Source organism: Apteryx mantelli, chromosome 1 (assembly GCF_036417845.1).
Source record: "Apteryx mantelli isolate bAptMan1 chromosome 1, bAptMan1.hap1, whole genome shotgun sequence".
Lineage (NCBI taxonomy): Eukaryota > Metazoa > Chordata > Aves > Apterygiformes > Apterygidae > Apteryx > Apteryx mantelli.
Genome location: NC_089978.1, coordinates 121,214,954 through 121,287,042, shown reverse-complemented (window position 1 = coordinate 121,287,042; position 72,089 = coordinate 121,214,954). Strand labels below are relative to the sequence as shown.

Here is a 72,089-nt window from a genome sequence, read left to right as displayed (position 1 = left end):
CTTACTGTATGTGGATGTAGGGAGGTTGAAAGGAGTCTCTCAAGAGTAAGGGATTGTCCTGGGCTGCTCCTTGTTGGAATGAGCTGTGACCTTTCCTGGAAGGCCAGGGTGAGCCCAGCTCTGGGTGCAGAGGTGCATCTCTTGCTCTTGGTTTCAGGTTACAGCAGACACCTCGACCCTGGCAACAGGCAGGCACTTTGCATCTGAGAACGTTACTTATCAAACCTGCAGCACCTCACTTTTTCATTTGACAACCATGTCCTCTTAGTGATTTTAGTTTTCAGAGATCTGATTCAAGGGCTGGCATGTTTACAGCCAAAGTGAAGTTCATGTTCCCCAAATATAGACACTCACTTGATGCCACTTTTTCCTGGAAATAGTAACTTCACTTAACACAATATAATTGCACATTATAAAATCACAGCTATGCGTCTAGTCAAGTAATGCTAGCACAGTTTACTGGTAACATGACAGTAATACTTCCAGTTATCTCTTGTGCTAATGACTGTAGGTCACAGTAGTATGGGTACTCAGTTAGGGCTCTTTCATAGGTCTATGTTGTCCAGCAACAGCACCCAGTTGTTCAGTGTTTTCCAGAACAAAATTTGCAAAGGGAGTTTCTTTTATACCTAGTTCCCTTCTTCATTCTCTCTTGCCTGTTACATTACTGTTTTTGTAATATGATGTCTGGAAGTCATTGGAAGAGAGCAAAGAGGGCACAATTACTATCTCTTAAGCTTTTTTTGATATTTCAAACATTTTTTCATTCATTCATTCCTCTGTTACATTGAACACACTTTTCAGATGGTACAGGGATCCCAATAGGCAGACCAGATTTTTATGTGTTTTTCCCCCTTTTGTGACATATGTGAATGCAAGCTCTGCAAAGGCCAACACTGATCTTAAAAACAATTTGTAGTTTCTTAAGCTAAAACTCCTTTCAAAAGTAAAAAAAAAAAAAAAAAAAAAAAAAAAAAAGGGGGGGGGGTCCAGACAAAGAATATCTTATCTGCAGTTATCAAGATGCTAATGTAAATTTGAACTGGAGAGCTCAAGGTTTTAATCAAAGGTCTTCTCCAAATCACTATTAAGTCATGAGGTAGAATCACTTTGTTTGTAATGGAGCAGGATTAGATTTTAACTCACTTGCAGAAGTCTGCACTGCTGGATCCTCATTGCATTCTGGTCTGCAAGTTAGGATCCAGCTTTTCCACAAACTGAGAACATCATACTCTCCTTTATTTCTGGTAATGTTTCAGCACTCTACCTGTTGTTTAATGCAGATAGTCTTGTCCGCGGTACCTACAGCAATAAAAGAACAAACTTCCCCAAAGAACAAACCTCCTCCACTAAGCCTCTTCTTCTGCAATATGTTTCTGTGCTTGCAAATCTTAATTTAGCCCCTCAGACTGCCTTTTATCCAAGATGCATGTATATATGTATGTATGTGTATAAGAATGGCTTTTCATAAAGGTATAGCTTTCTAGTCAAGTATGGTTGAAATTGGTGAGGAAGAAGAGTCTAATATGTATGGCCCAAATCTGTCTCCTTAAGAGGGATGAAGGCATCAAGAACAACCCGCCAGGGAAGTGTTTCTCTTTCCTCAGCCTCTCTTACAGTGTAGTGTCATGTTTCCACTACTCCTAAGAGCCGTCATATCCAGGAGAGCAGTGGGACAGCTCCAGGACCGATTCTGGCCCTGGAGTCATCCAAGTGATTTGGGTTGTACTTACATGGTAGGATTAATAAGGAACATAGTCCTCAGTGTTTTCCTGATTTGTGATCTAAACAAACAACTAAAATAATGCTTAAAGCAGTATTTTTCTGCTTCCTTCCTTTGACCCCTTTTGTTTTGTCATGTAGTACAAATAGCAGCTCTTGTAACTTTATGACATTGCCTGGAAACAATTTAGGCTTAAACTATAAATTAGTGATGATGTTCTCAATACCTGTTTTGTTCTCAAGAACTCATGAACATGTGCTGACTCTGTTGTGCCATCATTGCAAAATAAAAATGTAGGTACGTACTAAAAAGATTTTTTTCCCCCTTCTCTGAATCTATGTTATTTTCCAGCAACAAACATAATTTAATTCCAGGAAAGGAACATACTGAGCGACATAATAAAGTGCAAGAATGACAGTATTTGTATCTGATACAGACTGGAACAAATTTGAGGTTAACAAATGAAAGAATTAATGAAAATGGAATATGACTATATTGTTTCCCCTATGTGTTTTATTTCCCTAGGGTTGAATTTGCATTCAAACTATGTTAGCGTCTCCCTGAAAAGATTACGACATGGAGGACAAATAACTAATTTAATAGAAATGAATCATACTGTGAGGTATGTCTTTAAAGGTCTAACTCTGACAAATAAAGCTGCTACAATAAACTCTCGATTCTTAATATACAGTAGGAAAACCATATTGGAATCAAGTATTAGACTCAATTTTATTGAAGTCAGAAAATATATAATACACTTTCATGAAGACTCTTCTGAAATAAAAAGCCAACAGGAGAACAAAAGAAATCTTACCATGTTTTGCAATGAAATGAAGAAACAGCACATGTTTCATCATGTGGAGCATGAGATATAAATGTATGTGCAACATTACTGGTACTGATATTTCATGCCCTGTATGTCTGCTTTTGACTAAATCTTACACTAAATGTTACGTGCAAAAGCTGGGGCCTTTTTTGGCTGAGAGGAAGTCTAAACCAATAGCAATTCTGATTCATATCTGATTTTGTATTTCTTTCCATCATTTTGGTAGATGTATTTAAGTACAGACAAGCATGATTTCTTTGTTAAGAAAATTAACTGAAAATGCAGACCCTATCAACTGCTTCTGCGTAAATATTTGAAACAACAGAATATGTTCAGAAATGTCATTCAGGGTTGGCACACAGGGTGCCGCCTCTGGATTAACACAAGAGGACATTTGAGAAAGAATATGTAGCCTTCTAACCCTCCAAATAAGTGGGGTCCTTCCACTTATAAGATACCCTTTGCCTAGTTGTGTGCATATAAAGACCCAGGTTCACAAAATGCAGATGTTTTTCATAAGCCTGATCGGTCCTCTGGTTCTGGGTCACAAAGCAGCCCCCAGAAATGTTGTGCTGGCCTGGCCAAGGGCATTGCATACTGGGTTCGGGGACACGCAGTAGGTTTGTTTGCATGGGACTACCTCTGACTTCAGTGCAATAAAGCACACCATATTATGAAACTACAGCCTCAGGAAGTTGTCCTCATTCACTGCAACTGATTTATCTCCTTGTATCTAGCTGTGGTGAAAGCTCAGAAAAAGGAAGAATGTCAACTCTTCTTACCTTCTAGTTTTCTTTCATTATTTGTCCTTTATCACTGCAACCTTATCTTTACCGATTGGAAAGAGATCAAATGTATTCCCTGATATACCTCTTGAACACTGCTCAGCTGGTCAGTTTTCACCAGTACCCATCAACAAGGAGTTAATAGCAACTCCCAGTCACAGAGCCACAAAGTAGGGTGCGTGACTTGCAGCATACTCCTCAACATGGTAAACAATTCAAATTGCACTCCTTTTTTGGAGCTACAAAGTATTGGCATGTGTCATTTCCAAAGCAAACGGCTACATTTATCACTGTTTAGTGTAGACGTAAAGGATTTTTCCTGCAAGGACAATAGCCCTTAATATCAGAGACTGCATAAACCACATGAAAATCCTCCCTTCCTTTAGCATATATCTGAAATGTGACACTTGCAGTTGTCCAGAAATATGGATTATAAAAGTCCCAGAAATGCAGAAATTTGACTATAAAACTTGAATAACATGGGCCATTTAGCATCTTGTAGCACATTACACAGGTATTTCTTCAGAAACATAAAATCCTGCAAAAGGCTCAACAAGAAATTGATTTGTGAAGATTTTGGCTGCTGGGAAAAGGCATGCTTAGAAACCTTAGATAAAGCTCATCGTGTAGGACAAGTGGATCATAGTGTGTGCAATGCATCTGTGGGCAAATTGGCCTTCATAATGCCAATGCACTGTTCTGAAAACAAAATTGGGACCTAAGCAATGCAATAAGCCTTGCACAGTTGCTGTGTGAAGGGAATGATTTCATTCATTCTGTTTGATCATAAGAGCATGGAGAAGAACTATTTTGCAGCTTAATATGAATCTTCCAGTATATCTGATAGAGCAGAATGCTCTGTTCTTTTTAATGTAAGGCAGTTTAAAGAAATAGCTTAGAAAACAGACAAACCAGCCTGCCTGAAAAAAGCATTCATTGTTCTTACTGCAGCAAGAGATCACAAGGAAGCAAAACTGCAATGACTTTGTGTACCTTCTCGCTGATCTCTCAAACGTAGTAGAGACCCTGAGACAATAAATTCCCCTAGAAAGGGGGTTTGTTCTGTTTTTTCACCTTAGGAGTCACAGCTGAATGAAAAGCACTGGAATATGTCTCAGTGCGCTAACTGAATTTAACACAGACCGGAGAAGGGTAAAGTATCATGTGGAAATCTTCACTCTTTGACTTTCATCGGTGGATTGTTTTTTGTTTATTTTCCACCTTCCACTACTCAGAATATTGTCAAGTCTTACTCTTTTTTTAGGATCTGGTGAAAATGATAAATTATTCTAGTAAGAAGGCTATTTAGCTATTTCTTCTTTCTGTATTTTAATTCATTCAAAAAATGATGGTATGGGAAAAAGGCTTCAGGGAAAAAAAAAAGAAATCTCTTGTACATGTGAGCAGAAGTTACCAATGCCCAGAACAGTCCATTGAAACATATGGTCGTTGCAGGGAAAATCTCCTCAGTTCATGCAGTTTAAATCAAATCATGATCAAAGAGGTTTATTGATTTATTAACAACACATAAATAACTGGCAGTTGGTGACCTATACACTCAGGATCAATACCAGCGAAACAGCAGATAAATCACAGTAGTAGGCACTTACACAATGTTAATATACAAATTTCTCAACACCTTTCTGTACCTAAGCCCAGCATCCTGTAACCACACACACGTGCACACACACACATGGACACGCACACCTGGGCTTGTGGGTTACAAGCAGACACATCCCCTCAGTCACAGCGGGCCTTGGCTGCAGGCCAGCACCTTGCTCTCTTGCCCCGTCACAGCCTTGCGCCCTTTTTTATTACTTCTTTCCAGCTGGCTCCTTCTTTGTTTCAAAAGTTTCTTTGTAATTTCCCAGTTGCTGTTTAATCCAGCTGATGGGCATCTTCCTCCATTACCTCCACTGGTCTTGGGCAAAGGCCCTCTCTGACACCTTTGGGTCATGGTTTGCACTCACATTTCTGTCCTTTCAGCTGTTGTTATCCAGGCTGTCTGACCACAAAGAGGGCTGTGCAGACTCCCAACATTCACCCCTCGGCCATTAGCTGGATTACACCAGTGTTTCAGCATCTTCACAGTCAGCTTATGCTCATTTCATATATATGTTCATTTCATTGCTATAACTTCCATATACAGCACAATGTCATCACAAGTGTCAATATCATGCACAATGCAACAGCTACCACAATCCATGCCTGTGGGTTTAACGATACTTGTAAAATCCTTGTTAAATCCAAATCTCATTCCATTCCCTGGCCAAAATGCAACTGAGTGATCTTATGTCTGATTTGAACAGTGTTTTGTCCCCAGGGGTCCATTTCGATTAAAGCTGCATTTATCTGGATGGCTCTCCTAACACTGTCCTTGAGAACTTTCTGCAGGATTGAATCATTCATCTTATGAGCTCTTGCTGTACAACCAACCGCTTGGCCAAGAGGAAGGACTGTGCAGGCACTCATAATATGATGCTAAATGGTCTGATAAGATAAATGATGTTACGATGCTTTTTTGCCTTGAACATATTACATTTTGGAAAGCGGACTGCTTTGACATGAAATGTCTTCAAAAGCCTGTGAAACCTTCATACAGTTGAAGAGACCATAGCAAGGAGCATAGTTTGTGCTTGGGCTAAGAAATGGGGAGGCCACAGTCACAGCGCAGTGGACTTTACAAAGGATCCAGTATGAGGTTGTCTCACCCATGAGATTCACAGCCCTCAGCACACACAGTTTTCAGCCCTGCTGCACATGTTCACTTACTTGGTGTGGCGCCAGGCAATGGACCTCTCCTGTAATTCCTAAGGCGATCCCTGGAAACTGTGCAGCCCTTGTTAAGAATGGATTGCCTGTATTTGCAAATGGTATGCAAACAAAAACAAGAACAACAACAAAGGTTAGGCCAAATCCTTGCTATTGCAAGGGCTGTATTTCAAGGGTTTTTAAATGGAGGGTGGTTGTCGCGGTCCGCGGGAGTGACGGGAATGAATCATACGCATTCACAGAATGCAGGTTCAATTCCATCTTTATTCAGCAATTTGCCCATTTTATAAGTACAAGTATTCGGCGCTCTGGCCCTTGATTTGTGGTTCATACAGATTATGTCACAGGTAGCCAATCATGGCACCGATCACGCACGCAGTGGTCATGCCTTGTACCTTGCTGCTTGTTTAGCAAAGCTGTCTAGCCCTTAACCTTGGTTCCCACTGGCTTCTGCTAGTTTATCTGTACTTTCTCAGGACGTATCATTCCCAGCTGCACCAGTGTCCTTGGTGGACTACTTCAAAGCACGTAGCAGTGGCTATAGCCTGAGGCCTAAGGCTTCAGCAAATTTAGCTACTCATGCTAAGCAAGTTGTGCTAAGCAACTAATCCTAAACAGTGTAGTTCCATACTCTATATTTCATATAGATTGTTGTTCTGAAGTACCGCAAGGGCCCCAACAGGTGGTCACTGCAGCTCTCCCCCCGCAGGCCCAGAGCTGCTGGCTGCAGGGCAGCTTTTGGGTTCTGCAGAGAGCGAAATGATCTGCCTTGCATGTTCTTCTAGCAGGGCAGGGCTTTTCAACCCGTTTTCTTCCAGTTGCTGGATGCAATGTTGTAATAGGAACTTTCAGTGAAAAAATGACAGTATAGTGACTTCTGGGGAACAGGAATTTCCTGAGTGAAGAATGGCCCCGCTGTCCCTGGGCTCATGGGGACAGGGCATCTTTCCAGCCTGGTGCTACGGAACAGCCACTCTCCAGCTGTTACTGAGCTGTACGGGACAGCAAATAAAGTCAACTTCAAAGAACATGGTTGTGTGTTTCAAAAAGGTGAAATGGCAAAGTTTAGGGAGAAGCCTGGCACCATTTAGCACTTGGAAGACAGTTTCAACACGACAGTCTGGCTTAGTTCAGCAATCAGAGGCACCTCAGATGATTGCCATTTATGTCTACGAAATACTCTATGAAATAGGCAGACCATTTAGGATGAGACTCGTGTAACTATCTCAAAGGCCCAATTGTACAACTTTGTTTAATTTGTTCCAAAATGTATGTGCTGTGCGTTGGGATGAGTAGTAATCCTGATGGGTACAATTTATGCTTTAAATATATAACCCGACATAAAGGCAGCTACAAACATCTTGATCATTTACATTTTAGTGACAAAAATATGAGTTAAACAGGAGCTATAATAAAAGGAAATGAGTGCATGACACAAATAATTACTTTTACAATTAGATTTTGGATTTTTGATTATGTGAGTCACTTAAAGGTAGTGCAAGTTTAAAATGACCTTAGTGGGGAGAAAAATGCAAGGCATCTTTACTGAGTTTATTTATTAAAAGTTATTTTAGCACTAGTCATTCCATTTTGTTAGAGAAGAGTCAAAACATCTCGTCTAGCTACATTTCTCCCTAAATATTGTATTCTGGTTAAAACATTTGGACTGAGCCTTTTTGTTTTGCAAAATTTCAGAATAACAGTTGTGATTTTTAAGATTCACAAATTCACATTCACTGAGCCAAGTTGTGGGGTTTTTTTTAAGATTTGGTTGATTTTATAGTTTTCATAAATTTCAAATTTCATTCTAAGAAAAATTAACTGTCCTGCTATAAATATTAGTGTAACCAAATGGTGAATCTCGCTAAACTCACATTATGAATAGAGATGTCAATTTTCTGTGATTTTGGTCTGAATTCTCTTAAATTGCTTGTTTGGTTTTATTGTCAGACATTCACAAAATCACTGAACACAGTAGAAAAGCTGATTGGTCACTTTTTCCTCACCTCATCTGTAATATTCTATCAATCATGCAAGAAAACCAATGTAGCTGCACTTTTGCCACCTTTAACTGGTTATAGCATTATAAGCTACATGTTTTCAAAAGCACTAGTAATGCCTTTTACTCATAGTTCATTCTGACTCTTTTCAAAGTGTCATACAATGATATACATTTTTTTTAAAAGCTAACAAAACCACGTATTTGCCGGCAACTACCTCTCCTTTATCAATATCCAGATGCACTTCAGTTCAGACATTTAAAGGTCTATCAGCATTCACAGTGCTAATGTCCAAAGCAATCTAGACTCAAATGCATCCTTCCTTAAAATATCAAATATAATAATAGTGCTTCAGCATATGTGGGCATTAAAATGAGAAGATGAAAATGGAAGAAAGAAGACCTCTCGGTAAAGCATTTAACTAGGTAAATGACAATATATATGCCAAGGGCCAAGGAGCTTACTGACTTGGACCCTAAACTGCTCACCGCTCTCTTACTGAGATCACACTATAGATATTAGAATAGGTATTCTGAGTCACTGACATCCTAGTAACATTTAAAGTGAATTACAGGGTATTAATGTCAAAGTATCATTGGGCAAGTCTGACTCATGTGACTACATCTCAGCATGCAAATGCATCCTAATGTCAGCTGTTTATTTGTTATACACAAGAGCCATAGAGCTGTATATATTGTATCTTCCTAGTACAGACATTTTAATCTAGATACCAAACACAGTTTTGCTTTCTCTACAGTCACTGGGAACACTGTCATAAGCGGGATTGGTAGGAACAAACCCATAGTCTTGCTTAACAGTTCAACATTTCAGAAGTGCCTGAATATCTCAGTTCCCATGATAGAGTGAAAGGTGAAAGCTGCTTACAGGCAGTGCACATGAAGGCTGGCGTGTGATAAAATAAAAAGGATTCTGGGTAAAACAACTTTTTTTTTTCCTCTTTCCTCTTTTCTCTCTCTTTTAGGTAAAGCTCGGTGCAGATAGAGGATATCTGGTAGGTAGTCCTTGGGGAATCAGGGAACTCCTTCTCTATATTTATCATTGTGCTCACTAATTTTTATTAAAGGATTATTTATTTCCTATAAAACAGCCAGAGACACTGAGTGATCTTTGGAATTGAGACTTGTAGCTTTAATTAAGAGAAAAATTACACCTAGGACCTTGGTCCTGCTCACATTAACATTCATACATGCACTTAATTCTCTTCACCTGAGTGCAATTAAGAGCTTGCATACAGGTTTGCAGAACTGGGGCCAAAATAATTAGAGTTTACACAGGAGTGAGACAGGGAAGTATTTCATCACCACAGTTATTCCTTTAGTGCATTATGGAATGGCCGATTTCTCAATTAGAATAAAGCAGCATATTTGTTGCTCATCAAGGTAGAGTTTATGTAAGAGGAATATACAATATGTAATAGCATAGGAATAGATAATATCTAACAGCTACATAATTCATGGTTATTTTTATTCCACTAATGCTTATTGCAAATGCAAGAGAGAGAGTGAGACTGTCTCCCTTTTACTAAAAGAGACACTTGGGTTACATTTTTACATTAGGTGGCACTAATTCCCTATTATCTGATATTAATGTAATATGCAAGAACACTGCAATTTCACAGAGTTAATGTATAACTTCGGTGCTGTTACACTTCACAAAGCACATAGTACAGTACTAAATGCAGGCTTGTCTATACCGTATACATGTCATAATAACCTTCAAATGTTCTTTAACACCAAGGCAAATCATGTTTTGAAACCACAGACAATTTCAGAATCCTGGATTGTTCTCAGATATGCAGTACATATCTCTAGTAACGTTGTCACAAGGAATTAGTGTTAAATCACATAATTAGCCATTATTTGGTGGTATGGATAGTAGAAAACAATTGTAGTAAGTCCAAGTGTTTGCATTCAGTCAAAAAGCATCTTTTTGTTACATACCAAAAGACTTTCCTACCAAATAAAAGATGCAAAACAATATGATTACTTTAGAGAGTGATTTAGCACACACAAACAGTAGTTCAAATGTAAATGTTTGGTATACTTTATTATTCAGTTTGCTGTTTTAGGGTCTGGTTCCTTCTTCAGTGCATTGCATACCCTGTCAAGCCTGGACACAGGTTTTTCTGCTTCATTCAGTCTCAAGAGTTTTAACCCAGAGTAAACTGGCTGATTTCAGAGAAATCACTGGGGGAGGAGGGGGCAGAGGGAAAGTGTTTCAAAAAATGGAATAAGATATGGTGATACATGCACAATAACACTATGCTGAGGGATGTTGTATTGCAGTTGTTTTTGCCACCCTAATTGGAACAGCTCCTGCATTGTGAATACCTAAAGCCGCTTGTTATCATTGCCTGCTTTGCGTCTAGAGCAGCTCAGACGCGTCACACTATAAGCCAGTTTACAGAGAAGAGCAAAGGATGGGCTTAGCGGTGAGGACTCTCTGTTGAAAGCTGCATAAAAACAGTGGAAATACTTAAGTGAATTGGAGCTCTGTGCTTCACGCGAGGTGGACTTGAGCATGACCTGCATGCTATCTGTGTATGGATTTCTGTAGAATAACTATAATTTATTGTTTGAATTGTAGTTTGATTTAAAAGACCCCTACTTGCATCCACTGATGTATTTAAATACATTTTTAAAAGAAACCCAGTCAAACAGAATGACACTGGTGTTGTAGACTGCTCGCCATTACCTGTTGAAAATGTAAATATACCTGTACATACATATGTATATGCCTGTATGTGTATTACTGTTCCCTTACGGAGCTTAGAACACAGGAGGGCCGGGAGACTGAGCTTTCTAAATGCATTACTTAAGCATGTCATCTGCCAAAGGTTCAAAGAAGTCGGATGGGCTAACCATTTTACAATTACATTTTCTATTAGCTGTACTGTACAATTCATTGCCTTATGGCTTCTAACTCAGTAGCATTTTGTTACAGTGCATGGTGTTTGCTATTGATAACTGTCAGGTTAATTGCTCAGAAGAGTCAGAAGTTCTTCTTGCCAGCACTAACACTGGAAAATAATTGACACAGTGATGGGAGGCGCTTTTCAAAGGAAAGCTTTTTAATGGATTCATGAATCAGAAGTGAGAAATCTCAAGAAGGACAGGCAGCAAATGAAGAATTGGCAAAAATCAGAGAAAATGGGTTTTCTGGAAGGCAAAAGTGCATCTTAGAAAAAGTGTAAAATTAATTAGAAATTAGAAGGAGGATTATTATGGGAAGAATGTGGAATACTCTGTTAGCAAATTCCATGCAGACATAGTCCTAAAGAAAATCCCAAGAAAGCAAGATAAATTTCTTTATTTCATTTCCACATTTAAAGTATTCGTGGTTAATTTACTGCCAGAGTAACGAGAAGAGAATTTAATTGCTCCTGTTCCCTGAGCAAAGAGCTGTGACGGTGCATCCCCCCTCCAAGCCTAGATCCCTGCTGGGGGGAGCAGTCAGACAAGAAGGACATGTCCCCCTGCACCCCCATCCCCACATGTTACTGCCCAGCGTATCGCTGTGAGTCAGTCCTTACGGCGGGGCTGGAGCTGATATATTTGGCTGCCAAACCTTCCCTTTCAAAACACCTCCAGACGGCGAGCAGCGGGGAGCCGGCGGCAGCATGCACAGACACGCACCAGAGCTTATCTGTCGGGCTTCCCAAAATCCCAAAAGCCAGATCAGCATTTGTCCTCCACGTTTTTCTAGGTGGTCAGCATTTTGGGCGTGATGGGGGGGGGGTGGGATTGACCCTTTTTGTTTTCCACAGGTTCAATTTTCTTTTCTGTTATGATGTTAATAATTTTCTCATCACCTACCTGTGCTATTTCAAAGGATGCTTATTTTGCTGACAGGTAGGCATTTGAATGGAGATTATTATAGTATATTATAAACTGTTTTGAGGAGAATCACATTTACCAAGTTATAAGGTTTGTTTTGTATTTAGAGTGATTTCTGCCTCAAATGTCTCCCAACCAGAGAGAGAATTACCCAGTATTACTTCTGAAGGAATAGGGCAGTTGCCACACTGGATCCTCCCCATGTTACATCTACTCTGGTATTTGGATCACCACTGCAGTTTAATCCTCTGAAGAAAAGACTAATCTTAGTTCTTAAAGACTGGTTTGCAAACAGTGAATTTGGAGGTTAAAGAGTGGCTGCATGCAGCGTATTTTAGGCATGACTCTTATTTCAGTGCAAGAGTTTAGCAAATGAAAGAACTGTGGAGACAGGTAGAAGTGCATGTTATAATGATTTTGTGTGTGAGTTAATTGCAAGAACAAAAACAAGTATGTTAGGTTGTTTTCCAAGAATTGGCTGGGTTGTCTGCCACAATTTTCTGGGAATTGAACTAGTGTGAAGTTAGTTGTAATAAAACATGTAACCACCACAGAATTATGAGAATATCCTCCTGATACAGTTTTAAGTAAGTGGAATGGCAAACCTACAAAATTAAGATGGAAGTGAGGAATAAGTGAGGAATAAAGCCAAAAATCATTGAGGAAGTGCTTGGGAACTGAGTATACATAAGGCAAGGTAAACAAAATATGGTATAAGTTCATCTGTCTGAGGATTATTTGATACTGATTTTGCTTATGACAAGCCTTGGTTAATGTAACAGCATATTCCTCACATGGAACTAATAGGAGTGTGAGCAAGACCCAAGTCAATTTTGTCTTTTCAGTGCTTTAATATAATTGACAGAATTAATTTTATAGCAATACTGGAATGTCATAAATCCTTAGAGCAATAAAGGAGTGTTCTGTTTCCACAGTTGGTATTTTTAGTGAACTATTTATTTTCCTGGAAGCAATTCAGAGTGGCTAGTCAAAGGGAAGAAAAATGTGGAGATTGTTGCGAGAAGGCTGGGAGAAGACATTATATTCATGGCTCAATGTAAATTAGAGTTAAACCTAAGCCAAAAGCCTAGATATGAATTTTAGGATCTCTTTAAATTCCAGAGCATTGAAGAATAACTACAAATTCCTACATAAACCTTCCTAAGCTGTCCTTAGAGCATTCCAGATCTTGATTTGAATTTTTGCAGCTTAAGACTACCTTTGCATTGAATGCTTTGAAAACCCCATTTAACCAGCACTGAAGTGTTTTTTTCTCAAATCTGTGACAGGCCTATATGTATACAGACCATACCCTTCTCAGTACCGAGCTGCAGAAATTTCCTGTACTTTTTAAGCCAAGTTCTCCACTGTTGGGTATCCAAAAAAAACAGTGCATACATTTTGTAATTTCCACAAGGAAGTTGTTTTCTGCCCTTGTTTTACATGGATAGAAGTGGTTTTTGAAAGCAATGGCAGTTTTGTACACTGCCTTTGACAAGACTAGACGAGAACGTCAGATTCAGCTTTGCTTTCCATGTTTGAAAAAATTCTGCATGTGAGGGGAAGAGTGGGGGACGTAGCATGAGGAGCATTGCAGGGGGTGCAAGAAGAGCCTCTGAAATAATCTGAAGTTTGGGAAAATTTCCAGACTGAAGAAAGGCTTAAAAGGCTTGGCCTGTTTAGCTTATCAAGAAATGTGGTGGGGGTTTTTTGAGAAGTAATTTCATGATCATATGTATGAAAGAAAATATGAGTTATTAAGAGCTCTGTAAGAAAATGGTCTAAAAATACCCAATGGCTGGCAGTGAAGCCAGACAGCTTGCACATTAACAATAACATGCACATGATGAGAATGCCATACTACTGGGACAGTCTACCAAGATTTCACTTCTTCATGTCAAGACCTAATACTTCTCTAGAAGATGTACCTTTGCAAGCAACCCAACCAGGTTTTCATCAAACCAATTAGTTTTGCCATATGGAAGAGTGAAATGTTACAGCTCATAATAGTTGAGAATTCAGACTAATGCTCTAATGCTTTCTTTTGTATTTCAAATTTGTCATCTAATGCATAAATGTGAGAAGACCCAAAGCCTTTTTTTTGTTGATGTTTGTGAGGTGTTTGGAGTTTAGCATATTTTATTAAAGAAGCTCAGATCACATGTATGAGAAACTCTACTGTAACCAGTGAAAATATCCAGAATAGCTGTACATCACAGTCAGGAATTAGTGTATGTTGCATTTGAATATAGTGATGTGAATTGAAAGGAAAATCCATACATTCTCTAATGTCCACTTCCAGCAAGAATTAAAGCAAATATCTTCAGACCCATTTGCTCTGTTTAGACTCTTGCATAAAACCTAAAAAAAAAAAAAAAAAAAAAAAAGGTGAGGAGTCATGCATGTAGGAGTAGGGATGTTGTTTATTAGGTTAGTCCTTTAAAATGTGTTGTTGTTGTTTTTTTAATCATGTAAGATGCTACATCCATCCAAACATTAAATCGTAGTTATCATGGCAGTATCAGAGCACTGAGTCATAAAATGATAGGAGATGTTCTGTGTACATTGGTGAAGGGACAACAAGATTTGTGCTACCGAAGGATAAGGATCCTCAAGTGCTCTGCTGATCCATGCGGATGAATCTGTAGTAAGAGCAATAGAAATGAAGCTGAACTATCAGGTGCTTAGGGTTGCTAAGCCAAACAAATACCTCAGCAAGCTAAGCATTGCCAGCCTTATAATTGTGGGTGCACCAGTTTGAAAAGACCTGGGTGCAGTTTCTGTAACTTTCTGTAACATTTAATCTGTAATGAAAAGAAAGAGGAATTAGGATTCAATGGGGCCTCTTTGCAGCAGTGACATTAATAAATGTTTAGAATAAAGCTTACAGTGTTATAAAAAATAAAGAGAAAATGCTCTGGAATGAAGGAAAAAGCAACAATGTCCCTTTAGATTTACTTGGACTTCATTTTTGCTGTAAAGCGGAAAAGCAGGCTATCATAATGATTAAGACACTAGGCCTCAGCTCACAAAATGCTCTGAGATACTTTATTCCCTGCCTGCGTGCAGCATGCATTCTTCCCACCATTTCAGCAGCATGAAAGGGCATAGAAGTGGATGATAATGTACTAGCAGAGTGACATTAAGGAAAATTAGATTTTGTATAGTGGGAAAAGCAAGTATGAAATGTGGCCAGAGGTGCATTTAGAGTGAGCGGCCGTTTTGCACTAATGGCTAGGGTGATATTTGCCATGTGCTCTTTCAGAGCAGAGCAAACCCTCTTGGACAGAAACATTCAGCATTTCTGCACCCACACTTTACTGTCAGGGTCCACCTGAAGAAGGATTGTAGAATGGCTTGTACGCTATACCTTTATACTCTAAACTACAAATTCTAAGGTTGCTGTGTATTAACACTTGTACTGACAGGCCTTCAGAGTCCCTAGCAGAGCTGTCCAAGACACACAAATATTGGCTATGATGGACTGACACTGGAAACCTTCAGACGTAGCAAGAGGCACTGTGTGAACACTGGCCCACAGTCATTCAGCAGTGGCAGTCATTAACAGCACTGCTGTGGTTATAAGGTGCAATAAGAAAATTAATAGTTTGCATATAATATCCCCAAGAATAAGTGACCCCTAACCGTGCAAGGCAGCAAGGACATTGGGCTCACTCCTACTTGTGTTTAGTCCCACTGTTCAGGGATAGAGCGTTATTTGATTCTGAACACTGGTAAGGGCACTGGTATTGCCCTACTTTCTAGCCCATTCCCTGGTCTCCTACAAAAATTATGCAGACAGCAACATACTGCCATGAGCAGGGCTATATAAGTATTAAGAGGATATTCATACTCCCATGCTAACAAAGTCTTCTCCTGCTTAACTCTTCTTGAAGAGGGAAGAATGAGGCAAAGAAAGAAGCCAGCATTACATTATACTAGACATTACATTATAGTAAAAGCATCAGGAGAAAAGTAGGAATGTTCTTGAATCACTTCACTGGACTTAAATTCATAGCTACACAAGCTACCCAAATTTTGTGTTGCATTTCTATTGAAAAGAAGTTTGCATTTGAATGCTATTCCAGATATGAAAATGTATTATACTGGCCAAGTTCTAATAGAGGGCTATTTTTAATTTTGAAAATGGTTAATTTTATATATGGCTCTTACAGGGCAGCCGACCTTGTTTCAGGTGCCAAGACAAACATGCTATTTACTCCTTTTCTAATGTCTGTTCTCTTCTCTGCCTTTCCATATGTCATCACCTTTGCTTTCTGTGGCCTCTCCTTACACTTACAAAGTGATGGAAGTTACCAAGATAAGGGGAAGTCTTTTGGCCCCCTTACTGTTGTCAGACTGTTATAACACTGCCCCGGCTACCCTCCCACTCTGGCAGCTCTGATGCATTGTGAGTGGATGCATTGGATTGAAAAGGTCTCACTGTTCTGCTACAGCAAAATTGAGTATCCAGCTTCCCTTTAGACTCCCAGCAGTGGTAATCTCACAGCGGCATCTGAACTATACTTAGAAGCAAAACCTGAACACATCAAAGCCCAAAAGCTCTCTCGCAACACTGGAGCAAAAAGTGCAGAAGTAACATATTCCTATAGTGTACGTGTTAAAACCTAACTGGGCAAAGCAATTCATTCTTCAGCTTCTCCTGTTGTGGACTTTTCCAGTAGGAAACAGCAGCCTTGAATATTGATTGAGGGTTTGTATTTGGAGTGGACCATTATCAAGAAGCACTACTTCACCTTATTACTGATACAGTAAATACAAGAACCCCCTGCCTTTGGTCTGGGTTTGTGGCACTGAATCAATATTCCTGAGGTGCAGATCTTAGCAATAGGTTTAGTTACAACATTTTTTATTATTTCTTCCTATTAACCTTTCTGATAAATGGAACTTGCATCAGAGTAACAACATGCATCGGTATGGTGTGAAGCAAATCTTTCTGTTCTGTAATATCTCATTTGATGTGTGAAGTTTTATTTGACTTCTAGGAATTTATGTCCATGTTTCCAGATAGTTCTGGTGACCTAAGTTATGGGTTCAACTTATTTTGGAGTAATAGCAAAGAAATAGCCCAGAGCTGTGGCAGCTGAAAGATGTGTTGTGTCCCAGAACAAACAAAATATTCTGGGCCTGTAACCTCTCTTGTCCTACAGTTTCCTGCCCTCCGCATATTGATTAGGTAGTGACAGGGAAAAGTTCTGAACTGGAGTAAGTTCTCCAGGTCACTGGGTCTTCTCTGCTAAGGGCAATGCCACCATAAATGTTTTGGCTTTTATTTATTTCCAAGCGTATAAAATGCAGGCATATTTATTTTGAAGTATGGTGAAGAATGAGTGTAAAGTTGTGTCATGAACCTCTGTTATATTACCAAAGAAACAGATATATTCATGGTTCCTTAGAGTGTCTACAAGTGCAATACAAATGTTATACGGGGCAGAATCCTCATGATTCAAATACAGCTCCATCTGAAGTGGATACACATATGAGAGCAAAGAAATACTGCACACCATTTCAGGAAATAAAGTGTATTAACAGAAAAAGAAGGAAAAAAAAGCTGTAAAGTAAATAAAACTACAAAGGGAAAGCTAGGCAGGGAAAATTTAATTACTCAATTTGGAATTGAGCAGGACATCTCTGATTAATAGACCTCTTTGGGGAAGCCTGCTGTGGGATATTTAATAAATACTAGGGCCCAGGATCTCATTACTGCCTCACCCTCTGGCAGCCCAGCACCCACAAGCAGAATATTGGCAGTAAGAGTTCGGCACTGATTCAGTCGGGAAGAGGGGAGGGGATTACACCGCTGATTACTTATCCATAGATACCACTTCCTGCAAATGTGATGGGTTTCTCTTATTGTGCCTCCTATAGAGCTACTAACAAGACAAAGCTTGACTTAGCATGAAAATTGTGATCAGATCATAACTCGAGGAGCTATGACCATAGGTATCACTTTGTGTTACCTTCATATGCCTTTGGCTCCTTATACAGTCTGTGCCTGTCACTGCCAACACAAACATGTTTGTGGCTGAGATAATGAAACAGTGTCTCCTTATAGGGTTTTTTCATTTTATTATTGTGTCTCTTCTCAAACTTTGGAGATTTGTTGCAGCTTAATTACAAGAAGGCTTTAGTATGCATAAGAAACCTTTAAATCACACATCAGACAAGCAGTCTTAAAATACTTCCCAAAACCTTTAATGAAACTGATAAAGCCATCCCTGCTTCCCCTTTTCTACCCTCTGCTGGGCTGCTACCATTAAGATTTCATACCCCAGGAGCAATGCCATGCCACCTGGCCTCCTTCCCTCAGGGATTTTCTCACTCCTGGAGGGAGGGGGAACAGCTGGATTTGTCCCCTCCAAATGCACCGATGAAAAAATGGCAGCTTAAAAGGACCCGAGACCTGTTGACTCTTTCCGAATAGGACTGTTCCGCAGAGATGCTGAGCTCTCTTCAAATGCTCTGTGAGCCCATTTGTGGGACAAGCAGGAATAAAAGCTGCTTTCCCTTAAGGACATGAGCACTTGCGTCAGGGCCCGGGCCAGGTAATAGCTGCTACAATTCCTATAGATAAGGAACTTGAAAAGGGGCCACCCTGGAGGAATAAGGAGCCTCCCCAAGGCTGGGCCTGAAATAGCAGCACTATATCCTCCTGATATAGTGGCACAATATCCTGCAGCAAAAGAGCCTTTAAAAAAAAGCCATAAAGCCCCAAACACTCTCACAGAACCTCAATTCATCTTCCATGAAGGACATGGGGGAAATCTTCTTTATGATATCAGGATATGCAATGGCTAGAAAAAGGGAAAAATTGAGAATCTGGTAAGGAGGGCAAGGGCAGGATGACTGACACAAGGAATCCAGCAGAATGAAGAGGCTTCTGTGGGGTCCCAGGCTATAGGCAGTGTTTGCTTTAAAACAGTCCTGTCTGGAAAAAAATACAGCAATACCTTAGTCACAAACATCTTTCTTTTAATGGAAGCCGTTGCCTAGAGCTTAAATTTTGACTTTTGCGTGCTTAAATTTCATCTCAGAGAAAATACAGGCAGGCCTTCCAGGGAAATGCATGCAGGACTCAGCATCAGCTTTCTGGCCCAGGCATTCACAGAAAAACAGAAGCAGAGGGAGGCATTTGTGTGGGCTAGAAAATGGAATAAAAAAATGGAATAAAGTTGGGTTCATGACCACTGAGCTGAATATAACTAGGTCTCCTGCCCTGTGCACCGCAGAAGGGAGAGCAGCTTCGGACCCACCTGCAGAAACTGCGGAGGCCATGGGAAACCTCGGTCTCCAAATCCGACCTGGCCTCCCCTGACAAGATATACTCTCCCAGGTGCTGCCAGGGAAATGTCAGCTCACTCTGACATGTGCATGCAGGACAGTTCTGTGCAGTAAGCACAAACTTTCCCAACTTTTCTCTCCAGAAAAAGTTGAATGTATGTTTGATAAGCAGATTGCCTGTCAGTCTGAGAGGTCAGCATGCCAGATGCTAGGCTGCCAGCATAAAATTATCACTGTAACTGTGTTGCTGACTTTGCAGATATATTGTACACAAATCAGATTTTTTTTCACTTCCATACAAGCCAGTTTATCTTTAGAATTTGCCCTGTATAATTAATCCTTCTGAAAAGAAAAAAAAATAATGAAGAAACAAACTCAGAAGCATAACCCTTTCAAATGCTTTACTTAAAACACAAATGGCACATGTTACACCAGGCTTGGAGTTTAAGTTAGTAGTATTTTATACAATATACACAGTAATATCAATATCATGAGAAATACCAATTTTTCTCACTGTGTTATACTTCACATACATCTACAATCCAGTGGTAAATTATAGCCAGAGGAAATGGAGTGAGAAATGCCCTCTCAGTCTCTTTGACATTATAAAGCACATTCAGGAGGGAGTCCAAAACAAAAAAAACCCACATCATTGCTCTTCAAAAAGATTTGTTTGTTAGAAAAATCTGCCAGCAAGATAGTGGATGGTAAAGAAATATTTAATTAATTGCCTGTTCCAGTACAGAGTCCTGGCAAAAATGCTAATCTGAAATATGTTACAAGAGCATTTTACAAACCTAGGCATATTATTGGTGGCATTCATTCATGAACATAATCTAATCTGCTAGCAGCACATTAGGAAAAGAAAAAGACAAACATTCCTGAGGGTTTTTTTGTTGTTGTTGTCACTTTAGACTACCTAAACTTTTTCATAAAGTATATTAAGAAACAAAAATCACAATCTGGATTACTTGAGGGAACAGGCTGTGAAAATAGATTTCAAAAACTCAGGTAGGTTCAGGCTTAGATTTTTGCATATATGCCCAACCTACGATGGTGTTAAGACTGAGAATATACTGATAACTCAAGGGAATTCTGCTGTTAAACAAAGCTAAGTATGCAAATCCAGGGCAAAACTTACAAGTTGTTAAATGTGATTTAAAAAAACCAAAAACTAAATTTGTTACTCTTGGGAATGTAGCATTCAACCACACCCCCTTAATCTGCCATAAATCATAACATTTCAATTGGTGTGGCACTGTTTGCAGTTTTAGATTAAATTTAAGGGATTTTTAACAACCTTTATGTTACTCTCCTCCAAAGTCCTGCATGATATTATTGTTTGTTTGTATTGTGCAACTATCTACACCCCAGTCATTACACAAACTGCATTCTTTTTGGATAAAACTAACCCAGAAGATGCACTCCAGTAGCACCTATAATCCACTCTAATTGCAAATGGGCATTCAGCCCATGCGACCAGAATAGAGGCAGTCTGAACTAATAGAGAGAAAAAAAGAAAAAGGCCTGAAATGTGGAGTCCTCAGTACCATTTCACTCTACCGAAGTGCTCCTCTTGGTACATGCTACTAGGTAATGTGGCCATTGTACCTACTGCGGAAATACTCACCACGCACTGTGAGAATTAGTAACTGCGGAAAGCAAAATGCTTCCGAAGGATACGTAATTAGTGTGGAAACATTCATCACTTGCAAGTCTGCTGGCTAACCAAAGTCAACGTACCACTGCTTCCAGTCCATGGAAAAGTTATTTCTAAAGGACAGAAGCGGGTACAACAGCCAGGGATGTGTTAAGCTGTATCCCTATGTAACTGGAGAATAGGGAGTCAATATCAGTATTACTTTTAATCTGGTTACTTTAGATAGCCATAGCAGTGTGCATGTAGCAGCATGAATTTCAATGCAAACTGACTAAATCTGCGAGAGATGGCAGGTACGCAGTGTAGCTTGGCTGGCTCTTGTGACACTGCCTCTTCGCTGCTATGATTTTGCAAGCAAGTTAGTTACCAGTTAGTTAATGCACGTGTTGCAATCTTACCTTTGAAATACCATCTCAGTACCCCTAAATCTGAGAGGAAAGCAGAACCGGTATTAAAAAAAAAAAGAGGTATGAGCATATGTCAAAACCGCTGTTGTAGAAAACTGAGGACAATATTACCAACCAGTCAAGAGAGGTATGGGGGAATGATACAGAGTTAACTTTCTCCATGTTTTAATCCCTGTAATAAGAACATGTCAGACAAAGAATGCAAATTCAGTTTCACTTGCAAAATCACCTTATTTTTATCTTTTAATTGACAGCCTGTGGAACAGCCTTGGGACCAGTACTAACCTTGTTTGCCAATGATCTTTTATGCTTTCAAAGAGTGGAAAGGACGGTGACTTAAACCAAAAGCTGTTGTGATACAGCTTCACCCAATATACATGAACAATTGCTTTGCCCAATGTAACCACAAGTATGAAAGAATTTCCTGTGTCATTTATTCTAATGGGGAAACACTGGGTTTTACATCACTAGGCTGCAAAAAATTTGCTATAAAAATGGTGTCTCTTTTCTCTTGCCTTGCAATTGAAGTGTTAACTCTTCACACATCCATTCAGGACTCAGCTGCAAAGCTCATTTTCCTAGCCCATCACTCTTTTTGGCACTGCTTTCGTCTTTGCTGTGAGCCACAGCTTAGGTGAGGGTAGCATATATTGCCCTTCCACTCATGGGTATAATCCCAGGGTGTAGTCCAAAAACCATTCACATACAACAGTCAGCTGCTGTTTAAAACACAAAGCAAAACAAAATGTTGACAATTAAACTAACAAAAGATTATTTAGATGCATTACACAGCCTCACGAACTGCACACACTGCCGGTGACTAACAGGCATGCTGTCTGCCCCACGTCTCCCTCACTGCGGGCCACTTCCAGGCTGACCTCAAAGGGAATTTAGACTTCCAGCTTTGGTCCTAGGAGAGATGCTTATGGGAGATGCCTTAAGTAGATGCTGTGCCTAGCCCTCCAAGCAATAATATGTAGCTGTGTAAGTCACCCGCCACAATAATATTTGAGTCCTGTCTATAAAGCACAAAGTTGCTTCTCTTGTCACGGCCCGGCTACCACAGGCCTCCTCAGAGCCCGAGGAGAGAAGCATTTGAAAGTGTTTTCTGGCACAGGAAAGCCAACCTAAGGGAAATCACACTGGTGCTGAACTTGCAATTGCAACAACAGTAATGGACATTCATAATTCAACTAGCAAGAAATTACATTGTAGTTTTAATATTGCTTCAATGAATGTTCTTGTTCCTTGAAGAAAAGTCTCTCTACCAACCTGCTGTTTCTGCAGAGGCTTGATTTTTGCCAGCAGAAAAAGTTGCCATGACAATTCACTTCCTTGAAATGGAATCTCTTAAATAACTAGAGCTAACACCACTGTGGAGTTTAAGAACAAATATAAATATAGCAATCACAGTGTGGCCTGAATTTTTAATGGACATTAAAAATAGTAAAAATAGTAGTGGCAAACCAGATAAATTCCGTGTTAATGACTGGGCAGACAATGACATCCATTGAAGTCAGTGGGAGTCTTGCACGCCTTAACTTCTCCCCGAGAAGTTATGATTTCTTTTCCTCTGAAAGAAATTTCTTATTCATAACATATAATAAAATTGTTTCATTCCAAAAGCAATTTTAGTTGGTACCATATTGAACTGTAATTAAAGATTTATGATCCTATTAAAAGGTAATGTTGTAGTTAATCCTTAATAATAAAACACTTCATAAAAGTTCAGTGTTACACACCAAGCTGAGAGCAATTGACAAGTTCTGCAAAATATTTACTGTGTTTTCCAAGTGTCAGCAAAGAGTGCACTGCTACAGCTCTCCTTCAAATAATAATCTATACAACTGCGCAAGTAATTGACCAAATTCTAGACACTGGCTATCCTTTATGGCCTATACATCTACACCGATGTCTAAGAGACACATTTTTCCATTTTGACTTTTATCAAGATTAGTGTACAGCTAATGTCATTTTATTTGGCACGGCTCATCAGGATCGATAGTGGCAGAATCAGGCCTGGATCATGATATCGCGCATGTCTATTAGCTCATTGTGACTAGCTTAGTTGTGGAATAAATTATTATTCAAGGTAAGCATGAGTTAATCTCACTTCTAAAGAATATGGCACATGGAAAAAGTAATGTACTGCAAAGCTAACATGGTATAACTTTCGTAGGTTAAAATGAGAACATAAAATCTATCACAAACCTCAACACTGAATGATAATATGGGCTTGGTTGTCCTTATCCTATATCTCACATAGATGAAATCATGCGAAATTCTGTGATTCAAGTCAAAGTATAGATGTGGTTGAAATTTTCTGGATTATCTTTTTGCATACATTTTAAGGAAAAAGCAAAATAGCACTACAGTTCATATAAGAATTCCAAATTTTTTTTTTCTTTTTGGTTCATGCAAAGCATTTCTTTAGCTTCTGCTGATGTAATATTGGTTCAAATTGACTTTAAAAGCTTGTCTTGAAATTCAGCCAAAATTTCTGCAACCTACGTAGGAGCCAAAAATGTTCCATGCAAGTAGTTGATACAAATACTGCAAATGACTTTTAACTGGAACTGCTTATACAAAACTATCCTGACCCTTATTAAACAACTAACAAACACTGCCTCATTTGTAAGCCCTTAGGATACCGAAAAGGAAGTAGTTGTTGCATTTTGTACCACTCCAGAAAATGTGGTAATGAAAAAAAATGCTAAATTGTAGTAGGGTTATTGACAACAAAGTTGTTGAACTTACTGATACATAACATTTTTGCTGAACTTTTACTGCACTTTAAGATACCCTGAAAGCATCAAATAATTCACCAACCGCTTTTCTCCCTTTGCATTTTTGCTGTAACAGCAGTGTTCAGTCTGAACTTTCTCTCTGTACTACTCCCAGTTGCTGTCTTTAGGGAGACGGGGAGAGTTTCTGCTCTGTAGCAGACCACAGTCAAAGGAGTCATATGAGTGTGATGAGCCTATTTTCTGTTTTTCTCGCATCTCCCATTTCTCCCAAAGCCTCCCTTTCTTGCGGACTTTCTGCTCCCAGTTTTAGGATGAGACAATGGAATAAGCAATCAGTCCATAATCTGCATTTCCCTGCAGTGGGATGAGATGGTGGAAGTGATGTTAGAAGACTTTTCCAGGAAGATTTGTAGGGGCTTGTTTTATGGGATTTAGATCATGCCCTAAGTTTCCATTGTCCTTTATCCACACAGGCACAGACAGAGCAAAATGTGGCAAAACGTGCTGTTTGGTTCATTTTCCCCTGAGACTCAGGCTCTAACAACATCAGCCATTTTGCCTGAAGGTAAGAGCAAGGAATGATTACTCCCTTGCTATGTTTTATCTCACACAGTAGGACACAGAGTCAGAGTGTCAGATAAAAACGAATGGACACTGCTGCTGCCATACCATAAGTGCAATATAAATAAGGCTTCTGCCTAGGAATTCAAATGTTTTTTTCAACTCATAGTCATTATTTGTTATCCCTCCAGAGCAAATGTGAGGCTAAAATGGTATCTTAACAGCTGTTCAAAAGAAGCCACTTGAGTAGTGACGGATGTTGCTGACAATCTCAGCGTGATATTTCCTTTACCCTATGGAATATGATTTCGAAAGAGATGAAATACTACTTTGAAGCAAGAAGTGATACAGTAACTTGCTGCTTGCATCTGAGGGATTCTGCTCTGCTCCCTGCCGTGTCGGAGGGACACACTGCCGAGACAATGGAGCTCCCTGCATTGTCCTTCAGAGGCAAACAGAGATCCATGATAGTGATGGCGCACGAAGTAAAACTATCCTTTGCATGGCTAAGTGAACATCCAATTTAACGTCACCAGCAGTATATGCTGCAAGGAAGAATTTGCAAATATTGTTGTCTGTCTGGTTTTCTGGGCGGCTGGATTTGTTTTCCTGCTTGGAGTACTCTTTCAGCCATTTTAGGTTTTCTTCCTGCTTAGCTTTGGAAAGCAGTATGCTTCTTCAGAGTTGTTCAAGCATTACTTTGATGATACTTCCAAGCATTGCTTGGATAGGCAAACAAGTCCTAATTAACATTTTATCTTAAGGTATTGGTTGAGAGCAAAGGCCAGGCATTACAGTTGCCTGTTTAATGAGCATTAGTCCTCCCAGAGCGTCTTAAAAGTGGCCAAAATAAAGATGATTTACCAACTGGGTCAAGATTGTCTCAGCCTTCTGGAACGTGCTTGTACAGATGAAACAGCCTCTGAAGTATGACATCTTCTCATTTTTGACACTCTAAGATTGGCATTTAGACTTTTCTCTTTCATAAATAAGGATCTTTTAATACAGCTATGTAAGAACTGATGTGGTGTTGACCTGATCTAGAACCATGTCTTTAACAATAACCTGTAACAATTCCTCAAAGGGAGATACAAGAAACACTGTTTCAAGCAGTTTTTTTTCATCTTGGAAAATTTTGCTGTCCTCGTTCACAGAGTGCAAAAATGGCCTCATAATTCACTTGTGAAGTGTTAAACAACTTGTGCCACAAAGGTTGGTTTATGGTCTCAACTGAAGAATCACAGCTTCTGACAAGGAGTTTTACAAGCTAATTGTATGTTATGTAAAAGAATAATTCCTTTTGTTAATTTTAAATTAATTGCTTTCACTATAATTATATATGCTTATCTTGTATTATTTCAAAACAGAAGTAAAATGGCATTTAATGACTCCTACTCTTTTTTTTTTTAATGGTTCTATCATATCTCTGTTTATTGCTGCTTTTCTGGAAAATAAACTTCAACATTTTCTATAGCTGTCTCATTGTTCCTGTAATCTAAAAAAATCCTAATTTGTCATATCCATTTCGAAGAGAAATGACCAGAACTTCACTGAGTATCACAAGATCTACCATACCTTTATAATGGTCTCTCTCTCTCTCTATATATATATATATATATGTGTGTGTACTGTGTAAATGAAATATTTTTATACACTTTCTGAGGCTGTTCCTTATGTGTTCTAATTTTTATTTAATACAATATACACTGAAAAAAGCTCTTCACAATTATGCCTTGATTTTTTTTTCTTGAGCTGCTATGCTTAACTTGGATTCCAGTAAAGGACATAAGTAATTCAAATTATCATTTATATTGTAAAACATATTCCACTTCAATTACTGAATTTGATCTGTAATTATATTATCCAATCACTTGTTTTGGGGGAGTTTTTGGAAATCCTACTTGGTCATCTCTTTTATGTGATTTTCAAATGTTGCCAACCCAATATTTGCCCCTTATTTCACATCTTGTAAATTATATGACAGCACTGGGTGCCACAGTCTGAATGTTAGGTATTTGCACTCATGAAATTCTGACATTTGATTCCTGTTTAGATCACTTTTTAATAACTATTTGTCCTCTAAGCTTGAGATGAAAAGATGGTCTCAAAAATCCAGACTCGCAAAAATTATGCTTCTGCAAATGAAGAAACCATCAGACCATTCCCTTGCTACTGAAAAGCAAAATATTATCTATAAAAATTCATGTAAGAGTATCAGCCAAAAGGTTAAATGTTCACACCAGAAACTGATTTTTTTTTCTAAAAAAGCCTGTTTCTTTAAGGAATTTCAGTTACTGCCTGTTTTTTCTTCTATTGCTCTTTTATTCTTTCTGTTTCTAATCTCAAACAGCACCAAAAAGACCTCAAGGCAAAACAAAAAGAGAAAAGAAATTAGTCAGTCATTTCAACAGACACTGAACTGTAAGCACTGATACATCCAGTTTTGATGGCTATACTTCAATGAAAATGCCTTCTATCCATAATTAGATTAGCAATAATATCAGCCAAATCACAATAAATATAAAAATAAAGCAAATTACATTAAATCTGTGGCCCATTTACTTGTAAGATTATCAGTAGCATAGATAGTATTAGTTCATGGTCCTAGCTCTCTCCTGATACTGAATGTCACTGAATGTGCATTACTGGAATGTTAAGGGATCTGGATTACACACAAGCATATAATAAGAAGACGATGCCTGCCCTAAAGAAATTACGGTACACATATACGTAGAGGGACAAGAGGTAGCTCCAGACCAGAGAACAAAGTGACAACACAGAATTCGGCAGTACCATGGACACTAGTCAATGACCCACCAACTTTTGGAGAAACAGGACCTGGTAAGAGTTTGCTTTCAATGTTTGTCAGGGAAAAGGGGTGAAATCCTTGTTAAATTCCAGCTGTGTGAACAGCTGCCCTGCCACAGCCAATATTTTACCTCTACTATTTTCTAAAAGTACCTGTATACCAGTACGCGACATAAATCAAACAGTAACAATTTCCACAAAATACTTGGAAGACTTAGGACCTTCATTTCCCAACATGCACTTACTTGAGCAATTCTTTGCACACTAATAGTTACAGGAGTCAGGATTATGCAACTGAATAAAACTACATATATATATATATATATATATATATATATATATTTGCAATTTAGAATGTTAGGTTGGATTTGAACCTATTATCCTGACAAGAAATGATCAACCCTCTATCCTATCAATAATTAAAATCTTTCAGTATATCAAATTTCCTTCTTGAATGCTTATAAATTCTGACCTCTTCTTGTCCTTTATCACCTTCAGAACTATAGTAGAATAAATAAAAATAGACAAGACTTTACATATGGTTCATTTAAATAAAACTCAGTGAAGTCTGTTACACCTTTCTGAAGCATGTGGTTAATTTATTAATGCACAGTGCTAGGAATCTATGTCTCCAGATCTAAAAAGCATGTGTGTGTAGGTACATATGTAATAAGAAAAAGGCTTATCTTCTAAAAGTTGCTTGACAGTTTTTTAAGGACAACTCAGAGTGGCAGATGCCCAGAGTCACATTTATTTGTAAACAAAAAGCATATTCCCTTCATGGTCATTATGCAACATAAATTACTAATAGAAAGCTTCTGAACTTGCAGTTTTAAGTGAAAGGGGTAGTATTCAAATTTGTCAGTCCAAGAATATGGAGGGGATTGTATATTTGTTTTAAATTTGCAAATTAGAACAAGGTCTTCTGCAGTCCAGATTAAGTACATTGCATACATATACAAACTTCACAGACTTACTCAGAGATATCAAACTCACCCAAAGGATAAAGATTCTCAGTCCCTCAGGCAGCTTCAAATTGTATTATTGATTGTTTTTAGGAAAAAGAAGACAAGAATAAATCTGCTGTCTAAAATATATAATCACCTTACAACTAGGCCTGAAACAAGAGATTTTAAAGTTGATTCAAAATGACATGTTATCATGTTTAATATCCCTCCACATTCTATTGATAAGGTGACAATATCTTTGACTGCACAAATACATCACTGCTTAAGGATATTCTGAATAGCTGTGGTTTAAACTCAAATGCGGCATTAAGAAGGAATGTCAGTGTGAAATGTTTCTTTTCTCATTGAGCGGGGGAGAACATTTACTATCTTCTTGCCTAATAAGAAAATCAATAATCAGAGTCCAGGAAGCACCAAAAAACCCACAAAAAAACCTTGAGACGCAGCGGTGGCGTTGCCACCTGTTTGAGTCACGAGTGTGCCTGCGGCAAATCGTGGCTCATCTGCAGTTAGTCTCCTCGTAGTGTTGCCAGAGTGCCAAACTCCTGAAATAAAATGTGTTCTTGAATGCTTGGCTCAGCATGCCATAAAAAACCCTGATTTTCAGAAAATGCCTGGCACACAGTTTCTGTCAGCTAAACACTTACTGTTCATACCCCAGAACAGAGGCATTTGAAAACCCTCAGAAAATGAAGCCGAGTTCCAAAGCCAAAAAAACGTGTCATGTTGAAGCAGATCATCTTTTGTATTACAGACTCTGGTTCTCACAAGAACACCCTTTCTGGATGTATGAAATGCACAGGGTAGCCTTTTATCTATTTTGACATTTCCACACAGCTCCACAAATTATCTTCTACCTCCACAGGATAAGAGTGGCAGAGCAATCGGTACACTGTCAGCCAGAGCCAGATATTCATTGAGATAGATGCATTGCCATTTGGGTTCTTCCACCATTGCACAGAAATATTGTTCCTCCGAAAGCCGAGAGCATTCCATTACTCTTTTCTTTTTTCTTTTGTTTTCCAAATTGCAAGATAAATTAAAATATGGTTATTAATTTTTAATTAAAAAGTAACTAGACATCCAAAAGAGATGAAACAATGAGACAGGATGCAAGGTAGAATTAATAATGTATTGGAAATAAGAATTAGAATGAATTGCTTATAAGGGAACAGAAGTTTGAAAATTAGATCCATAATTCTTGTTCAATAACATTGAATGAAAAGTATTATACTTGACAAAAATGACCATCATGTCAAGCAGTTAGTCCTAGATTATGACTTTTTTTCCCCAGCAGCCCTCCTTCGCATTTTACCTGTGAGTTTTCAAACCTCCTTCCAGCAGTGAGCCAGGCAACTGAAATTTGAGCTACATGTACATGTCATCCCACTTCTGAGGTTACAACACTTGGTTTGGAAGCCAGTGAGACTTGATTCAGTCTTACAGTTTTACTTCAAAATGGATTAAGCTAGAGGTGAACAAAGCCTTTAGGCTTTAACTTTAAATGAGACACGCAGTGCAGAACACTGAGCAAAGTTAAAAACTGTATTCTTGAGGTCAATAACCTGTCTTCATCCTAATGCAGAAAGGTGGAGGCGAGCATGGGCCCGAGTTGGCCAGCTTTGAAGAGGGAAAGGAAAACCCAACGTTAACTCCAGCCATGCTGGGCAGCAGCTGAGGCCACTGTCTTCCCCCAGCGGTGAGGCAGAAAGCAGAGTTTGGAAGCCACCTCTCTGAGCAAACAAATAATAAATGAAACCTTCTAGCTCATGTGCTAAGTGTGTGGGTTTCTCTTGCATCCTAAATTCAATTCCCACAGACTACTTCAGTACTTTATGTGACAGCAAGCTACATATAAAATAGTAATGAATACAAAATACCCTAAATATCTTGACACCCTCAACTTGTGGGTTTTTTTAATAAATATGATTCTAAATCTTTCTGAATTTCTTTACATTAAATGTTATTCTCCACTTCATTTTTACAGACTTTCTAATAGAATACAATTTTCAGAAGAGACAATTTCCCAACACTGAGGAGAATGCACAGATAATAAAAAAATCTGGAGCTTAAAACTATTGAACTCTCTGAGCTGAGATAATCAGATTTACCTTTTGTCTAAATATACCACACTGGGAGACAAATCGTGTCTTCCTACAGAGCTATTGTGTTTGCAGGGCAAAATTAAAAGGGTAGGGAAACATAATTAGTCCCCCAAAATCCCCCCCCCAATTGTCCCATCACTGAAGAAGCTTCAGCAGGTGCATGGGATGCTATGCATCTGCACCTAAAGGCACCAGCAGCCGCTTCCCTCTCCCCAGAAATCACCAGCAAAAGGACGCTCCTCCCAGTGGCTCCCGCATTCAGGACACAAAACCCAGCTGAAACCCAGCCAGCCTCAGCACCTCGGGGCACCATGCTGGGGTGGCCCCACTCCTGGCCAGGGCACCGGATGGGTCCTTCCTCCTGCCCACCCAGAGCCAGGACTACCACTGGCGTGGGCCCCTGCTACCACCTGAGATACTGGAAAAGTAACTCCATGAACTTGTAACAGTGGTCTGGAGATGATGTGAAAATTATTTGAAACAGGAGAGCTGGAAATCAGTGAAGTCACAAACTTGCAGAATTGGCTTTCAAAGTTCTCCCCCTTTTTCTGCTTCCCCTAGAATTTCAAAGCTGCTCCACACTGCATTTGCCTAGTCTCCATCGCTTGGGGGTTGCTGTAGATGTTTCATTTTTTTCTTTTCTTTTTCCTCTTCCCCATCATTCCAAAAGTCTCAGACCTTTGATAGTTATTTTCTATATATGTAACACTTGTTCCTAATTTCCAGTTTTGGATTTCAGAACAGCACAGCACCGGCTTGCACTTTCCAAAATAAAGCAGAATAGTTGCTAATTTTACTAAAAGTTGCAGCTGGCCGCTGTAATCAAAGGAATGTTTTTACCAGCAGCATGATACATTTAAATTCAACTCTAGAAAATTTTTACTCTTTTTGAACTTGAGAATTGGTAAAAGTTGAATATATGAAACTGTTAAAAGCCCATTTAAATAAAACATTTGCAAGGGGCCCAAGCCAAAACCCAGGCATGTCAATGAATCAGAGACATCTCCTTGGCTGCAGTGACGCTAGAGAAACAGAGGTTTTCCAGTTATAGGAAAGAAATGCTGGGGTAGTCATTTAGTTTTCAGTAAAATCAGACTTGCATGTCTGGTAGCTTAGCTCATACAAAGCTCACAGGCGAATGCATGACCACCCACAGCTTGCTAGAGAAAACAAAGGCCACATGTCAGGCTAATAATGAACAAAAAGAAAAGTTTCATAATTCTTTAAATTCACCGAGAATGCCAAAAAAAGAAAAACAAATGAACACTAAAAAGACCATGTTTTAAAAAAATGTGTTCAGGATACACTTTAAATATGGCAAATACAGAAAATGCTTATATGAGAAGATTGGAAAAGTGATGTTGTTTTAAACTTTGTTGAATTTGATTAGCAGAACATTAAGAGGTAAATGAAAACTGTAAGAGGAAACAGGTCTTTCTTAATTGTTCCTTGGCTGTTCCTCATCACCCAGACTCTGCAAATCGATATTGGAACTGCTGTAAGGAAATTGGTGGGATTGCTATGGGTTCTGAGGCTATTATACATTGCTTCTTGCAAGGGCTGATGAATCATAGGTGGATTATCCCCTTAGTACAGCTAGACTTCTGATCACTTTGGATAGCTCCTCATGGCACTAAATTAGACCCCCCCCCCCCCAGGCATCCTATTAATGGTCTGGTCAAAAGAGAAGTTTCTGGCAAATCTAGACAGTGAATGCTGATGTCCTGAATCCCTGCAACTCATTTATTCTGCAGAAAACAGCCCTTTTTTCAAGTACAGCTTGTTAAAATAGTCATGAAGATATCACTTGGTGCAGATCAGTTGTGCTGATTGATCGTTATAACCCATGCTCATGTACTCTATAACCTTTTGTTGATAGTTTGATGTGCAGTCTAGATTTGTGTGCTCAGCAAGACAAAATGACTTCACTTTGATATCCAAGTTAAATTGCAGATTCCAGGCCACACAGCCATTGCACACCGTGGACTTTGCAGTAAGGTCTACATATGAAGCCCTGGTCCTGGCTGTTGCAGGGTACGCACGTGGGGGTTCTGAAAATCATGATGGTACTAAACATTATAATTTGCCTTATTCTTGTGAAAGGAAGAAAAGCAAAAGTACTTGTACTGTTGGTAATAATTTACATTGCATGTGTAAAACCAGAAGAATGGAAAAATCTTTGTTGGTTATATTACAAGCTGAGGAATTTTGCATTCTTTCTCATCACTCCCTGGTGAGAAGATTGCGATTAAAATGAAAAAGAATAACCTCAGTGCTTGGCCAAATAGGGCTGTGTTGCCTCAGTGTCAGTTTTTCTGACATCTACTCAATGATTCAAACTTATCGGACATGAAGGTGAAAACCCTTTCATTATAGTACCTTATGAGTTTAGCAGACAGGTTTATTCTGCCTCATCATGCCTGACAAGTACTTGTAGCCAGTTTATTTCTGTTACTGAGGTAAAACCATCTCAATGGATCATTACTGTGAAGTCTACAAACGTTCATTAATTTGCAATATTATTTCACTTCTATGGTATATTTCACTGTGAAGTCACTTCATATGTTTTGGGGATATTTTTTTCAAAGCCTTTTTCTAGGTGTTTCATCCATTGGTTTTGGCAGTTTTTTTGTAGCTGGAAACCTGCTTACGGCTTTGGATAACATTCCTTTTCACATGTGTGCAGATTCTGCTGTAAGGTTGCACTGTAATATCCTACATTAGGATATTAGTGAAATGCCTTTCCCTCAGAGGTTAGTAGAACCACAGTTTAAAGGAAAATAAGTCCAATAGATGTATGTGAGAAAATAATTAGTGGAGGAGTTTTACAGAAGATGGGTGTTGTTTTGTTTTCAACGCTAAATTACTCAGAATTTCCTATATTTCCTGTAATGGCTTTCCTATTGATCAGTGGTAGAACTCGACAATATCTCAAAGGGGAAGAAAGAGGGACAACATGTATGCCGCTAGCAGAGCAGGGCTGACCGGACTGGACATGCCACAGATACACTCAGGGGCAGCGGTGCATGCTGCAAGGCAGGGTTCCCAGCACCACCTGGAGCAACTCCCACAGCACATCCCAGCTCTTGACCCTCCGGAGGGACGATACGTCAGGGCCACAGGCTGTCAGAGCCAGGACCTGTGGAGACACTGCTGAGCCTTGTCTGGTCCTTGGACTCCCTGCTGCTCTTCCACATGAGAGCAGCAGCCATGTGGCCAGGGACGACCTAGAGCATATCAGCTGTGACTATGGGGGTGAAAGCCAAGGTCATGGAAGCCCAGGTGTTTTTTCCTCGATCCTGCTGGTGAGGGGAGAGGGCTTGAGGAGGCATGGACATATCCTGCAGGTCAACAACTGGTTGTGCAGCTGGTGTCGACAACAGCCTATTTTTTTTTATGACCATGGAAACCTCTTTGAGAATCAAGGACTGCTAGAAAGAGACAGGATTTACCTGATCATCCAGTTAGGACAAAAGCATCTTTGTCAACAGCCTAGCTAACCTGGCAAGGAGAGCTTTAAATTAGAAATGACAAAGAAAGAAGACAGAAACTGACAGTCAAATGGTGGACTGGGTTGGCAAGCAAAGGGCGCAGGGTGATGTGCACAAGAGAGACCTCATAATCAACAAAACAGGGCTGCAGGGGACTCACCCCAAGCATATGCACATAAGTAAGTAAGTGCCTATATGACAGCATTAGGGGGAAGCTCTTGTACCTTTTCTGGGAAATCGGCATGTCTGGGTGCCTCTCTGAAGTGCCTCTACACTAAAGCATGCAGCATCAGTAAAAAATTGGAGGAATTACTCTGACCCTGCTCGAGCAGGAGTTTGGACTAGATGATCTCCAGAGGTCCTTTCTAGCCTCAGTTCTCCTGTACAATTCTGTGAATCAGTGGTCTGCATGCAGTCACAAGGCTACAATCTCACTGAGATCATGGAGGTGTGGTGGGAAGGATCACACAACTGGAGTGCTGTGATGGATGGACACAAGCTCTTTAGGAAGGACAGGCCAGAAAGGCAAGGAGGGGGAGTTGCTTTTTATGTGAGAGAGCAGCAGGAATGCATGGAGCTCTGCCTGGGGATGGGTGAAGGGCCAGTCAAGAGCTTATGATTAGCAGGCAGACCAACATGGGTGACTTTGTGATGGATGCCTGCTAATGACCACTTGATCAGGAAGAAGTAGATGAAGTCTTCTTTAGACAACTGGAAGAAGCCTCATGTTTGCAGGCCCTGGTCCTAACAGGGTGCTTTAACCACCCTGATATCTGCTGGAGGGACAACACTGGAGGGACAACACAGCAGGGCACAAGCAATCCAGTAGGTTTCTGGAGTGCACTGATGACAGCTTCCTAAGACAGGTGATACAGGAGCCAACGAGGGAGGCACTCAGACTTGCAAACAAGGAAGATTTGGTTGGGGATGTGAAGGTTGGGGGCAGCCTCAGCTGCAGCAACTACAAGATGGTGGGGGTTCAGGATCCTGAGAGACAGGAAAAGGCTAAAAGTAATATCAGACCCTAGACTTCAGGAAAGCAGTCTTCGGGCTGTTCAGGGACCTGCTTGGAAGAGTCCCAGCAGCAATGATCCTGGAGGGAAGAGGGTCCAGGAGAGCTGGTTGGTTTTGAAGGATCACCTCCTCCAGGCTCAAGAACAGTCTATACCAACATGCAGGAAGGCAAGCAAGGATGGCAAGAAGCCTGTATGGATGAACAAGCAACTCCTGATGAAACCCAGACATAAGAAGGAAGCATACAAAAGATGGAAGTAGGGATAGGTAACCCAGGAGGAATATAGAGACACTATCTGAGTGTGCAGGGACAGAGTTAGAGAAGCCAAAGCCCAACTAGAGTTGAACTTGGTGAGGGACATGAAGGGAAGGAAAGGCTTCTACAGGTACATCTGCAGCAAAAGGAAGGCTAGGTAAAATGTGGGCCTGCTGCTGAACAGGCAGTGGTCCTGCTGACAAAGGACAAGGAGAAAGCTGAGGTACTCAATGACTTCTTTAACTCCATCTTTACTGGTAAGATTGGCCTTCAGGAATTGCAGGTCCCTGAGACTATTAGGAAAGTCTGGGGTAAGGAAGACTTACCCTCAGTGGAGGAAACATTTAACTAAACCAGATGTACACAAGTCCATAGGCCCTGATGGGATGCACCCATGAGTGCTGAGGGAGCTGTCTGATTGTGGTGATCAGGAGAGGTTCCTGAAGACCAGAAGAAAGCTAATGTCACTCTTTCCTTCAAGAGCAAGGAGGAGGATCCAGGAACTACAAGCAGATGAGCCTTACCTCGATCCATGGAAAGGTGATGGAGCAGCTAATCCTGAAAACCATTTTCAAACATGTGAAGGACAAGAAGGTGATTGGGAGTAGTCAGCATGGATTTATGAAGGGGAAATGATCCTTGGCAAACCTGATAGCCTTCTACAATGAGATGACTGGTTTGGTGGATGAGGGGAGAGCAGTGGATGTTGTCTACCCTGACTTTAGCAAGGCTTTTGATACTGTCTTCCCTGTCATACTTATTGACAAACTGATGAAGTATGGGCTAGATAAGTGGACAGTGAACTGGACTGAAAATTGCCTAAACTGCCAGGTTGAAAGGGCTGTGATCAGCAGCATGAGGTCAAGCTGGAGACCAGACACTAATGATGTCTCCAGGGATCAATTCTGGGGCCAATACTGTTTAACCTCTTCATTAATGACCTGGATGTTGGGCCAGAGTGCCCTCTCAGCAAGTTTGCAAAAGGTACAAAACCCAGAGGATGGTTGATGGACCAAATGGTCGTGCTGCCATTCAGAAGGACCTTGATAAGCTGGAGAAATGGGCAGAGAGGAAACTCATGAAGTTCAGCAAGGGGAAATGCCAAGTCCTACACATGGGGAGGAATAATCCCATGCTCCAGTACATGCTAGGGGCTGACCAGCTGACCAGAACTTAGAGGTCCTGGTGGACAGCAAGTTGAACATGAGCGAGTACCCTTGCAGTCAAGAAGGCCAGTGGCATCCAGTGCTGCATTAGGAAGAGCATTGCCTGCTGCTCCGCACTGATGAGGCCCTATCTGCAGTGCTGTGTCCAGTTCTGGGCTCCCCAGTATAAGAGAGATACGGAGCTACTGGAGCGAGTCCAGCAAAGGGCCACGGCAACTGGAGCATCTCTCATAGGAGGAAAAGCTGAGAGCTGGGACTGTTTAGCTTGGAGAAGAGAAAGCTCAGGGGGATCTTATCACTGTGTATACATATCCGATGCGGTGGGGGGAGTAAAGAAGATGGAGTTAGACCCTTCTCAGTGATATCCAGTGATAGGATGAGAGGCAATGGGCACAAATTGAAACACAGGAAATTCCATCTGAACATAAGAAAACACTTTTTCACTGTGAGGGTGGTTGAACACTGGAACAAGTTGCCCAGAGAGGCTGTGGAGTCTCCATCCTTGGAGGTTTCAAAACACAGCTGGACAGTCCTGGGCAACCTGCTGTAGTTGACACTGCTGGAGCAGCAGGGTTGGACTAGATGATCTCCAGAGGTCCCTTCCTACCTTAACAATTCTGTGATTCTGTAATATTGCATGTCTGTCTTCAGAGTAAAAATTGTCCTCAAGCATCCACAGAAAGTCCTTAAATGTTTACCAGGTCACAATGCTTTCTCTGCTAAACAAATGCAAGTCACTCAATCAGCAAAAGAGGGATACAAAAGCCCTTCAGAGTGGCAGAGGAGCTCCCATACCAAATCTGGCTGCATGTTAATGGGCCTGGACACAGATTCAGTAAAGCTGAAAATCACTGGCTGTCACAAGAATACTTGCATATGAGCTGCCCATGAATAAAGTTATTCGGGGAATTTGAAGGTGATCATTATCATGAAAGGAAGGATGTTCTGGAACACTTTGCCAGCTGGATACCAAAGCAAAACTCCTAACCATTTTGGAAATGGTGCCCAGTGAGTTAATGAAGGGATTCAGAGAAATCATTTGGTACTGAACCAATGGTTTAGGCTTCACAAACCCAAGAGATGCTTTTGAGCCCTGTGTTTCTGTTACACACACAAGCGTATAAAGGCATATATAAAAAAGTTGTAGAGACACATGATGATTTGATAATGCCTTTTTAATGGTCTTTGCCTTCTGTATGAGACCAAATCTTCAAGGGGCTTCAAGCAATCTATCATTTTCATGTAAAGCAATCTGCCACAGAAATGCTTCCACTTCTATTTAAACCTGTATTTTTTTTACCCCTTCATCCAGCATATTCCTGCCCCAAGGCCATTCAGAAGTTAGAGAGGCACAGCAAGAAATGGCCTGTGCCTCACAGCTTCTACTGATTGAGAAGGATAGTGACTTTTTATGTTAAATTTTATCAAAACATTAACATTTTAAAGTTTTCCCAGTACTAATAATGAATGTAAAACCAGATATTGAAACTAGAAATATGATCTTGAATGCACTAGAAAGGAAGGACTATAGACCTCTTTAGGGAACAGGAGTGTCTATTTCTAGTCTTGGATGGTCCAAATATACAGAATTTTATAAAAGCCTCCCTTTCACATGTGGATATAATATTTTAAGCTGCTTATATATGCTTTGGCAGTTTCTTCTGAGAGCTGAACGTTGGTGACTATTATTTCCTCATCTGTTACACAGGAAAGTTCTCAAAAAATGACACAAAATTCTCAGGTGCTCCTGAAATACTTTCTTTTTTAGGGCACAGCAGCATTTATGGAAGCTGTAATGTTGCAAAATCAAGTTTCTCATAACCATGTACTTGCAATGACTTGCATCACTTACACTTGGCTTTAATGCTCCTGGCTATTGCATCCACCCCAAACTCAAAATGTTAAAATTCTTGCACCATGCTATAAACTGTCTGTATGTGCATTACTTACATATACACTGTTAACTTTCTCATCCCCAACATTTAGTCACCTCTGGGGAAAGTAAGTGGCAGCTGTGTTACACTACACATCATGAAACTGCACATGCAGATTACAGCAGGGATTCCAGTTTCAATATAGGGAGATTTCAATTTGCTTCTTTAGCACCTCTTGATGAGCTATAAGAACAACAGTAGACCTCTTCTCCTTTCCCTTGGCTGATTGCCCAACAAATTTTGCTCACTCACAGCCCTGAAGACAGCTCTTGATTGTGTTTTGATGTTTCTGCCGACCTATTACTGTATTGACTGTATGGCAGCCAAAACATACATTTGTGCTCTCATTTTTCCCCTGCACTCCTTCCACTCAATCAAACATGCACACAAGCTTCCACTGAACAGGAGAAAGCTATTAAACCATAGTGGTACTCTTGGGAATGGTGTCATATGAAATCTATTCTCTCTTTAAAGGAACTCATTTAGCTGACTGCTAAGACTTGCCATTTTTCCTCTTTCCTTCATTTTGTTTTCTTTTGCTTCTCCCCAATCTCAAAATATAACACCCATATTCACTTTGGCTTGGAAATTAAGACTGTCAAAAAAAGTGTGGCAGCTCCTTCCATCCCATGAAATAAATATGTAGCGGAAGTGTTGTCTTCTGAGATGCAAAGCACTGGATTTTTAATTTGGAGTAGATTGCTGGGGATCACTTTTTTATAAGGTGCAACTGTCCATTTGGATTAGTATCAGGTGACATTTCTTGCTGCAGGCACGAAAGAGCCAAATATGTCTGCAAAGCATTTCACATCCTGTGGGGCACATGCAAAAATTAGACCTAAATTTACCCTGTGTCTCTTACATAGCATTATAATTCCATACTGCCTTACATTTTTAACACCACAAAGTTTCAGTTATGAAACTGGAATTCCTGAGAGCTGACTGTATCAGCAGAATTACTTCCACTCTATAAAGACAACTTCATTGTCTTGCCCTTGTTTTAGCTAGTTTTCCTCTCCGTATTTGGAATCATTTGCAATATACCTCTGGCCATATCAAAAGTCCTTTCAGAGCTTGCCTTTTTTTCTAGCAGTTGTAGCACCTTTGCTGACATCTCCTTTCTGGATGGAGGGACCAGCCTCTTCTGGCGATGGGCTGAGGCACAGGTGCTGAACTGAGTTCAGTTTTCAGCTCAACTACTGATTTCCAGATAGAACTTGACCAAGAACATTTAGTCTTTTGGCTCTCCAGTTCCCTATCTGGACACTGGAGACAAATCCTGATCTTTTCCTGTTTGTCTATTTTAACACCAACTTTTGGAGGCAGGTAGAATATGCTGAAAAACAGTCCCAGCTGCCAGGGTCTTTATTATTTTGGGACCGCCAACTTTCTTTTAGAAATCAGATTTTTACTCTGACTTACACCAATACTAGAAGCAGAATTGGAAGCATTTAGTCTATCTAATTAGCATAGTCTATCTAAAACCATTTGGATTCTGCAGTCTGCTCATCAGTAGGCATTTATCCATGGTTCATTACTAGAAAGACTGTTAGTCACATCTGCATACATAATGCTTCTAGTAGGCATCTACTCAGCATCTCCTAATTGCTCTTTACTAAAATAGATAGATCTGATTGTACGCTTTCATATGTTAGATATAGCTGGAGGCATGGAGCATTGCAGCAAGCACTGTTAAACAGTTCAGCACCGACACGAATACCACAATACAAGCTGGTTGTCAGAACACTGGGATATGTTGTAACATCGATGTTTCAAGATAATCCCATTGCAAATCAGGGTCGGTGAAGCTGGTGGAGAAGGTACTGATATCACAGCATAATCCATAATTTTATCTACCTTGAAATGGTTCCTAATTGATGCTCATCATTTAAAGATATTGCAGAATACGTGGGCTCTCACTTTCTTTGCAACTGATACATTAAAAAATATAGGGATACTGAGAACTAGTATTTATGAGGGGAATGTTAATTTTATGCTAAATCTTGGACCAGATCCTGCTTAGCTACATATTTCCCTTTTCAGACCACTCAGGCCTAGAATAAGCATGTTCCAACATTTGGACAGACCTCTATTCACTTTAGTCAGAACAGAACTTAGCTTCCCAGTTTTTCATTGACAATATATATGCGCTTTTCATCAACAGTAATAAGGATCCCTCTCTCTCATAATTTCTGTTCACATGTCTGTTTTTAAAGGCTCATTTCTCTTTAATAAGCTTTGTCATCTTTTATGTTGACTTTGTTCAAACTCCAAAAATGGTAATCATATTACAAGATTTACTTGTACAGGTCTGGTCACTTTCCCTATTGGATGGCTCCCCCAAAGTCATTTCTTCTTGCCAGTACTCTTGACTTTTTTAAGGTCAGGCTGTCTCCCATCTGGCTGCACAGGCTTCAAAGCCAGGAGTGTTATCCACTAACTTTGTAACATACATCAACAAGTTTGTGGTCTAAAAAATTGTTTGAGATTCCAGAAGGATTTTTATGAACATCTTAACACTTTTTTTACAGTTTATTATTAACTGCTAAAAACAGGAAGCAATGCCTACACATGCCTCTGAGTTATGACTCTTGTCCATGTTACATTTATTTTATCAAAAATAATAGAATCCTTTTTTTTTTTTAATTTACTTTAATAGTTTGGAGAGAAAATAGCCAGAAGAGAAAGAAACATTAAATTTTTGCTGCTTAGCATCTGCTAAATACCTGAAGGCTAAAGCAATAAATGCTTTAGAGTAGTTCATCTAGTCTATTTATCCAAGGAGGTAAATCATGTGGTTTTTTAGTTTTATCAGCTTCATGGATGCAGCAGATCTTTTCCCGTAACTTGTGAATATACAAAGCCTGGGACATGACCCATGCCATGCCTAATAAAGAGCTTGGTGCTGCATGGACTCATGTCCTATTGATCACAGTTAAATTTCAGGGCGGGAATTTTCTCTGGTTCAGGACCTAAGTGAGATAGCCAAAACAAACCTTGTGTGAGAAAAAAATACATTGTTACCAGCAAATTACTGTTAGACACTTAAGCCTGTGGAATTCAGAATGTGTCAGAATTCAAATTGCTTATGAGACCCTGAGGGTCTGCATTACGGTACAAGTACTGAATGATGTAGTACAGTTTCCCTGTAGGCACTTTTACGACAGGTTGCCGAAGTTTAGCGTTACAGAGGTGATGGTGCCTCGGTAGAACCCAGAAGCACACAAACCAGGAGATGAAGTATGCTAAATATAGCCAAATCTCCTGATAATTCAGGCAATTCGTTGCCAAAACAGCAATCTGCTGATAAATCCTTTTTTCCAGGACATTCAACACAGTCAAGTTTGCATGGCAAGACAGTAGGCAGCCTCCTAATGATATAAGGGGTCTAAATAAAAATCAACATGCCAGATCCCTTCAACGAAGTGGTTAATTTCTTTTTAATCATTTTAAAAGATGGTTTACTTGGAAGTCCCTCAAACAATTCATTTTGAGCAGAGGCTCGACACAGCATATTTCACTACCAATGCTAAGGTGCGGGAAAATTAAAAGTAACTGAAACTGCACTTTATGATAAGAACTAGGTAGTAAGTTAAACTATCAACATTACTTTTATAAGACTGAAGATAACAGTAACTTGGGGGTGAAAAACTAAAGTAGCTGCAGCCATTTGCAGCCCATTTGACTACAGGCAGAGATGGTACCTTGCATTTATAAAGCCTGGTATTACCACATTTATAAATAAGGGGTTTAAATTCTGCTGGCTGACAAACTTCTATCATCAGCCACGTTTTCAGCAGAGTACAACAATCTTAAAACATGACAAGTGTCTACTCTCTATTAGAAAAGATATTTTAAGAGTTGTTTATGGATAGCCCTTTTTTGATCAGTGGAACTATTATTAGTATCAAACATAACCATTAAGTAATAATTATATCCATAATGCCAACATGGAGGAATGTAGGTGTTTGAGCAATTGAGTTTTGTATTAAACGACTGTTAATTTTCCAGGCTTTCAAGTCATGGAATACAAAAACCCCCAAACAAAACAAAACAAAGCAAAGTTAAATACAACACTGTGTCCCTATCATCTCACCTGTTTTCACACCAATATTAGTCAATGATTTTTGGGATACTTTCGTTTAATGTTTCGTTTAATGTTTAAAATCTGTGGCCCTGATTCAGAGCAGCACTTACAGGCATGTATAAAGCATGAGCTGATGTCCCCTCCAGGGTTTATGAGTGTGTGCTCAGAGTTATTGCCCTGGGTGCCAGGCTGTAGCTGTCACACACAAACCACAAGGCACAGTCAGATCTTGGGGCACTGCCATTTATAATGTTATCACAAACTTGGAAAACTATTCAAAATGGACTAGAGGAAAATCTGCGCAGTCCATTGAGAACCCTGTGCTTAAGCAGACTGATTTGAAATACTGCAAATGTAAATGCAGACCTAGTATTATTGCTTTAAGAAATAGATGCCTTGGCATGCATAAGACTTAAGAGGTCTGAGAAAATATTAGTACATAATTATCTAGCTGACAAGCCTTTATTTTAATTTAGGTTTGCCTCACACACCTGCAAAATCCTCCCTGTTACAGCGCTGGCACGTGAACTGGCATCATTACCTTGAAATACCCAGGTGACAAATAAAAAAGGAGGCCTAATAATTTTCATGCAATTAGAAGAGACTACAAAATTCAGGACAGTGAAATTATGCATTTACTGCAAACCAAAGTGCAGATATGATTCTTTCTTGTGTCCCAAAGCTTACAAGAAACAAACTTGAGGCACATGGTTCTAAAATGCTGTTTCAACTGAAAAATAAAAGAAAAACAAACTTTAATAATACTCTCAATTCAGCTAACAGTCTTACACTAAAATAGCTGGAATTTTTAAAAATGGAATTAAATAAACTTGGATTTCTAAATATCTCATATACAAGTCCTACTAACTATATCAATTATCACCAACTAGAAAAAACAATACTGTAAATAATTAAATGCTGATGCTAACATAAAAATGTATAAAATCTCAACATGACTCTTATGCTATATTTTGAATACATTTTCCAGGGAAGTTTTTCTAAGCAATTGTGTTCATGGTGCTATTTCAAGATCGAAAAAGAAATAGACTTAGCATCAGGAGGTTTCCATATAGAATAAATTGTAGTAGATCTTAACTGTGAATACACTACAGAAATTTTAAAGACAGGAGGCACGTGATCAGCAGCCAATAATAAAGCAGAGTTGCTCCAAAATAAGAAAAGATGCTGATTTAATACCAAATAATATTTTAAGAAAAGGTATTGGTAGAACATTTATTTTCTGGAATGATTCCAAACATAAGAAGAAAGGTTTTCCTCTTCAGGCCCAAAGAAATGAGGGGAGATGTTACCAGAGTCACAGACCAAACGGTAAGGTTAGCCTTGCTTTGCCCTTTCTTTTCAAGAAACAACCAAAGCTCAAACCTTTCATACTCTAAGAAGCATACTGAGAGCTGAAAAAAGAATGACTATTGGTAACTCTCTCCTATTTCTTTCAGTAGTGTGAGTCCTAGTTGATCCTTAAAACCATGCAACAACTCAGCTTTTGTTTGCCTGCTTGTTTGTTATGCAGACTTTAGGACTGCTTCAGTTCCTGCTCATCATTTCTTCATTTACAGATGACATACCAAATTGGACTCACACGCCTGAACAAGAGTCTGCAACCTACAGTGACAGTCACTGTGTTTTATCATTGACAATGCAAATATTTTAGAGACAGGATAATCACCCTATAGTAGTGCAGTCTCAGTAACATAAATAGAGTTACTAGTTGTGATTATACTGCATGGTGCTCTTCAGGCACATGACTAAATTAGTGGCCGTTCCACCACTGAACTGGCTTTGCAGAGAGACATTGCAATTTGCTTTACTTTTTGTGTTTGAACTCCTGTTTTCAGTACAGCTAGGATTAAATTACTTGGCATTCATTAGTTTTCCTTCTGGCATCTCACACATTTAAAATGACTCATATGCTTAAGCACCGTGTTATCTAAAGAACTTAATCTGTGCTTTCCTTCTTACTCATAAAATGGAGATAATATTCCCGTCTCCCACATTTACACAGCCCAGTATGGTTAATATCTCCCGCTAGAAACACACCCCAATAAAAATATACAAAAAGAGATAATGCTAAAATTATGAAAAAACACTGCACCATTAGGGAGATTTGGAAATGTTTTGCAACATTTGTGAAGCTCTTTCTCTACGTGGGGAATGTCCTTAAATCTTCTCCAGAAATGGAGAGGCAATCCAGCAGAGCAAGAAAAAAAATTCTTTCCTCTTGTAAGAGAGTCCTCCATTTTGCCATCTGTCTTCATTAGACTTCTCCTGGCCAGAAGCATTCAAAATAATTATCTAATAAAGTCTCCTGAGGAAGCCCTCTCTTGGTGTATTTTTGGCTTTGAAGCCAGTTTATTGGTGGCATATAGTGAGCCAAAATAGCAGATGATATCCAGAGGGAAATTCTGCTTGCTTCCACAAAGGTCATTTCAGTAAAGACGGCGATATCTTTGTTCAGGCACGTGACTTGTGTACTCAAAGGCGCTGCAGTGACAACTTCACTGTTGCCATATGTTCTAACCATCTGGATTGATCATATGTGATAGATGTGGTAGAGCACTTTTTTCACTTAGGATTGCTAACTAGAATATGCATTTTCTGTAAAGAAATCTTCATTACTGGAAAAGAATATTTAAAATAACAACATAAAACCCATTGCATTTCTAGAAAAAGGAGTTATGGAGGACTTTGTGGCTGTTCATTGGCAACAGCTACTTAGGGTTAGTAGTATTGTTAAATGCCCTAAACAGAAGCTAGAAATGTATTTCTTAAGGTTTAGCCATTTATAGTCTGTGATTCTAATTAACTTCATTAGTTCATAAGAAGCTTTGCTAGCTGACGTAGGGATTTAAAATGCTGCTGTGCAACAAACACAAAATTAAAATTTCAACCTCTCTCAAGTTCAACAGGGTGGAAATGGATACTGATACTGCAGATCAGCTTAGCAAATCCTGGTTTACAGACTTTAGGGGCATACTATTATAGTCCCCTGTTTTTCAGGAGACTTTTAAGCAGGATAGATAGAATGCAGTTTAGTTTGGGGCTAATGCTAAAGGCATGGGAGAATATCAACTAATTTGGTTTATATATTTGCATAGTCATGTTTTATAATTGTTAAAGAACTGATTTGTTTTTTTAAGAGAATATTTTTAAGTTGATATAATATCCATGGTTTTTAAGAGCATCTGCTTCCTGCAGATGACAGCTGGGGTTATGAGAGACTTTAGGTTTAATAAAGAAGTTGAGAGTTGTTTTAAATATAACTTTGAAACACCTAATTTGAGCTTTTTTTTAAATAAGCATTTACATGTTTGACAGGTCATCAGTCTGGGGGGGTTCAGATTCTGACACTGCATATGTTGAATTCCTTGAATCTTTCTTGAGTCTTCTTTTGACTCTGGTGAGATTGAATAGGGTGGGAGAAAAACAACCTAACATATACAAATCTCATGACCTGACCACAGATATTGATGAAACAGTGAGATTTGTAAAATTCAAACCCCTCTCTTCCCATCACACTCAATCTTTGCACAATGAAATTTTAGAATGTTTTCTGGCGGGCCAGTTTTAATAGTTTGAACTTCAAAAGGAAATCTTCACATCTCACTAACATTTTTCTTCCCTTTTCTTCCATTTTTCCAGAGATTTATCTGTGTGATTTCCTTGGTACCTTTAAGAAAATGCCTTGGTAATCTAAGCATGAGAAGGCTAGAAAAAATGGTTGTACAGCAAAGGCAGGATTTAGATCTTTGCATCATTAACAGGAAAGTCATGCCTATATCAAAGACAAAGACAAATTTGAATGAGGTGATCTGGATGAATCACATTCACCAAAGAAAATATTATAGATTTTAGTTGTGTTTAATCCTATTAACATTACCAATTAATCTAGTCTGTATTTGAAAATGTTTAATAACACAGGGAAGTCTACTGATTATTTTCAGAATATCTGCAATTGGCATTTACAGGTTTAGTAAGTCACCCAAACTGAAAAATGCATAAGTGCATTCAAAAAGTTCATGATCAAGTTCATCAGCAAATTGAAACATATCTTCTATTATATAGATGACTTGCATTCTCAAATTATTACTTGAAAGCCACACACTTGAAATTCTGATGAGTAGGGAATAATTATTCACTATCTTTTACAGTTAAAAAAAAAAAGGAACATCAAGAAAAACTTGGAGGTGACAAGTTCAAAACAAACAAAAAGAGTCTCTTCTTCATACAGTGTACAATTAAGCTGCTGAATTTCTTGTCAGAAGATGTAGTGGATGCTTAAAATTTCTAGGGGGTTGAAAGGCAACAGAACAAGTTGATGGAGGAAAAAAAGAATCCACTGAAACATGTTGAATATCAAATGATATCCCCAGTGCTTGAAGAAGTGCCTGAATTAGTAATTGTTGGAGCTTTGGAAAGTATTTTTAGGTTTCCAAGAGAGAATACACTAATATTCATCCTGTACTTGCACTTTTCCATAGGCTCCTGTAAGTGACCACTGGTAAAGACAGATCTTCAATCTGACCCTAGACAGCTGTTCTTACAGAAAGGCTGTCTCACAGTGTCACGTTTCAAACATACTGTAAAATGTTGTTTCAAAAGAAGGATTATGCATCATTGGTTTCTAGACTTAGGCTTACTAAACTTGATATGATCTTTACTAGATTCAAAGCTGCATAAGCAAAGCTGCTTTCACAGCCACCAATTAGTTATGCAGGGCAGCAGCTAAACCAGCAGGAATTGTGTTTGTCTCAGCAAGAAGCTCTTGGGGTTGTAGGACACTCGCCTCTACACCAGCACAATCGTCCTATCTCCAGGCAGTGATCCCGCTGTTCCCAGGCCATGGCAATTTTAAGCACCTCTGCTTCTCAGATAGTTTCTAAAATATAAAATCTCTGCAAAACCTAAAAGAATGTGACCTATCAGTAGCCATGTGACAAAATTTAACCTAAGTTTACATTTTTCAGACCGTCAGGAGCTACTATTAATTCATTGTAGGCTGCTCTAGAAGGATACTAGCAGTAAGCTTAATTTAAATGAAAATCTTCGCTATTCCAAAATCAGCACCTCTTTGGAAGAATTGTTAATATCACAAACTGCAATCACTCTTTCTTGAAATAATCTCAGTTGGTTAAATAAAGTGCAGAAGTGTTAAATTAATTTTTGTATACAAAATGCATTATTAGTCCCATGAGAAACAAAAATGTAGGCATACATTTGTTTAACAACTTTTTTATTTAGAGAACTGAATATATATTGCAGCTTTTCTGAAAAAGGAAAAAAAGATTTTTTCTAAAGTAAATAATTCCTTATAATTGTGCAATTTTTGACCCTTTATGCATATCTATTTTTAAAATATATCAGAAACAATACTGTGTAATTATTAAGTCTGGAAAATCTGGATATTCTGGGCCATGCTTTAATGAACTGCTTTAAAATTAAGGATCTGCTTAAGCAAAGGTGAATTTAAGAGGGAAGTGAGAAGAAGCAGTTCCTAGTAGCTCCTGATGGTCCAAAAAACAGGAACTGTAGCAGTGCCTGATGTGGTGTGAAAGTCTGAATCATGCAGCTCCTCTCTTGGCCTGCCTCCAGCCCTTGCTTTCATATTTTGTTATATACAGGGGCTTGATCAAGAAGCTAGCAGTAACTCAGATTTGTCAAGTCTGCTGTTAGTAACTTGCCTATGATTTCAGCATCTTTGGCAGAAAAATTAATCAACACATGTGTTGGCAAATAATTTTACCACTCATGGGCACCCTTCCAGCACTAAGACCCTGATTCTACAAACACTTGTGTGTTTTCCAAGCCACAGGTTTCTAATCACAGAATCACAGAATCACAGAATCACTGAGGTTGGAAGGGACCTCTGGAGATCATCTAGTCCAACCCCCCTGCTCCACCAGGGTCACCTAGAGCACATTGCACAGGATTGCATCCAGGCGGCTTTTGAATATCTCCAGAGAAGGAGACTCCACCACCTCTCGGGGCAACCTGTTCCAGTGCTCTGTCACCCTCACAGTGAAAAAGTTTTTCCTCATGTTAAGATGGAAGTGTCTGTGTTTCAGTTTGTGCCCATTGCCTCGCGTCCTGTCGCTCGGCACCACTGAAAAGAGTCTGGCCCCATCCTCTCGACACCCTCCCTTCAGATACTTATACACATTGATAAGATCTCCTCTCAGCCTTCTCTTCTCCAAGCTAAACAGGCCAAGCTCTCTCAGCCTTTCCTCATAAGAGAGATGCTCCAGTCCCCTAATCATCTTTGTGGCCCTTCGCTGGACTTGCTCCAGTAGTGCCACATCCCTCTTGTACTGGGGAGCCCAGAACTGGACGCAGTACTCCAGATGTGGCCTCACCAGGGCTGAGTAGAGGGGGAGAATCACTTCCCTCGACCTGCTGGCAACACTCTTTCTGATGCAGCCCAGGATACCATTGGCCTTCTTGGCCACAAGGGCACATTGCTGCCTCATACTTAACTTGGTGTCCACCAGCACTCCCAGGTCCTTCTCAGCAGAGCTGCTTTCCAGCAGGTCAACCCCCAACCTGTACTGCTGCATGGGGTTATTCCTCCCCAGGTGCAGGACCCTGCACTTCCCTTTGTTGAATTTCATGAGGTTCCTCTCTGCCCACCTCTCCAGCCTGTCCAAGTCTCTTTGAATGGCAGCACAGCCCTCTGGCGTATCGGCCACTCCTCCCAGTTTTGTATCATCAGCAAACTTGCTGAGTGTGCACTCTGTGCCTTCATCCAGGTCATTGATGAAGAAGTTGAACAAGACTGGACCCAGTACTGACCCCTGGGGGACACCGCTAGCTACAGGCCTCCAACTAGACTCTGTACCACTGATCACAACTCTCTGAGCTCTGCCATTCAGCCAGTTCTCAATCCACCTCACTGTCCACTCATCTAACCCACACTTCCTGAGCTTGTCTATGAGGATGCTATGGGAGACAGTGTCAAAAGCCTTGCTGAAGTCTAGGTAGACAACATCCACTGCTCTCCCCTCATCTACCCAGCCAGTCATTCCATCATAGAAGGCTATCAGATTGGTTAGGCATGATTTCCCCTTGGTGAAGCCATGCTGACTACTCCTGATCACCTTCTTTTCCTCCACATGCGTGGAGATGGCTTCCAGGATGAGCTGCTCCATCACCTTTCCAGGGATGGAGGTGAGGCTGACTGGCCTGTAGTTCCCTGGGTCCTCCTTCTTGCCCTTTTTGAAGACTGGGGTGACATTGGCTTTCTTCCAGTCCTCGGGCACCTCTCCTGTTCTCCATGACCTTTCAAAGATGATGGAGAGTGGCTTAGCAATAACATCCGCCATCTCCCTCAGCACTCGTGGGTGCATCCCATCAGGGCCCATGGATTTGTGGGTGTCAAGTTTGCTTAAATGATCTCTAACCCACTCCTCCTCCACCAAGGGAAAGTCTTCCTCTCTCCAGACTTTCTCTCTTGCCTCCAGGGTCTGGGGCTCCTGAGGGCTGGCCTGAGCAGTAAAGACTGAAGCAAAGAAGGCATTCAGTAACTCTGCCTTCTCTGCATCCTTCGTCACCAGGACACCCACCCCATTCAGCAAAGGGCCCACGTTTTCCCTAGTCTTCCTCTGTGTTGTTACCACACAGTTCCCAAACCTATGGTGCTAGTAGCAAATAGCTGCCTTGGCAGCAGCAGCAGCAGCTGCTCATACAGTGAGAGCCACACCTCCAGCCTTACACCCCCCTCTTGCAAGGATTCAGGAGCAGTTCCAGCTTTTGGCATTAATTCCAGCTTTTTACAGCTGCTAAATGATGCATTTTGGCACAAAGGCCAAAGATATCCTTGAGGTAGTTGATGTTGGGGCTCTAAGCATCTCCATATCCATGACACAAAATGACTCCAAATTGTATCATGTATTTGTGTTGGCATGAGATAGTACCAGTTTGGGAACTCTTGCTTTAAAACATAAATATATATGGAAATTTTTCGGCTTGAATGACCTACTCACAAGCTCTAAGTTATGTATGGGTAGAAATATTTGTAGGAACATGGCATTAGTCTAACGTCACAGGAATTGACATTCCAGTGGAATAGCTATATGTACCAGCAAACAATCTAATTTAGATGTAGTTAAAGCTGCAACACCTGAGCACTGCAATCTATGAAGCAGGAACAGGAGAAAAAAGAGAGGAACTGGTTGCATCTCCAAGCTCGTTCTGCCAGTTCTGATAGTAACACACTCCTGTGTCCCACAAAGCTTCCCTTCCATTGTCAACAGGTATTGTCAGGCAATATGTTCTTCATCTCCCAAGCCAATTGCACACAAAACATTCCCGTGGACACTCTATGCTTTTATACCACTAAATCTGCTTTTCTGACTGTCATGATTCTTTTATTTGAGAAGCTATCCTGATTTAACACTAGTGAAGTCATCCTGTTAAGACAGAGCTGTAATATGATGTCAGCTCCAAAGCAATTTTAAACACACCATGTTTCTCAGAATCACAACTTTTGCTTGTATTTGATGACTCAAGAATGAACACAGAAAATATCCTGAGATGCTACCAGCCCAATCAGTAAAATAAGTAGGAATTTTCCCCCTCTGATATGTATACCATGCTTGGGTTTATTTTTTGCCTATGTATAACATTAACATAACTGAAGATCACAAAACCTTTCTATTCACAGCTCTCATGATGGTTCTCGAGTCCCAGGAAAGGAAATGCCTTGTATTATATCTTATTTTTTAGCTACCTGGGCTGTGGAGAAAAGCAAAGGATCAGGCTGATTAGCTTCTGACTGCTTTTCCTGGCATCCTCGATAAATCCATAGACCATAGAAACCCAAAAGCAAAGAGAGAAAGCAGGCTTTGCTGGAAGGGGGGACAGCATGCTCAAAGTATTGGAAAGTAAATCTAAATAGAACTTTAGAAAGACAAAGAAACACCTGTTTATTCATAATTAGTTGATAAACTGCCTTCTGCAAATATTGATAAAATGAAATCATATTTTAAATGCTTGGTTACACAGTCCTAGGAGATGATGTTCATACGTGTGTTCAGCTCCTCTGTTTTTAAACACCTGATACAAAGTTGTTACTGGGTTTTATGATATGCCAGGCCATTCAAAGAGATCATACAATTTCTGAAGTCAGTTTGCATATTGCAATTCCTTTGGTCAAAATGCCATATCAAGACTCACACCGTAGAGATGTACTTCATTGTTATTGCCATCACAAATGTGCAATAAAACTTTCCATTGTCTTTACTGACATAAAATGAGACTTCTAAAGCTATCTCTAGAATCAACACTATTATAGACAGCTGCATATACACATAGGTATGATATTTATTAATTGTGAAGACCGCTCTGCTGGCCATGCATTTAAAAAGCCTTCCAGTGAAAGGCAAATTCAGTTTTTGACAGAAATATGTTCAGCCTACATAAGAAAAGCCTTTAATCTGATGTCCGTTCATTTTGCTCGTCTTTGAATTTCATTTCAAATATGACTGTATCAATCAAATATGATAGCTCTGTGGATCTGCTTCACATCTGGGAGCCTAAGGGAAGTATCTCATAATGTTGCATGGCTCACCTCACTAATATGTTGCATTCTTCTTTAGTCTGATTTGCTGAAACCATAAAAACTTTCATTGACTAAAATACCCAGTTTATATAGATTGAGTAGCACCAGAGAACAGAAAAGCCTATTTCATGAAAAATAAATCAGATATGAACATAATGGCATTTCAATGGGTTTCATAAAGATTCATTTTAACCAGATGATTTAACAGAGTGAGTGGGAAATAGGTGGAGAAAGGGGAAAGATAAAAGAGAAAAGAGGGGAAATGAAGTATTTAGCTGACTTAATGGCAACATGAAAGAAATACAAGTAGCCCTGGAAAGAGAACAGGGGCACATGGGCATAATGAATCCAGCAAACCAGCAGGCATATCTTCCCTCAAAGAAGCCTTAAACCACTCTGGCCAAATACTCACATGCAATCATGCTATTCAGGAACTACTTCTGATGACATATTGTTCATTGCTTACTACACATTTAACATTTATTCCTCGCTTCATAAGCTGTGTTCATCTACCAGTATTATGTGCTTCATGCAATTACCTTGATTGTTTTCCTTTTTTCCCTTCATTTGGAAAGAAGCAACATGAACATCAAGCTGCAGAGATTCATAGCTGACTGTGACATACAGAAAATAAATAAAACCCAACAGCTCCTTTTGGCCTGGAAAGTATCCCTAGATTCTATGTTTTTATGGACTCTGTTGCAACTGCCACAGCATCATGAATCTCGCTGGCCTCTAGGCCCTGACAGCTACTTCACACTAAAACTAGCATTTTCCTATCACATTTGTTCTCAGCAAATGGCTTTTCTTGTCACCCAAAAGTAATGCAGATTGTCAGCAAGCCTCATCTGTGTTTAATTCCCAAAATCCATCGGCAGTTGAATACTCAGTTTCCTTTCATCTAACAGAAACAAGTATATTCAAAGAATTGCTTCTCTTCCCCTCCATTACTAGTTTCTTCAAAAGGAAATATCTGAGCTCTGAAACTCAGATGTGGTGCTTTTGCTAAGGAGCTAGAAGAATGGTAAGCATACTGCCCTTTGAAAGCATGCACTTTCAGTTTTAAGGGTTGCTGCTTCATAAAAATGAAGATAAATACTTTTTCATTTTGCTTCTGCAAACAGAAGTATGTACATCTTGATTTTTAACAAAAATAGCTTACTTACAATTGAGAGACCTCTTTGCAGGTTACTTCAGTAATTTAATTTGGATCTTAAAGAAACAGAATGAATCCCTAACCCTGCAAATGCTGACATATGCACCAAACTTTATATTTATAATTAGTCCCATCAGTATAGGTGGAATTGCACACACATACACACACGCCATAAAGCATTTGAAAAAAACAGAATTAACAACTGAGAGATATACAGCTCTTCATATCTGATTCTGATATGCATACTGATATTTGACACATACAAGATGAAGACGAATACAGATTAAGAGCAGAGCAGAGCTGATACTGAACAGTAAAGCTTTTTCACTTACCTATCTTAACACAAGTCCTAAACTTAGAACCTTTTTCCTTCTGCCTTCCCCTCCCTCACATCTTGCCTTACTCCTTGTCTTTTTTTCCTCTCTTCTCCTCTCCTAGCCTCACCTCACCTCTCCCTGTATTTAATCTCTAAATGACTTTTCTGTCATCATATATAAATTTTGGATGTGAGCAAAAGAATACACTTAATTACTTAAAACTGAAGATTTTGACTAATTTTCATGGTTGATGATGGCAATGTCTTTGGCATTAAAATAAGTAAAAAATATTGATAGGAAAGGCATCCATACTGACCTACTCAGCAAGGTATTCCTTTGGCTGACCTGTATAGTCCTGATGGAGAATAAGACTACCTACATGATTAAATTTAAGCAAGCATCTAAGTGTAGAATTCCAGGTCATACTTATCTTTGTTTAGTAGCTACATTTTCTAATATGATATTATCTGATGCCAAATAGATAACTGGGCCTATGACCCAGGAGAAATCAGCATCAGGTGGAAAGATTACTGAGTTATTGCAGGAGAAAGCTAGCTGAAGGAGGAAGACTAAAGGCTGTAGTGCATTAAATGGCTGACTCATGAGGTCAAAATATTCAGATCATCATCCAAAGTTTTGAACTTTCCCACTTAACTAGGTTGCAAATACAGTTTTGCTTTTTTGCTGTTTTCTTTGAGGGTTCTATAGTTGTGCTTGCAAGGCTGAAGATTTACATATCATGTTTTTATGAATTTGACTAGGTGTGGGTTTGTATATGTGAGTGTATTCATATATATGTATTTTTTGTAAGTTACATTAATATTGAGATTGTCTTTAAAAAAACAAAGATTCCCTCTATTTTTGTTGAAGCCAGGCAAGAATGATTATTACAGACAAAACTATATAATTTAACTGAAGAGCCAGAAGATAGGAGAAGTAAAATATGCTATACTGTCATTTAACAGAAGTTCAAAATCACAGATGAGTTTGTATCATGCTGTCAATATCACAGATTCTGAAGTTGTACAATAATAATCCTGTTTTATCTGAACTCTATTCTCTGGAAGGGGATAAATAGCATTATCCCTATTTTAAAGATAAACAAATCAAGGGAAAAATCAAGGGAGTTTAAGTAACTCATAGAATTCCACAGAGGAAGTCAATGTCAGAATGAAATTAATATCTAGATGGTGCCAAAGCACTATTTAAGCATGTACTGTTAGTTTAAAATTTCCATCTTCCAGAGAATGGCAAGATATACTATCCAGTGTGAAATGCATCCAGCCCATAGACTTTCATTTAATGCTAGTTTAAAGTGTTAGCCACAGCATTATGATAGCTCTTATTATGAAAATACTGCTGTGCACAAGGAATCCCAGATATGACATTTGATCGAAGCTGAATGTCACAATGAAGATCTGTTCATTTTTGCACAGTGGAAAGGCATTTGAAACAAGATTTTTGATGGCCACCTAGAGGTTTAATTAGATGATTTGTTTTGAATCTTGTGTCATGATTTTCACCTTCAGTATCTCAATTACTAGCAGCAGAGGAAATATGTAAACTAGATCAGTAGAATGTCAGAGGATAAATGGAAAGTATCCTTACAGGAAGAAATGGTTATTGGAGAAACTTAGGTGTTCTAGTCTGCAAGTCTGTTGATAAAAATGTAGCCATATAAATATAACTCTATTTATAGTTACCCGCAAGACATGTGCATCTGACAATAAGCAATGTTACCTTTCAGAGGAAACCATGCATTGTTCATTGTAGGAAGTGTCGAAAGGCATGAAGCATTTAAGCATTTGCTGAATCTGCTATAATTACCCCCCCCCAAACCACCATCAGAATTAAAATGTTTATTGACTTCACAGGATATTTCCTACTCATTTAGAGTAGCCTAAACCCATCAGAACATTCTTTATTAGAGCTGTTCCTGCTTCCTTCAGAAGTGAAATATATTGTCCCCACCAATGCTGAAAAAAAATCACACAATTTTCAAGACTGCTCCCTCAAAAATATCCTGTCAAGCTAAACCTCAGCTAGTAACTCAAGGCAGGCAGATACCCTGTACACACACACAATGACCATTCAAGCTCACTTTTTAAGACAAGCCTGGAAAGAGCAGGCTGAAATAAAGAAGAGCCCATGTCTCTAGTGCCTCCAGCTTCAATTTCCTGCTCTCCTGCAGCTATTCTGTGTTGCCAGCATACTCACCCTGCTCCAGATCTACAAGGTTTTTAGGCACCTTAACTCCCACTGAAATCATGATGGAATCAATAGGAGTTAGACAGTTTGATGCCCTTCGCATGTTAGTTCTCCTTACTAATACCATCAGAGTAGCAACACTTGTGCACCTCATACATACTTTGTTCAGCTGGTCAGGTAGTAGAGCTACAGAGGGAAAGCAAGGCCATGTGACCGATGATGCCACCATCAGCTACCTGGACCTGGTCCAAAGTTCAATGATGTCAATATGAATTATACATGCCCTAACTTGCTTTCAGCCAAGTCCTTACTAATAAGTCGTTCGATGGGATCCTGTCCATATCCTCTCAGTCTGCAAAGGGGCTACGGTGGAACGCCAGAGAGATGCAATGCAGGGGTGAGGAAGACAACTTCAGAGGCAGGGCTGTCACCATGGACTGCTGCTCAGCAGCACAGCCTCTTTCCTATCACATGACTAGAGAGCTTGGAAAAGGTCGACAGCAGCTAACTGAAATCGTGGGCGCAGTAACAGTCTGAGTGAAAAGGAGGACTGTGACAGAACTTAAAGCATGAATTTTACCTGCTGAACCATGTTGTTGATGACTGGAATTCACCATCATGATGATGACATTTATCATTCATGTTCCCAACAGTGAAAGGAGATGGCTCTCGGCGGGAAACTCTGAGACATGTGGATGAAGAAAAAAATTTCTCATCTATTAACTTCTCAGAAGCACAAGATGCAGAAGGGTGGCGTAATGGTCAGTTCTATGTGTCTTGCTTAGCAAAGAAAACTGCACATTCACTTTCTCCCCATATGTATATATTACATCTAAAAATATGATCAGTAGTTAGAAAATGTCATTTTTAAACAGGTTCAGAAAGTCACTGCTCTTTCACTTCTGGTGTTTATGATACTCAATGTTATTCAGCATATTTTGTACACAATTCATAAGCTGTCAAAAAAGCTTCACTGGAAGAAGAATTTTAGCCAAGACCTTGGGTCCAAAATAAATTATTGATCTGTTTTGACTGATTACCAATACAGACATATAAATTACACACTGGGCCTTGTCAACTGTACTAAGAATGTGTACTAAGTCATATGTAGGACAGTAAGATGATTTTTGTGAATGCTAGTCTTACCAAATACCCTGACCTTCCATTGAGTATTCTTAGTATCCCAAAGGAATTGAATGCAGCAAAGAGAAATCAGTGATGGGTAAGTGATCCAAGTGTCTTACAGATATACTTACATTAACTTCCTTCAGCACACACCAGTCCCAGTGAACTGCTCCACTGTTCAGACAGCAGAGTAGAATATACAGCAAAGGCCTGTGAGTCAGCCAGCGCGTCAGCACAAAATCCAGTCAAGAACTCAGGATAACTACAGGACATATAGAAAATCAAGTCCTCATTATGCGATGACAGAAGATATATTTTTATATACCCATATTTATCTTCTATATAAATATTAAAATAATGTCAACTCTCTCATTTGTCTTTCTCCAGACATCGAGACCTAAAGGGAGAATGGTTAATTGTCTCTTTTCCCCAGTTTGAAAGAGTAGCCCCCAAATTGTTCTGCACTCCGTGACCTGCAAGGGCCAAAGTTTTGCAGGCTTAGAAAGGCCATTTTAGCTTCAGGGTGTGGAAAAGGAAGAACCCAAATCTGACAGTAATAGTGAAAAGGACATGCTCTAGGTCCTTTGAGGCAGCACGGGACATTCAGTATTTTGTTTGTTTTTTTAGTTTTTTTAAAGCTACAGTAAGAAGAAAATGCTATAAAAACTGTTCTATAAAAATAAGATTTCTTTTCCCACATTCAAGTGCAAATTTAACTTTGCTCTGCAGTGGCACTTTTTAGAAAGGTGTAAGGAATGCCCAGCCAAGTAGGCAACAAATTGAACATTACTGAGGGCTTTAAAATATGTTTCACAAGTCCCACATGGTGAGAAAAGCTCTCCTGACAATACATGTAAGAGTCAGATGCTGAAAGAAACAAGTACAGCTAGGATGTCTGATCCTGCAGTTCTCACACGGGCAAAACTCCCTTTGAAGTTCATAAGAACATGAGCAAGGACTGCAGTTTCTATCACCATTCTGACATCGTCTATCATGCAACTAATATAAAAGCACAGTTTCCATTTCAGAAAATAATTCTTATCTTTCTTCCCCTCCTTATACCATTTCCTCCTTTATTAGATATTTTTAGTCCAATTCAGCTGCGTATATGATGTAACCTGATCATTTGGCAGCTGTCGTTCAATTATAAGAGGGAAATTCATGCAGAGAGATGTGTCACAGTTTACAGGTAGCAGTTATTCTTCAAAACATGGAAGACTCAGACTGACACTCATGTGATAAACTGCTCTTGAAATCATAGCAGCCCACACCCCAAAATGTGATTGCAAGCTGAATGCAGCTGTCACAGTTTTGATTTCAAGGGCTAAAAAAATAAAAAAGGGCTTTTGATATTCTAACTCAGAAAGATTTAGAAAGATTTACAAAGCTGAGGTAAAACTCAGGTTCAGCGTGGCCAGAATGCCATGTACAGAAGTGCCCAAGGTAACCAGCAGTAAATGCTGAGGAAACAAACACATCTTCACTTTCCTCCCGCTTCTGCCATTCTCCCTTTTTTGGTGTCTGACTCTTGCCTGAATAAAAGCCCCTTTCTGTTCAGGCTTTGCAAAGCTAAACTCCCCCAGGGAATAAGCCTTTCTCTGAAGCCAGGAACCATGGGAAGGGGAAAGGGAAGGAGAAAGGGAAGTTATGGTGCAGGTGCTGACTCTCATTCTTCAAGCCAGAGACTAGAACCCACACCCCAGATGTGAATGGCTTGAGCTCATTTGGCAGCTCTGCCTGGAGGCATGTGCACAGGTACCTGCACTGTGCCAGGACAGGATTTGAACCAGGAGACACAATTTTTCTGCGAAGACTAGTCCAGTGAGCAGGTTCTGAGGATCCCTATCAGATCAGCTCCTCAGATAAGAGAGAAAAAGGAACATCAAGTTTATGGATCTTGATGGATTCAGAGATTGAGTTGGTATTGAGCTTCGCAGCCTCATCAGGAAACGTGGGAGCATGGACTGTCTTTTCTGTCACTACTCTCACCTTATCTGCCCAGAAATAGATTTTCCAGTGTCTTTGAAACTGTAACATGAAGACCATGCAGCCTAGAGACCAGGAGTAGGTGCTAGCAAAGCAGGAATTTTGAACACTACAGTTTGGAATACAGGCACCCAATTCCTTTTGTGGATCTACTCTCTCATAAACTGAAGGCTCTAAGAAAACATTATAGTCCTATTACTCTAATCAGCATATGTAATGAAGGCTAAGGTCCCCAAGCTTGATTGTCTCTACACATCAGGGTAGAATTCATAGGATATTTTTAATCCAAATGTTAATATGCTGTTGACTACATTTAATCAAAGAACAAACAGAAGTTCACTTATTGAATAAAATAAGGTATATAAACAATGTTTATGCTTATTTGAAAAGCCATTCCTTTTCTACTTTTAATATTAAAAGCAATATTGAAAAGAGAATCCTGCAGTCAGGATTGATATATCCCACTCTACTACAAAACTAGAGTGTTATTTTTGTTTTATTATTAAAAAAAAAATTTAAAGACAGAGTCTTAATCTGGCAAAATGAATTCCCTCTATTTGCTTGTGTTTGTTTGAACAGTATCTACCCTAAAAGGACTACAGCCACGATAATCAACATCACAGTTCTATTGTGCTAAAAGCACAACTGGAAAGATGTCAAATCAAACTTTAAATGGGAAAGAGAAAATGTCTGCATGTGTTTTAAGTGTATCCATAATTTTTTTTACTCACATTTAGGACCTCTTTCCCACAAAAATGTACTCATTCCAGATTTACGGTCGAATAAAAGACATAGCAACAGCATTCAGAGCTTCTAGTGCTTGATAAAATGGGGGCTTTGGACTAAAACTTTCTAAATATTTCTTCTAATATAGATGTAATTATGAGAATGGATGTTAAGTGCTGAAGATGCTGTTCAGCTAGCTTTAGTTCAAGACAGATTTGAATTGCCTCTCCAAATGACTAGGTTCCCTATTATATCAAAACATAAACTAAAGAATATGAGGTAAACTTAGCAATTTTGCTAAAACGCCAATCAAACATGCTAATTTTGTCAGATTATTACTCCACCATAGAAAATAATATGAATCAGAATCAGGCAGGTCAGTCTGACATGCAGATTCTTACTGTAAAGTTTACAGGATGTCCTTATTCTTTGAGAAACAGTTGGGACTGACTTCCCAACGTTCAGAATCAGCTGAAAATAAATTAGCTAAGACTGAATACAATTTAAATGACATTTCAGTATAGAAACAGCGTGATGCCTCCATAAATCAGAAACCTCATATTCAAAACTGATATAATTTTCTTTTTCAGTAAAAGTTGTGATTCTTTTTTTGTAAGTGTTGGCTTATCATAGGCTATAAAATGATGCTGAGATCCATTTCTCAATGTGTAATCTTCTTCTTTGAAGGTTATATATTCAACTTCAAGGTAGCCATTTTAAAGGCTTTGAGAAAATGGTAAAAAGCACATTAAATGCTGTGCTGATCATTTAAAATCAGAAATTATTTTATTTCTCAAAAATTTGACAAGAAACACAAGCTTTATAGTGCTGAAAGCTTTTCCTATGTGAGCTAGTTGTTCTGTATGCTGTAATTTCAGTGTCAGAATTTGTCCTATTAGAATAGTGCCTTCAGTTCATCCTACACTGGACTAAAAATTTCACACGATCCTTGTAGAGTGTTTCCTGCAAGATAAATGAGTCTGGTAAGTGCTACATCTGCTATATGTAGATGATCCAGCCTAGTTTCTCTCTTTAATGAAATTAAAATGCCTTTTCACCACTGTGCTTTTAGCTTAGCTAGCAGAATATCCAGTGAATGTCACATATTGTTCAATTAAAACAAAACAAAAACAAAAAAACGAACAAAAGCTTCCTACCTCCAGGGCTCCCAAACAACTTCATAGCAAAATCAGGGAAAGCGTAAGCTTACAGGAAACACAGAATGCACTTTGCCATCTTTCTTCCAGAAAACATACGGCATTTGTAACATTGTCACAGTTAGTGAAAGATTTAACTTTCTAGTAGTTCTTGTTCAGAGAAATTATCTGGCACAGCCAGATGTTAGAGCAATATTGGCTTATAAAAAGAGATTATGTTTCAGAAGAGGTGGTTCTATTTTGGTTTGTTAGGTAGAACTCATCTCCACTGGATCAGGAGGGACCTGGTCCACAGTTATGTTATTATACCCAGTGGAGTGGAATCTGCTAATTAATACTGTTCTAAATTCATGTCCTCTGCTGGCAAAGAAAAAATTGCGCCAGTTTGGCTTTTATCTCAAACCTTGGAGGTGGCCGTGGGAAAGCTCACATACCAAGTGACAAGCTTGCCACTGATCCTAGTGTTTAATGAGAATAAAACTTTCTTTGGTATCACCTGATACATCAACCTTAAAGTCACATTTCAAATAAAATAATGTGCAGGATGAACATACAGAATGACTAGATACCAAATGAAGAACATTTCTGAATGAATCATTCTGGCAAATGGTTGGGAGCTAGAACCTAAAGTCCATCAAGTAAAACCTAATCTAGATTTCATCCAAAGTTTTAACAATAGAAATGATTTAGATTTTAGCAAAACAACTTTTTTTGTGTTCACCTAGTCAAGCTGTGTTGCTAATTTATTATTGATCTAATATATGCTGTTATAGTCTGTCCCCTGGCTTGACAGATGTGTTACCAGCAGGTTGCTGGTAGTACTTGGAATCCTAAGATGTAATTTTTTTGTGTGTGTGGTTTTCTTCAGTTTGGAAAATGAAATAATAATGTGGACGCTGTGGTGCAGGCCACTGGGGCCTGCATGAAACTGCAGGTCCATGTTGCACTCCCAAGGCATGTGGGGCATTTGAAGGATTGTGTAGGACAGAAGAAGCCAACATCCATACAACCTGTTTGAAGCAGTCCCCTACCCCCAGACTACACATGGGCATTGTTTTGGAGGGAATGAGTTTATTTATTATCCGCAAAATCCCAAAGAAGCCTGGGAGTTGCCTAACATTTATTCAGTGTAGACAGTCACTGGAGGAGGACACAAAAACAAACTGGAAAGTTGTTACTTGAAAAGTGCAGATGCCCCTTCTACATCCCAAATTCATAAGCCTAAAAAAAATAATTCCTTCCTTTCTTTCAGAGTTGGAAGGTCACCCTCTCTGGGTGCCTTTCTAGGGAATGTGTTCTCCCTAACCCGTGCCACTGGGATATTCTCCCCAAGCCTTGCAAGGTCCCCTGTGTGGCATAAAGCATACGTGAATTCAGTGATTAAACCATAGCCTGAGGAGGTTAGAAATGATATAGTCAAGGTTTTTGAAGGTTGTAAAAAAGGCATTTTTACTATGTTGTTTTAAAAAATGTGACATTTAAACAGAGATGTTGACTAAATTCAAGTCAAAGAGGGGTCTGTGGAAGAGTCCTAGGCATCTGATGCCAAGGTAAAGTAACTTTTGACAACAAAATTATACCTTACAACTGGCATTTATACTAAAATAGGGGGACTAGTTGCTGGGGATTTGGTCAAATTAATCTTTGCTTACCAAATTCGTAATTTTCATGGAAATGCAAGAGGAGGAATGAGGATTCAGCCTTTGTCAGCATGATATGCTGTGCTCTTTTCACCATGCTTGGAGTAAATAACCAATTGTAAAAATAAAACAGTAGCAAGAAGGTCAGACAAATCCAACCATCAGATTCATCTTCACTAACTATACTAGTGACAGGATTTGCAACTTGAAACTTATTTTATGAACACATGGTTTATTTCAAGTAATGGGATATATAAGATTTTGACTAATAATTAATTTGCAGTTTCATGGGAAATAACAATGCAGTGTCAACATTTTCTGCAATGTGTTTTTAAGAACACTGAATTTTATTTTTCCAGCTTGCACTGAGCGATTCAGATCTTGAAAAGAAAACAAATCTTTTTTTCCTTTCATAAAATAGTATCTTTGAGCTCTGTCAATTTTAGTGCTCCTGTCTTGGTATCTGGCAGCTGAAAGGACTGCATATAAAGTTATTCTTTTGTTATCATTGCTATTAAAACTCAAGAAGAATTCTACAGTTCAGTACAGTTTTCCATTATCCATGGAAGTGGATCTTCTTTTTTTATAGCATTATGTATGTTAGCAATAAGCAGCACACATAAAAATAAATTATGAAAAAAATGGATTTTTACTTGATCTACTTTCAAAAAGTGTAAGATTTGATTCAGATATCCACTTTCAAGCAGTCAGTTACACATGCCAGCTTTTACATTCTAAATTCTAAATTCTGTCTTCCATTATAGGTCTATTTTTATACACCTTAATCTGTCTTCCCATAGTATTGAGTTTTGTTATCCAAACTTTGAGGACGGCATAGATATTCAGGTGCAGTTGTCATGCTGGACACTTATCTGTTACTTTTGATTTACAGAAGTAATTAAAAATGTAATAATGTGAAGCTAATAATTTCACATTCTTCCATTTTGCCTTTTGTTTAGGCATTCTATCCAAAACAGTGAGAATTATAAATATGGTTATTATGAACCACTTCTGAGCAGCCTTGAGTTAAAATGTATTTAAAAATATAATTAGATATATAGGAATTATGAAAAAAAAAAAAGGGAATATTTGTTTGTTACCTCATTAATGAAAGATCTTGCAATAGGATTTCTTATTTTTATTCCATCCCCAAAAATAAGAAACAGTGCAGAAAGCAATGTAAACATTCTCCTACTATCAAGTATTGTTGATCTTGAACAGACAATGGATAATAGTGGTGTTTATTTCTTAAATAAAATCAGTATTTCCATGACTTTACAGGTATTCCCTCTACAGAGTCCCTATCAGTGCCAGATACTACAAGTATACTTCATGTGTAGGTATGTAGCCGTTTAATAAATCAGACTGAATTACACTGACAACCCAGGTGGCTTCCAGTGACAAGTTAGGGGATTCTGGTGAGCATACTCTGAGCATTTAGAAGTCATAATGTTACTTTATGATGCCATTCTTTCAAGGGAGAAGTTCTGTAAACTCTTCTCGTTTTCCAAAGGGCGCATAAAACCTTGTGCACATGTTTTGGAGCGCTACACAGGGAGTGTTCCTGTCTGGAAGAAGAGAGCTGAAAGGCTTAGCCCTATTTACATACCTCTCATGTTCTTAAGTTAAGCTTTTCCCTGGAAGAAAGAGGAACATCATATTCCCTGCGAATGTGCACTTGGTTTAGTCCATCTTTAATGCATAATAGCTAAACATCATGCATGGAATAGACTTGCTTTCTCATTTTCTATGGCAAAATCTCAGAAACAGTATAAATATGCAACAATCACATTCAGTTTCATCTTGCTGTGTATGGAGAGATTTCTATTTTTTATAAAAGTACAAATAGATGGTTCAGAATAAGTCTTAGCTTTTCAAAATCTTTTTAATACTATGACATATATTTGCATTTTGGATACAGGGAGCATGAACCGAATTGTCTAATAAAATTACAGTAATTTAATGCAGCATATTGTAATATTAATGAAGTGCACATCATACAATTATGGTGATTAACTTACATTCCAATAAAATTGTGTCATTAAGGAGAGTGTGTAATATATTATGTAATTTGTTCTTCCTCTTTTACAAAAATTACCTTTTAAAATACACAGAATTATATTAAAATGAAAGCCCCAATTTAAAGAATGCATAAAGCAAAGTAAGTCTTTAACTTTCAAATATATTCTATGAAGGACTAATTTCTTAACAATAATCTAAAAATGATGAAGAATCTATTTCAACTTTACCATGAGAAGAAAAGGGAAATTCAGGGTTTATGTTCTTCATTATGTTCTCCGACTTCAGAAAACCAGAGATCATTTATCCCCATTCATTAATACTGCTTCAATATATTAAGAGTGGCTACCTGAGATGTTGCAGCAAATGTTGATTTTTAGATCCTCATATGCTTTCAAGAGGGGATAATAGACAACAGCCTTCCACAGGTTTTGTACCTGCATTATACCCAGCTGCATATAGTTCTGCATAAAGCCATGAACTGTGGGCCTGCATATCCCATTCAGTTTCCTTGCATTTGAAACAGGATCAACAACTGTTTCTGAGAAACAGGGAAGAGCAAGCTGTTGACAGTATCACAAGCTACAAAGTCACAAGGCCAGTCATCAATCGGTATCGATAGCGATCCCTATTGAGAGGCAGCGATACCTCCCCATCGCAACAGGCATCTCAAGCTTTCCATCTCAGCACGATGTTGCTCTTGGTAGGCATCCACTGATAGCAATATTGACCATGAGCGGGATCGAGGGGCCTTGATCACTATTGATTGCCAGGCATATCGCTAGGGAAACACATCCACAGGTAGCTATTCTGATCGCTATGCAGCGATACCTCCCCAGCCCAAAAGCCATCCATGCCTATCCATTTCCATACCTATCGATAGGGATCTGATCTCACTAGCTAGCAACAGTTATCAACAACTAGCGAGAGCGATCCCTGCTGAGACACATCCAGACCTCTCCATTTCCACTCGCCCCTTGACCTTTCGCTCCCAGACCCCTTCTGCTCTTGTGAGGCCCCAAGGACTATCAACACTGAGCATTGTCAATATCCAGAGGCCTCGAGTGCTATCATCGATTTCAATACATAGTGCTACAGAGCAGCATCTATTGCTAGTGATCCCTATCCATACGCAGCGATACCTTTCCATCTCAACAGGCATCTCTAGCTTGCCAGGTCACAACGATTTTGCTCAGGGTAGGCATCAAACCAGGAGCAACAACGATACCTCTCCATGTTGACGGCCATCGATGTGTCATGTTCCAGACCTAGCCAGAGGGATCACTAGTGAGAGGCATCGATAACTACCCATCCCTATCGATAGCCACCCCTATCGACAGGTACCAACACCTCCCGATCTCCAGGGGCACGTTTTGCTTTCGCCTGGGGCCCCCGTTGCTCTTGCTACGCCCTCCACCCAAACCGACATCCATACCTCGTGAGGGGCATTGAGGGGCATTCATGCCTGTCGCATTCCAGACCTATCGATAGGGACTGAACAGACTGACCGTTCTCAGTATCAAGTGACCTCGATCACCATTGACTTTTTTGCACAGTGCCAGGCTGAAACAGAGGGAACGCCGCTTCGCATTGACCGTGAATAATCGCCTGATACTTTCAAAGAATGCACTTGGCTGAGCTGCGTGTTCCACATTGCAGATTTATTGTTATTCTCTGGCTGAGTAATACAATCATTTTTTTTTTACTCTTTTATTTTCCAAGTGCAAGACCTTTTTTTTCATACTACTCTACTTCACCCCGTTTTTTTCACTCAGATTCCATCTGTGTTATAACTCAATCATCTGCTGTATTTACAGAGCCTTTAAACTTTGTTTTATCAACTAATATAATCAGGAATAAAGGTTTTAATGGAGATTTTTAAGGAAAATGAATAAAGATTAATTTTGAAATTTGATCTTGAGGAACTCAAACTGTAACCTTTCCCCAATCTGACTGTTTCTCTTTCAACAGAGCATGCTATTGTTTTATCTTCCTTTTAGTCAATTTTACTGAAGAGTTCTTCTTCCAGTTCATGTCTTCTCCATTTAATGAATGCTTTCCTATATAGCAGCTCTTTCAATGCCTCACTGAAGTTCAGGTACCTGCAAACAAATGCATTTTCCTATTTGGAAAGCAATTATCTTTACAAAGTAAGGTATCAGGATTTGCACACTTAGCACCTCCTATGACTTGTCTCAAAACAGAAAAGAATTTGATTATCCTAGTTTATCAAGGGCATATGAGCTTTTGCAGACTAGGCAGGACAAGTTTCGATTTTTCTATGGTAGTTATATGATCAGGTGTCTCCGGCATGTAACAAGGGATTCATAATGAGATTTATTTTTTTTTGTCTTTAAAATTATAACACAGATGAAATGGGTATTTAAAGAAATATTTACCAAATAAATCCTAAAACATAACTGGCGAACCTGAGACAGAGAAATGTAAAAATACTTTGGTTCCTTATCTAGATGTTTCCTGAGTATGAGAGGAGAGAGGTCGGAGTCAGATCTGTCTTTCGTATCTTTCATAGGAATACAACAAAGACATGGGATATCTGGGTGCTCCTATTGGAAACAGTAACAAGAATAAAAGCAAATTCCCTGTTCTCTACAGATACTCTATCTTGGATTTGCAGAGACCACATTAAGAAATAGGGATATATACCAATCATTAGGCTGACCCATAAACCTGGGACTGACTCATATTATGTACTCAAACTTTGTAATTGTGTGAAAGTTATCTGAATATTTTTTGACCCTGTAATTCAAAAGATATGAGTTTGATCTATATGTATATATGGGTGTATCTATAGGCATATATATTAATATGTATTTATTTAAAAATAGGTTTAACAACCTTATTTCAGAGTTAATGCCACTATTCTGGTGGGCAGTTTAGTTCAGTTGGGAATGTATGTCCACTCTGAATACAAATTTTAACTGATTTCACATAGCAAGAGGAAGGTAAGTCCACCTGCAATGTCAATTTTCATTATTTTCATGAAAATAGATGAAACTAAACTCAAGCAAGAAAATGTGAATTACAGAACACAAGTATTGTTCATCCACTCACTAAGTATAAAACTGTAACTCATAGGAGAAGAGAAGCAATAATAACAAATCAATTAAATGTACTGTCTATCAGTTGCTGCCTCAGTTTGAATTTAAGGAATAAAACCAAGCCAAAACAATTTGTAAAAGGTAACCGTAATGGTAGGCCACACCCCTCAACTGTTGTGAAGGTGGCTGGTTCGTTTATCCTGTTTAAGAGACTTAATTTCTGATGACGCCTGCAGTTATTTAGGGTTAATAGACTTTCCTCATTTCATTACACTTTTGTGAACTGTACAAGTTTTCAAAGTATGTAGCCTAAGAATTACTCACAGATGTTCTCAGCTGAAGATTACCTGCTCATCTCTTTCCTTGCCACTTGTCTGCAACTAATAAAATGCAATGATAAAGAACTGCACCCTGCAATTTTAGCAGTTTTCACAAGACTGGTCTTCTCACTGTCAAAGCAAAGATTGTCTAACCAAGCCTGCGGGATACCCTCTTAGATTTGCTGCCCACTGAGGGAGAGGCTGGGGTTCCCGTTAATGAAGCTTTGCTTTTCTTTAAAGAAAGAACTCTGTAGAAAGCATTCTCATATAAAATATATCCACCCACTCCTCTCCCCCTTCTTCCCCCCCCCCCAAAAAAAAAAAGGAAAGCAGAAGACATCTTCCTTTGGACTGAATCTCCCATCTCTTTATCCTCTATTTTTCCATGCTGAGAAAAAATTCCATCACTTAATGTTTGGATTTAAATTGAAATTGAACACGGTCTGGCATTTTGTTCAACACTGGTTGCCGCTGGTGGTGGCATTGTGGCATTCAGTCTATTTACAGGCATGACTGTCCAAAATTTAAGAGACACATGAAGATTTTCTTCAGAAACTCTAAAACCCTTTCAACATAACACATTGTCAATGAACTGGATTACTTACAAAAGGAAAGTCAATAGATGTAATTACTATGCCTTGTTCCTTTCTTTTTTAGAATTAAGGTGTATGCTTTTGTATGAATTTTTTTCACTGTAGACTAGAAAGTTTCCAGTGTGAATGTTATACTCACATATCCAGAATTTATACATACAAGCAGAACAATGGTATTATAAAATAACAAAAATTTTAATTGTGTTCTTTCAAGAGCACAAAAGTATTGTGCATACTAGCTGTCAAAAATTTACTTGATGTAACATTTCCTGTTGATTTAATATACAAAATAGTATAAATTTGTTTTTCAATTTTCACAGTCAAAACTTCAAAGACTGTGATAATATTCTCATCTGATTTTGTTTGCTGTTACTGTGGATTGTCAGCAATTCTTCAGTTAGAAGATCTAAGTGAATTTTTAAACCTATTTAATTCTTTCGTTAATGCTTCTATTTTTTTTCTTGCAACAGTGAAAAATGAAACCTGATTTTGTGTATTGCAAGAGCAAACTAAAATGTAAATAGACTAAAGGGTGGACAAGCAAGTAAGATTTATAAATGAGGTAGCCTCTGTTTTTTCCTAGTAGTTAGAAGTCCCTGCTCAATTACCTTCTTTGCTTATGAGATTTGTACCCACATCACACATCTGCCTGGGAATTGTCTGATCACCAGGACATTGAGCAGGGCAGCCTGCAACAGCACTTCCTGAATCTCTTCTGTCTGTACTTGTCCGCTATATACAGAATACTTAAGTATTCATTGGAAAAAAGGCTGAAGCTCAGGTGTTTCATCACAAAGAGAAGTCCTCTAACTACTAGGTTACAGAGTCATTCTCACTTTCAATCTTTGTTGTCTAATGATTCTTAAAACATTCTGCTCAGAATGGAAAAATGTCAACAGGAGGTACATTCAGAACATGGATTATTTTCCCGAGCAAATGGCAGCTCTAAAATAGTTTAGAAGCTGTGCAGGAAACTGAAATTTGGTTTCCACAGTCTAATAGGAGTACACTTACCTCAAGCTATTGCTTGAAGCAAAAATAGTAGCCGAGTTTTAGAAGTCTAATCCTTTTCTCTTTTTTTCCTTTTTTTTCCTCTTTTTTTGGTCTCTTTTATGACCAAAATCATTCAGCAGACTTTTGGCCAGCTGTAAAAAAAAAAAAAAAAAGTATATTTAAATAAAGTATTATACAATTATTTTTAAAACATTCATTTTTGTTCTGGGGAAGTATTACAGAACCTCTGTGTAAATGTTGTGTAATTCATAACTAAATGCTTTCACCGCTAACAGCATATTTATAAACATAACAGACAACAGCACTTGACCTTACAAACAATTTTCTTCATACTCTAGGGAAAGAATAAAGGACTACTCCTAAACCTAACATCTAAATAACACTGCCATCACAAACAGGCATTTGTGAAATGGTCAATTTTTTGTGCTGGATCAAACTTTCTCAAAGCTTAGGGACCCCTTTTGCCATATGATTATATCAGAATTTCAGCTTTTCTTAAAAAATTCCATTCCTAGCTTCAGGGTATTAGAAACAAGACTAAGAATTTAAACCTCACAACCTTAAAAAATAAATAAAAAGCCACTCAAAATTATTACTTTTATCTTCCGCCAATGGTTTTCTGGGTCTGACTCACGTTTGATGATCAGTACTACTGAGATGACGTGAAGGGAAAATGAAACAAAGACAATCATCTAATCTAGCTTTTGCAATGAAAGAGCTGTAGTATTTAACTCAGTAACTCCTGCATTTAATTCCAATCCCAAAAGCCTGAAGTTCCTGTCTTTTACACAGAAAGAAAAATTCCACATTTGTTTAGATGCTTGTAAGGAAAAATGAAGCTAGCCCTCTCTTCTGTGGCAACACAGGAAGTGGGGGTGGGGGTAACAAACTCATCTGCAACAAATACAATCTGAAATGCAAGTGAACATCATAAGAAAATGTGGTTTTCCCTGGTCACAGATTTGGACTATTGAGTTTGAATCACAAGCCTGTAACACCATTTTGGAATCTGCACCTGAGAGCACCAAGGAGCTAAATGAGAGGAACATACTGCACACAGGGCTGTCGTGCTAAGGAGAGCTGAATTACACACGCCTTCTATGAAACCCCTCTGCATGAGTAGGAGGTGTATTTGATGAGCATAACTGGAAAAACAAAAGTCCTAAATTGAATATCAGTGTACTTGGTTGTGCGAGTTAGGTATGGACAGATGCACATGAAGACTTGAAATGGGTCTGAAAAAATACTCATTTTAAACCTTATAGGAGAAAAAGCCTTATTAAAGATTTTTTGGTTACAGCTCATTGACCCTAAAGTAATTAGCATTAAATATCACTTATGGAAATTGCTAATCTATGGTATCTGACATGGTGAAAGAATAAAAGAGGAACTCACTCTGACTCACATAGCTTTGAACTTTCCTTTCTAAATACCACACAGCTTTCCAATCTGGTAGCAAGTAACCCAGGAGGTGAACTCTAGCCCGCAGGATAACAGAGTGTGGGACTGCACTTTTGCCTTCTTAGCTAACAGGGCTGCACAAAAGCATCACGGAGCTTAATTATTTCTTACATTCTGGTCAGGCTGAATGGCACCGCTCTCCTACCTGGCATCCTTAGCAACTTAAATCACTGCAGACTGTTTCTAACAGTTCAAAAGGCCAAGACCTGTGATACATGCTCACGAAAAAGCAGGTCAGAGGAAGCTGAGGAAGCAGTGAGAAGAGGCTGACAGTGAGAAACACACTCTCTCTCAACTGCTGGGTATTTAAAAGGGTTGACACCTCTCACACTGAGCAGTTTGTGATGCAGCATAGCAACTTTAGGACTGCACTGCCCCAGTGAAAGTCAGGATCTCAGACATGACAAATAAGCATTGAAGACGATGCTTGCAACTTTATATCTGTAGAAGTTATATAGAGAAGGTATCTAGGTTGGCTGTAAAAGAAGGCTGACTTTGAACAAGCTAAAACAACTGTTTATAGACCATAGAGACTAGTACCTCAGGAATTCCCTCCCGCCCCACAGGTTTGTTCAGTTTCATGCTCATGTATTTTTAAGAAAAAAAACAGTTCTTCTCTTCTGCTATACCATGTTCACATATGAAAACTTCCTGGGATATAAGCTGCTATGTATGTTTGTAAGAGTCTAAAAACTCACTGTTGCTTCTATATAAGCATGGCCATACTTTTGACTGGTGACACTTCTACCAATATTGCATTGCCTAGGAAAATCCATTTATTCCAGGATCGCTGAAGTTAAGATCTACTAGTGCCATTCCTACTTATTATCACGAATAGGTTTCAACAGAGACTCCTTCACAGCACGCTCTGGCTACAAGGGAAAACAAAACCAGCTTACTCTTTTTTTGAGCAAGAGGGTCTGACAAAAAGGGATCTGGTCTACAAAAGACAATAATGGGACCAGTGAAAATAGACAGTTTTTCAAAACACGCGAAAATTGATTTCTGCCAGAAAAGGCTCAGGTGAGATGCAGCTGCCTTCTGTGGCTTTGTACTTAAAAGTGCTTTTGGTGGCTTGCTTCTTCAAGGCTTTCTCTTCAAGCCAGTGCTGCACTCCCATGATCCTTACAGAGTAGCTCCTGTCTTGCTCCTTTACCTGTTAGTGATAAGTAAATGAATCTGTTCAATTTAGTGGGAAAAGTTTTCCCTGCTTCCCTGATGGAATCTATCTCCTAATCAGTGGCAAACTTTTTGAACTCTAT

The 72,089-nt window shown here is 39.1% G+C and overlaps 1 long non-coding RNA gene across 1 annotated transcript; it reads right to left on the bottom strand.

Moving 5' to 3' along the window:
- Window positions 1-14,258: 14,258 nt before the first annotated feature.
- LOC106490615 (uncharacterized) lies at window positions 14,259-57,094 on the bottom strand. The gene is made up of 3 exons (XR_001293636.1): window positions 56,981-57,094; window positions 56,305-56,406; window positions 14,259-14,324 (listed from the first exon to the last, which is right to left on the bottom strand). It is a non-coding gene; the product is annotated as an uncharacterized lncRNA (long non-coding RNA).
- Window positions 57,095-72,089: the final 14,995 nt, after the last annotated feature.